We start from the raw sequence: 58,589 nt of genomic DNA on the forward strand, positions 1-58,589 counted from the left end.
CAATGCGCCTGCATGTGGTGGACGCCTGGCCCCATTGCAGCATACTGGTTGCGACGGGATATGGAACTCACCACTGTTAGCTAAGTTAGCAAATGCTAGTTTGTTGCTGGTGTGCAATTTCCATATTTCTTATTAACCCTGATGGCTTGGATTACTATGAATTGGAATCTTAACACCTGGATGCCATATATTCCCTGTTTCTAACATATATGACTGAATCCTTAGCTGGAATACTCCTGGAACCAACCTAACACAAATTTCAGTCTATGTTTAAACAGTCTACTTAGCTTTGCTTATTTAATCATTGTTTGACTGAGTAATTTACAGTTGATTGGGGTTACACAACATATTAATCAGGAATTACAAAGCAAAGTAATTGGCTTTTCAAACATTAAGCCACAAACTAATCAACTACCTTATAGGCTTGATATGTTGTTTGAATTCAGGTGTCGAATATAGTTCTATTGTATTAATACTACAAAATCTGTAACAAGATTTATTTATTTATTTAGTTTGTCAAACATGTTTTAAAAAATAACAGGTATAAGTATAAACATGGACATGAACACAGTAAATGGGTATGAATAGATGGAGGTAATAGGACAGGGACGGTAGGAACGCTGGTGTGCTTATTCATGCCCCTTACAGACCTCTTAGGAATAGGTTGAGATCAACAGTACACAGTTTTAGGTTAAAATTATGGAGGTTTGGGGATGTAACAACAGTCAGGTAGTACATTCCAGGCATTGACCACTCCGTTGCTTTATCTCTAGGTGACTAAAACAGAAAAAACTTACAAAGGACTCTGTAAACCTGCAGTTAAGAATTGCCTTTACCAGGGTTCCTTATAATGAGTGCTATTAATATACAGAAGCAAATAAGCTTATGCAAACCTTTTTAGATCTCTCAGCAGGAAATGCAAATATAGAAGGCAACAGCCATTATATGTTACCATAAATCAGGTGTACTTTATGATCCAATCAAGAAGTGAATTAACTGGTTTTAGCAATCGATGTTCCCAGAAACCTGTTTCATATACTGTTTTGCAACTCACTATATGTGTCACTGCCTGAAAAGAGAGCTTGAATACGTCAGCTGGAACAGAATATGACAGCAAAAATTTAATTGGAAACCAAGAACTGTGAACATATTATGACAGTGTTTTCAACTTTGCTTTTTAAAAAAAATTCTGGAACCATTCCAAAGATTTTGTACACACCTTGCTTAACTATGACTAAATTAATCATGGCTTCCTTAATCAAAATATCTGGACTTGGCCCAAAGTCACACAACATCCTTGGCTAACATTGGGATGGCTAGTAATAAGAGGATGTATGTACTATGAAAGTAGACTTACAAAGACCTTTGTAACTGTTTTTGCGAGAAAATATTTTCCCTGCCTTTTAAAACACATTTTGTTCTTTTATCAGCAAACATAAAACACAAAACAGAAAAAACAGATGGACAATCATGCAACATTAATAACAAAAAAAGGATCTTGTGTACAAAAAAAGACACACACGCACCCAACCCTAACCGCATAATTTAGAATGCAATCTTACATACACTTATAGATTTACTTTTGAATACAAATAGCATGCAAATGCGAATAGATAAATAGGTGCCACTTCAGTAGGAAGCTAATAGCGTTCCATGAGCCCCTGCTATAGTCATGCTAGCCACATGACCATGGAAATGTCTTTGGACAAGGCTGGCTCCCTCTGCTAAGAAACAGAGATGAACACCGCCTCCTACAGTCGAGCACGATTGGGAAAGGAAATCCTTTACCTTTACCACCTCAATTTAGAAAACATGGACTGAAGGGGGGGGAAATGAGAGAGAAAAAAACCCCACTACTTGCTCAATGTGCTTGAAGCGTTTCACAGTCTAAAACGGAGCACCATGGCTGTAGAAGCTCCTTTGTTCCCTTGCACAGTAATTACCTATCTAAAAAAAATACTATTTCCTCCTTTCCTGAAAAAGTTCAAAGTAGCTAGCCATGTTAAAACCTGTCCCACCACCCTAATCAGATTAACAGTCCCTTCTCCCCAAAGATCCGATAATCAGGAATTAACATTAATCCAGGTGTGTGTGTGTGTGTGTGTGTATGTATGTATGTATGTATATGTGTATATAAACACACTGCCTTTTGATGCTTTTGAAGTCCTAAGCATGTAAAAGATCTCAAGCTAATGACCTCTAAATCAAAGACTCTTTGATTTTCACTGTAGTGTGTGTACACCTTTAGCAGTCATTAAAAATGTTTCAACTTTTGTCTATTACTATCGGAAGTCGCTCTTCTAAGAGCGGATCCCAGTTGGCAACGGATTAATATTGGGGAGAAAAAAACCCCATTATTGATTGCGTTGACTCGGCACATCTGTTTTTCAGTAATCCCCCTCCTTTTTTATGCCATCACAAAACATTCAAAGGCCGCCCCTATCGGAACTGCTTATTTCTGCGAGACCCGACCACCACCAGAGGGCGCTCGTCCGTCAACAGACGGCGAGGAGCTAACCTCCCCCCACCCCCCGCCAGGCTCCTGCCTATTTGCCGATTGGCTGAGAACTTGGTTTACGTCCCTGACGCGAGGAAAGGGGCCTCGCGCGTCCGTGCGCCGCTTGCTCTCGCCGCGGCGAAACCTGCGCGGTTCTCGGCACGATGGTCCTGGTCGGCTTAAGGTCTCCTTGGACCGGGCCGGGCAGAGGCGGGGCTGGCGCTGCGGCCTCTGAGTAGCAGCCCCAAAGCACTAGGGCCGCTCTTGTTTTACTTTTCCCGAGGGGGCGGGGGCACCGTGCTGCGGGTTGGTTCCCTCCTGTCAGGTAAGCCTGTCATTCTCCTCCCGTTCCCGTCCCCGTCCCTCCCCCTTAAGAGAAGAAGGGGGGGTTGTCCTCTAACGTCCCAACCGGAAGTGTTTTCCCTGCGTCAAGCCCCGCCCCTTTATGAAGGAGGGGTCCCTTCGCTGCTCTATAGCCCTGCCATTAATGAGCGCCTGATCCGACGGGGACTCCATTGTGGGACTTTCGGAGGTGCCGAAACGGAGCTTCCTCCAGGTTTGTTCCTCCAAGCGATCCCTCTCCAGCCGGAGAGAGAGAGAGAGAGAGGCGGGCTTCGGAAAGCCGGAACCCAGGGAGAGGCTCGGTTGACTCATTTGGGTGGACTCATTTGTAAAGCCCCATAATTTTAACCTAAGACTGTCTACCGTTGACCTCACCCCATTCCTAAGAGGTCTGTAAGGGGCATGCATAAGCGCACCAGCGTGTCTACAGTCCCCTGTCCTACTGTCCCCACTTATTCTTATCCATTTCATGTATTCATAATCATGTTTATACTTGTGTCTGTTACCTTATACATGCTTGACAAAATAAATAAATTAAATTAAAGCCCCCGAGACTCTGGGTAAAGAAATCAGTGTCGTATACCCCACCTGTATCCTTGGGCTAAAATGAACCACATAAATGAAGCTCCCTTGCAATGTTGGTCCTAGTTTATTCAAGCCATTGATCCGAGTAGAGTGCATTACTCAGCGGGGGTCTTCAAGAATACTTCATAAACAAAAGTCTGATCGACTGTCATATTTAGGTTTGCCACCTCTGATAGTACTTTTTATGGGGAGTGGACAGAACATTGCCTAAAAATGGCTTAAGTGTGCAAGGTCGATGACACAGCTGGATTAAAAGAGAGAGAGAGAAAAGGCTTCTTCCTTGTCCTTGAGCCGGTATTTGACAGCTGAGTGGGTTTAAGCTTATTTGTTTTTATTCTGTTAGCCCCTTGAGAACTCACTGCGGTGTACAGTTTAAAACGTTAAACACATCAATATTAGGTCCTGTGCAGGGCACATTAGGGAGCAAGTGCTTTCCAGTGATTTCTATAATTTACATTAACTTTGGTGTGGTCCCAAGGGACATTGATCGTTTTAATTTTCCTTAAGTGTTTGGTGCCAAGTTTTCCAAGACTGGCCTTGTTTCCTCTTTCCTCCAGGAGGTATTCAGTGTAGGGCAACTTTGGGATGCTGGTCTTTAGGCGTACATAAGATATGGCCAACAAGCCGCATTCGACATTCATTCACCATCGATAGATGTTGTAAATCTGGTCTTTGTAATGCCCCTTCACTAGTGATGTCACGATATGAGACACGGAGGTTTCTTCACAAGCAGCATTGTTAGAAAACTTTTGACTGTTTAATCATCTTGATTGTACAGTTCCATGTTTCACATGCATATATTGCAGTTGGTATGATAATACCCTTGAAAGTTTTACCTTTGTGGTAATAGTTATGGCTGCTTTAACCAAAATGTTAAACTGGAAGAAGGATATTCCAGCATCATGAGTGTTTCAAGAATAGATGCATCTGTGTTTCAAACAACTTTATAAGAAGGTTGGGCTGCTATACTGTTCTTTTTTTACAGTAACGTCAATATAATATGAAACAATAAGTTGTGCATGTGTCTTTAGCTAGTCATAGTGATGTTACAGTCATTCCACCCATGCTGTTTGGCCTTCTCTGTGACACCTGATTCTACACTAGCTTTGAAAAAAGGAATTGCTTACCTGGAAACTTTTGGCTACTTAATTAAATAAGTATTTTTATGTTTATCAGTAAAGCTGCTTATCTCAAGAATGTCAGTAGTGCTGGGTGAGTCAGGTATTTCTTTTGAGATGTTAGGTTGTTTAGTAACACTTGACACTTATCACAATGATATTATGATCATGAGCATATGATTCTTGATATTTGCAAGTATTTGAACTTTATAGTAGGGAAAGCTTAATGAGCACTGTATCTGCAGTGGAGCTTTTAATTTGAAATCATAACGTACTAAACTAGAATAAAATATTCTAAAAAATGTTGGAAGCAGCATTCAATGAGATATAAAAAGTTGCTGTCTGCAAAATAAAGTAGTATCCTACTGTGTTTCTGTATAACTATAATTCGATTTAATAAGCTTCACTCATTAAATAGAGGGCCATTCAGCCATTTTACTGAAATATTAACTTCAACATGGTTACATTTAATTTGTAAGTATAGAAGCAGAAGTGAGTGTGCCTCTTCTTTCCATTTAGCAAAGCAAGGGGCTCTAGCAGAGGTTAGTTTTAGTTTCCCCCAAACATGACTTGTTCTACACCACTTTTTTATGATATAAAACAACTTTATCCAGCCTAATGTTCAGCAGATATGTTGAAGTACATCTCATTTCATTCACAACCCCTGTGGGCAATTTATGTTGTTGATGATGATCGATGCTGTAGCCCAACATATTTAACTTCATCCATGTGGTATTTAATAATTACTTTTGACATTTTATTACTAATAGCTATACATCTAATTTCCTTAAATTAAAATATATGAGAAACAAGCATTTTTTCTAACCATGATCCTAAATATTTTTAGGAACCCTAGGGCATCTTTGATACTGGGTTTATTATGAAATTAATTATCAAATGTACAACCATGTTTTTTAAAAAAATAAGTCTTTTCTAGATAAATATGAACCTTAATTTATTATACTGAGTTATGGCAGAAACAATTGAAATTCAGTTTTGTACTGTAACATGATTTGTACCTGCACCTTTCATTCCTTCTTAAAAACAAGTTTACAGTCTTTTAAAGCTTGTCATATTACTTGATTATCAAGCTATGGTGGCCGTATTAATTTTTACCATCAATGAATATTGCATAGTGTTGTGAAGAGCAAAATGGGGTTGCTTAAGGCTGCCTCATTGATAATAATTGTGGAATATATGTGCTTGGTAAATGTTCTTCCCTTGATATCATTTTAGCAGTTCTTCTAACAAGTTTTTTGTTTGCTTGTTCCACAGTAAAATTTTCTTGTTTGCCTTCAAATATTGTTTTTATATAATAATGTTTTCGTGGATTTTGGGGTCTCTTGAATATTCAATTATTATTAAATTGTATTATATGGCATTTAGAATTCAGTTTGGGCATAAAATATTCTTAAATAAGCGAATGCTATTGTTTTTGTAGCGATCTTAAAATTATGTGGAGATGGGGCAGTGGAGATGATTCAGTAGCTAAATCTGAAGTAAGTATTAATTTAAAATCCTCATAATTTATATTTGAATGTTATTAATTTGAAGTTTCTATTTCTCAAATGTCTGACATATGGGAGATTTCAGAGTTCCTGGTGCTGCTTTTTATTCATGAGTGAAATGCAAGACAGATAAAGCAGTGGTGACACTGTGTTTTTAGTTTCTGTTTATTTTATCACTATCATGGATAAGAAATTTCAGTTATAGCATTAATGTTTGTTCAGTAATTGTAACACATCTTTAAGGATTCATTGAATTCTTATATTTCTGTATTTAAATCCTGCTTTGGGGCTGTTTTGAATAATGACAAAGTGGGATAGAAATGGTATAAATAATATATTACAGTAATACTTACAATTTTGATATTACAAAAATATTTTCTTTGTTACTAGGTTCACGGGTCTTCTCAAGTAGCAAGCATGTCGGTGGCTGATTTGACTGAACAGCTGGCTCAAACTAAACAATTGGTAGCACAACTCAAAGAACTTGTCAAAGAAAAAGATGATGACTTACACAAGAAAGATAAACAATTAAAGGTATTGTGTGTGGAGGGGGGCAGCTTCCAGTTGCTTTTGTGGCAAACTCCTTTTCTGAAATACTGTCTTAAATATTATTTTAAGATAATAAAATTGTATTTGAAATTGTGGTAATAATTAGGTGCAGCTTCCTTCTAAGCTATTTTAGGTTTGCATAAGTTGCCACATTTGGTTATCACTCAAAATGCAAAAACTTCTTATGTATGAACAGATGCTGTTGATGTGGTTAAAATTAGTAGTAGTTTTAACCATTTACTTGTATCGACTCTTGGTGACTTTATAGGCTCTCCATGCTATTGTCAAGGACAGCTTCTTTTAGTTGTTGGATGTTCAACTTTGATGGCATCAAGCCAGTGAGTTCTTTCCTTGCCCCTTCCTCTTGTTCCACTAACCATTTCTAGCATCCTTGACTTCTTCAATGAATTTGCACGAACAACATGGCCAAAGTAAATCAAACATAATCTTGTAATTTTGGCTTCTAGTGATGTTTTATATGGTTTTTTATATGATTCAGCATCTCTCTATTGGTTGCTCTTGCTGTCCATAGTATACAAAATAATTCACTCCAGCATCATAATTCAAAGACATCAGTTCTTCTTCAATCAGCCATTCTTAGTGTCCAACTCTCATATCCAAACATCATTGCTCTAAAAAAAAGCCTGTTTTTTTGTATTTATATCAGTATCTCTGTTTTTCCAGATCTTATTCATGTTAATCAATGCCTAAGGTTAATAATCTCATTTGATTTCAGGTATAGAATTGCCATCGTGAACAATTTTTGATCCAAGAAAGAAAAAATCTTGAACTAATTCAATTTCTTCTTTGTTGATTTTAAACATATCATGTCCACCTGCAGGTGTTGTCATTATCTTTGTTATGCTATGGTTAAAATTATCCTCTCTACATAGGTAGCTGTACTTCATCTATTTAGATATTGATATACATGGTTGTAATTAAAATAATATCTGCAAATTGTATTTTGTTTTAAAACAATGTATATACTCTACAGGAAGAAAAAGAAGCTTCTGACAGCAAGCTTTTCAAATTAAAACTTCAGAACAAAGCCAAAGTTGCATCATTAACTTCACAATTAGAAGAACTTAAGAAGCAAGTACCAGGAAATGCAGCACAAGATGGAAAATCTGGTCAAAAGAGAGTGAGTTCCATCCTTAAAAATAATATGTATTATAAAGCAGCTTTCCCCAACAAGTTCTTCTACAGTTGGTATAGTAGTTTTGTCCAGCATGGTCCTTAGGGGAAAAGGTCTGTGGAGACCCAGTGGGGGGAAGGAAGGTCTGTGGAGACATGATGAGGGAAGGAAAAGACCAGGAGGTACCCAAGGGAGGGAAATGTAGCATGGGGATCTTGAGGTGAAGGAGGCCTTGGAATGCCAGGCAGGTGGGCCTCGACCCGCGCTAAACCTCTCAGGGCCTCTCCCATCCCTAAGGCACCCTGGGCTTTGTTTAACAACTGATGCATTTCTTTAATAGCTGCATCAGGGAGAGCGGGGGATGAGGGCTTGTTCAGTTAGGCCATCTCACTTAATGGCTGTCATGACGTATGATCACAATGCGCAGGCTCCATTACAGTTGTGTGTCAAGGACTACTTATAGTTAACTACAACTGAAAAGATAGATTGCTTGAGAACTGCATGGTGAAACTTTGTGATGAAAACTGAACAGAGTTATTTTGTATGTGATTTTCCAGTTGTATGTTGGCGTATGTATAATTTGAATCAGTACAACATAATACTAGAAATGTTTTTTAAAAATAAGTGCCAACTTGTTCATGTATTCTCCTTTAAGTGAACAATTTATAAATCATACTAAGTTTTGTTTGACATATGAATGTAATATTTTTTTCACTCACCCTCAACTTTCTTACTCATTGCAATTAGAACAGTGGATGCATTCCAAAGCATATCTATTGAAACAAGTCTGAAATTAGCACCACTTGCAACTGCTGTTAGTTTCAGATCTAATTTAGTAGCTATGTTTTGGAACTAGTTTGTTAGAAATCATACTGCAATGGTAAAGGCCCTGTAAGATGGCAGCATTTAAGGAATCTGGAGTGTGCTGATCTTGTCCAAATCTTTAAAATTCAAGAAAATTTTAAATAAATCTTCCATTTCTTTCTCTCTCAAAATACGATGTGGGACATAGAACATCTTACATTTGAATAAAGAATTGCTGTTTACTGACCTCAACAGTCAGTCAGATGCAATATCTCACGTGGAAAGCTTCCGCTATCCTAAGCCATCAAATAAACTGATTGTGATTAACTTTTTAGGATGCAAACAAGAACAGAATTAATTTTGTTTCTACTTGAAAATTGTGTTTGGACTTTGTGCTTGAGGTGAAAAAAAATTAAACTTTGATTTTACATTTTGCAGATTAGATAAGTTTGTTGTTATAGAAATGGCTACTATACATTATTATATAAAAGTAAAAAGTTGAGATTTTATGCTATTACCTTATTCTACTATACCAAAAGGAGTCAGAAGTCAACGCTTTTTATTTTATTTTTCCTTCTGTCCTATACTTTTTCTCCTTCCCCCTTTTCTCTCTTATTTTCCTCTTGTTTTCTTTTGTATTTTCGTATTCTATATTATACTTTGATAAACTAATAAAAATTTGTTTTAGGATGCAAAGAAAAGTATTCTATTCTGAGTAGTTTTTATTTAAACCTCAAATTCTGTTTCAATTTTTTTTAAAAAATTGCCATAGCCAAGTTAAAATTTAAAAAAGAACTCTGAAACATGTTTTATTATTTTTTAATTTTAAAAAATATTTCTGCTATAGCAGGCATGTGGCTATTCTAATTATTTTAGTTTTTGTATTATTTGAAGCTAAGTTTTCAAATGTATGATTTCAGAGTGATCAAGATAGTGCTGCTGCAAGTCGTGGAAAAATATTGGTGCTCAGAAAGAAGGTTGAAGAACTAGAAAGACTGAATGCCCAAAAAAATGAAGAGCTCCAACAAAAGGTAAATTTGTATGAGTTTATTTCTTTATCTTGAGTGTTGGCGCTACTACTTAAAGACAGCTACTACTGAAATTTGTCTAAAGTTGCTGATAACAGAGCTGAAACATTCATGTTTTCTATCGATTAAAAAAGAACAAGATGTTAGTATAATTTCTATATATTTTAACCTAGATCTGTTGTAACCCATAAAGCAAAAAAAGTATGCTTTACATTATATATTTCAAATAAATTCCATTCCATCAAATTAATAATGTATAGGATTAAAACATTAAAACATTAGACGTTTAGTTATTGTGAAGCAGAATTGTATTTTTAAACACTTTAATTGGTTATGGAATATCCTTTTCTACTCTGTTGCCTGAACTGCTATAGTACTGTAAAACCTTTATTTCAATGACTGCCATTTTTCAGTCTTTGGATGTCATAGGTAAAATTTCCACCTGAGTAAATTCTGAAATATTGGATAGATCCGTTACATTGAAAGCAATCTGCATGAGACAATTAAATTTATCTTAGTTTTAGGACAACCACAGCAATGTGTGTCCTTTGAATGATGAAGTCATTTTTCATGTGTTGTAAATTATAATATTTGTGTCAATTTACATCATTTGTGTAATTGAGAGAAGTGATGTGTTAATATAACACATATTCAAGATGAGATACTCTCCTAAGTATTAATATGGAGAATGAAGTACAGGTTTCAACATCTAGAACTGGGACCAAGACTCTAGTATTAAGCAAAATGGTTGCTAAGTGGGAAATGTGACTGTGCTTTCCTTTTCTCACTCTCCCACTCTTTGGAATGCTCATCCTGGCAATGGGATAATTGGCAAGTTAGGAATTAATGTTTGTATTTAAATTCATTGGAAAGGAAGGGATTACAGGTGAGTAGGTAGACACATAATGGGGAATGCACATTAAAAGGAATATGTTGGTGTTGGCAGTCTTGAACATCCTCGGGGCTGGGAATGCTACACATAGAGCCAGATATGTGCATGTGTATGCGTACTATCTTGGAATTCCTTTCTCTCTAGTATCTCCACTCTGGGAAGTGGAGCAGAGAGAAAAAAAGGGTCAGGAAAGATTGTCTACAGCAGGGGTGTCCAAACTTGGGAACTTTAAGACTTGTGGACTTCAACTCCCAGAATTCCCGAGCCCCATGCTGGCTGGGGAATTCTGGGAGTTGAAGTCCACAAGTCTTAAAGTTCCCAAGTTTGGACACCCCTGGTGTACAGAGATTGCTTGGGTTTTTCTCCCCCTCCCTTCCTTTGCTTATGTAAGCAGTTTTTCTGCTCTGCAAAGGGGAGTGTTTGGACATGCCAACACTACCACATTTCTTTCTATGTGTATTCTCAATTGTCTGCTGGCTTACTTTTTTGTAATCCCTTCCTCTCCAAACTCTTCTCTCTGGAAATGGGGGGAAAATAGGCAAAAGTCAACAAACAGGCACATTATTAAGTGTGATGGCAGTCATGTAAATGCTGCAAAAGTAATAAATGTGAGTGTTGCTCGTACAGTTGTTTTTCAGGACCGTCCTAACTTCAAATGATTGCTGCAAGACAAGCAATAAGCAAGGTCTAATTGTAAAGCAAATAAACAATATTTTCTGAGTAAGAATCAGATTCTTCTAGAAGTGGCAATTTTTGTTCATACAGGTGTAGGTCAACCCAACTTTTGGGTGAAAAAAAATTGCGATTAAAAAAAAGGAGTTTAATGAGATAAAATAATAGGAAGAATGTAATTTGAGTATGATAGATATCTAATTAATTAAGTATTCTAGGCCATGTTTTTAGGACAAAACCAAACCTCCCAGGATGGCTTAAGTAATGTAATCATTATACCAAAATATAATCTTAACACAATCCTCAAATATGTATAATTGAATTGCTATTATAGTAATAGTAAGTGTGCCCTGGCTGGAATCCAGGGCACACTTATGGAAATAAGCATTTTTATTGGAGGCTCTTAGACTGGTTGCTAATTCCTTTCATATCTGTTGATTGCTATGAAAAAGCTTGCTTTTTAAGGATGGAATGGTACAAAAAGTAGCTGTGATGGTAATGAAATATTTCTAATGGAATGCTTCCAGATTGCTGAATTGGATGCTGCACACCAACGGGGTGCTGAACTGGATGCCATGCTTGCTGAGAAGCAAAAGAAACTAACTGAAAAAGAAGCCTACATAATAGATTTGCAGCTAGCCTGTGGATCAACTAATGATGCCAAAGAAATGCTAATACATAACAATGAATTAAAGGTATAACTAAACTGGGAACATATATGTGTTGTTTTACTTCTCATCAAGTTTGACAGTTTGATTAACATTCTGAATTGACTGTACTGTTGCTTTCTAAATAAAACCTGAGAAATAGATGAAGCATACCAATCTCTTGTTCGTTTCCATATTTTTTTCATGAACTTCAAAGAAGCAGATTTCCACAAAAGAAGCTTCATTGCAGAGCATGCAAATTCTAGTTCAGAACCTTACCAGGAAAGTCGGGGACAGTGAAGAAAGATGTAGCCTCCTCCAGGAACAAATTGCAAGTCTTAAAAGCTTTCAAACTAAAGAGAAGGAGCATTTTCAGGAAAGAGAAGCCATGTATACTCAAAATGTAAGTAAGTCTTCAGTACAAAATGTGTTTGCCTCACGGTGAGATGGCAAATAAGTTTAATAATAAAATTTCTCAAAATACAATTTGGGATTTGCTTGGCAGTGGCAATAGGAATATGATGATTTTAACCCTTTTTCTTAGAGAGATTATTAGACGTAAAATTGATGTTATTATTAAATTAGATAGGTGTTTCTGGAGTTATTTAAGGATCCATTTCATCCATGCTTAATTTCCACGGAAGTATTATGAATCAGTAAGAACTGAATGTTAACTTATATGATTATGTGTAACTCAGCTTTATGGAAATATTTGGTCTGGTTGTTTTTTAGATCCGTATGTTTCAAAATATTATCCAGGAAAAGGAAAAAGAGTTGATGAGACAGGCCCAGAAACACGAACAAGAACTTTTTAAAGTGGCTGCCAAATCTGATGCTAGTGCTGATCTAGAACAGGTAGAGAAAATTTATTTTATTTAATAGTATTGAGAATGGAATCTCAAGTTGATTTTTGGCATCCCTAATTGTGTGTGTGTTTGTGCTCACATTGCCAATTTCATTTTACAAATGGGTTACATCTGAAAAAAGGTTACATTTATTTAAACGTATACATATTCTTAAATTGTGCTCACCTAGTGACTATGTCCAGTTTTTTTCAGTGTTACAAAAAGGTTTGCTTGTGCTTTCTTCTGTCCCCCCTCTCCCCCCAATTTTGCAGTCTAGGCACATTTGATAGTATTTAAAAGACAGCTTAATGGAAATAAATAATTATATTTAATGATTTCTGAATTCCTTAATAACTAATGATTCTAGATTAGTTTGTGTAGATATTAACAGATATTTGATTTCTATGATGTCCTACAAGTATAAAATTTTATTACTATGAATAGGTAGCAATACAAGAAAACACTACAGGATAATGTTTTTGTTTTCAGAATAAAGTTGCTATTTTCCATTACTAATTAATGAATATATATATATATTTGTAATAGTTACTGAAAGCGTTAAAGCAGAAACTACATGAAAAGGAGGAAGTCATGCTTGGAAGGACACAGGTCATAGTCATGTTGCAACAAGAACTGGATGGCAAGGACCAACAACTGAAGGTAAGAAGTAAATTACACAGTCAAACAATTGTTGTTGTGGGATAAGCTGTTATAAAATATTTTTTTTTAAGTAAAGGCAAAGGAATCCCTGCAGATTTTACTCCGGTTGTCGTTGTAGGAGGCAGTGCTCATCTCCATTTCAAGGCCAATGAGCCAGTAGTGTCTGAAGACATTTGTGTGGTCATGTGGCCAGCATAATATCATGGAACGCTGTTACCTTCCCATTGAAGAGATGCCTGTTTTTCTCCAGCTGATGGCGCAGTGGGGTCCAGGAGTGGGTTATTCAATCCTTATTTGCCCAAGAGACTGAGTCAGAATTTAAGCCACGCCTCCAGATTCCCCTGCTGATATCCAATTCCGACTCAGTCTTGCGTGAAAAGAGATGTAAAAACTTTTGCTGTTAGAGATAATTGGTTTTCTTTCCTAGAATAATTTTAATTTTAATTTTATTTTCTTCATTTATTTCAATTAATTTGATGTTGCTATTGGATGGAAGGTGTTTGAACTTGGCTCACAGGTTCTTTCTTTCCACCTGCTTGTGTTAGAGTAGCAAATTGTATGGGCTAGATCCTGTTGGAGGTCCCAGGTTTCTTGCAGGCAAGCTACCGGCTGGGCCGGCCATCGGAGTCCATTGCGGCTCCGTTTAACTTGCTTCTGATTACTGGCTCGTGAGCGGGCCAGAGAGGTTGCCCTGCGTTGCCACTGGCTCTCAGGGGCTGCAGCGGGTGGACATTGAGGCTGCGGGTGTGAGGAGCGTGTGTGCGACACACTGGTGTTCCCGTGTAGCTGCAAACGGTCCGGAACGATGGGAGAGCGCGATTGGCGCTGACTAAGACTTGTGGAGGGCTGCGCGGCCGACCGGATGATCTCGGGGCCATTTGCTCACCCGCACCATTGATTTGTCTGGAGGTTTCTCCCTCATGAGTATGGGGCCCTGGGGGCGGCCATTTTTGGGAAAGCTTCTTGGGCAGTGGCCATCTTGGGAATGTCCTCCTGGCGGTGGCCATTTTGTTAGTGGCTATGAGGTGGTGGCCATTTTGTTGAACCTCTGGGGGGAAGTAACATGGTCGCTGGCCATTTTGTTTCCCCCTTTCCTCTGCCACGAGGCTCATTGTGACTGCAGGCTCCTCCACTGGTGAAGCAAGCTCCCTCCAGGCAAGGGGGTGCAGGGGATGGGGAGAACTTCATAACTTCATAACGCTCCTGATGGGTTTTTTAATTCAGTAATTTTATTTAATGGGATTTTAAATAGTGTTTTTTAATTGTCTTTCACTTATGAGTCTACCTCCTCCATGCACATGTATATGTCTTTGTTCTTTATGTATATATGTTTGTCTTTATCTGTATTTTATCTGTTTTGATTGTACGCCGCCCCGAGTCCTTCGGGAGAGGGTTGCGGCTAATCAAATAAAATTATTATTATTATTATTATTATTAAGACCAAGCAGGTAGGCAGAGATAAGGCCTCTTTGCCTTCAGTACGGTCCATAAACTCCCCTCCCCTGTCTGAAGCCGGCTCCACTTTCTCCATCCCCTTCCCCTTCAAGGATCGCTGGATCCCCAAGGGCCAGTTCTATCTCACCCCCACTCTTGGAGGTAGAGGATGAGGAAGGCGATTACCATCCGCCTCAACGCATTACACCTGTTCCTGACCCAGGGCATAGGAATCAGCTGGCACCCAGGCCTGGGCCTAGTCATGACATTGGTGATTTTGAGAACTTGCCTGATAGCATTCAATCTCTTATTCATCGACCCATTGCACATGACGTAGTCCTCCAGGTGTTCTTGTCCCAGGATCCTAAGGCTAGCCTGGTGAAACAGGTCAACCAGGTACAGAGAGAACAGCATGTACCCATAGTTACCTTATCCCAGTTGTTGGGAAAGATGATTTCATGCATAGATCTTGTTCCATGGGCGAGGCTCCATGCTAGAACCCTCCAGTGGTTCTTGCTCCCGTACCAAAGGAGCAAGCGCAGTGCCTCATCTTTCCAGGTTCGAGTATCCCCCCACGTGAGGCTCTCCCTAAGGTGGTGGGTTTCTCCAGCACTAGCCAGAGGGTGTGGTTTCAGGAAGCTGGAGAGACTTACCCTGACCTCAGATGTGAGCTTTTATGGCTGGGGGGCATTGTTGGGGACACAGCTGGCCCAGGATCGGTGGTCCCCTTGGGACCTTACACATAACATAAACTGGATGGAGCTGTGTGTGGCTCATCTGGCCCTTCGACACTTTCAGGCCCTTGTAGAGCAAAGACACGTCCTACTCCTGACGGACAACGTGGCCACAAAGGCGCATGTAAACAAGCAGGGGGAGACTCACTCCAGAACCCTCTGGGTGGAATCTCAGTGCCTGGGCCACTGGGCGGAGAGGCACCTGTTGTCCATCAAAGCAGAGCACATATCCGGAGACGCCAATCGCCACGCGGACTGGCTCAGCAGGGCCACGGTGGACCAGACAGAGTGGCAGCTGGAGCCAGAACTGTTCGAGGAAATCTTCAGGAGATTCGGACGGCCAGTGGTAGACCTCTTCGGAAAATGCCCAGCTCCCCAGGTTTTTCACACAGTTCCCGACTTGGGGAGCGGAGGGGAGCAGTGCCCTACGCAGCAAGTGGCCCCAGGGTCTGCTTTATGCATTCTACCCTCCCACTGATTTCAGGGGTGTTGGGGAAGATAGTGATGGAAGGGGTGGAGGTAATCATAGTTGCCCATACTGGCCACGCAGGCCTTGGTTCGCGGACCTTTTAGGTCTGTCCATTGCCAAACCCTGGAGAATCCCGCAGGAGAAGATATCCCTATGCCAGGGGGTCCTGGTCCATCCGGACCGCCTGGTATCTGAGAGGGAGATCCTGAGAGAGGCTAGTTTCTCCTCACGGGTGATACAAACCATTGTGGCATCCAGACGCCCCGCCACGACCAGGATTTATAACACCACGTGGTCCACTTTTTGTACTTGGTGCCGTAAGGCACATGTGGACCCCAAACATCCCTCGTTCCCGAATATCCTGGATTTCCTTCAGGATGGGCTCGATAGGGGGTTAGCCCATAACACTTCGGAGACAAGTCTCGGCCCTGTTGACTGTCCTGGTCTTGGACGGTCGGGAGAGCCTGAAGAGGTTTCTACGGGGGGCGGCAAATCTTCAGCCCCCAGTAGTTCACAAGTTCCCATCTTGGGATTTGTCCACGGTCCTCCTGCCCCTAGTGGATCCTTCTTCTGAACCACTGAGGACTGTATCCTTATAGTTCCTCAAATTAAAGGTGGTTTTCCTAGACGCCATCATGTTGGCTAGGAGGATTTCAGAGTTAGGTGCCCTTTCTGTCAGGGAAGACCTTTGTATTTTCTAGCCTAATACAGTGGTTCTGAGGCTTGATCCCGCTTTTATGCCCAAGATAAACTCCTACTTTCATAGAGCTCAGGAGTTAATTCTGCCGGACTTCTGTCCTAACCCCTTTCATAGACAGGAGAAATCCTGGCACAAATTGGACGTGCGGAGGGCCCTCCGTATTTACATAAAGAAAATGGCGCCCTACAGAAAAACTGAGGCGTTTGTCTCTTTCCAGCCTTCTGCCATGGGTTCACGGATGTCCTCTTCTACTATTGGATGCTGGTTGCGAGCTTGTATTGCCAGGGCTTATGAGGAGAGGGGCAAGCTGGTGCCTCAGGGGATAACGGCTCATTCAACTAGGAGTGCGGCCACCACGGCCACGTGGAATATTCAGGCTCCGATCGGAGACATTTGTAGAGCTACGAAGTGGGTTTCCCCCTCACCTTTCATTAAGCACTATAGATTGGATGCGTTCGCATCTGCAAGGAGTACATGCACCCTCGGGTACCACGAACCAGTGGGTTCCCGCCCTAGGGACTGCCACTTTGGTATGTCCAATTCCTGGACCCTCCTGCACCATCAGCTGGAGAAGGAACGTTGGCCCTACCTGAACATTCTTCTCAGAGTGGCATAGGACGGTCCAGGTCCCACCCTAATTACTGTTTTTGGTTAGGTCCGGGTCCCCGGGGGCTGCTAATGCTGCGGGCAGGGCCTGTTCTTCTTTCGTTTCTCTAGTTGGAGCTGCGCCTCGTCAGAATTGGATATCAGCAGGGGAAGTTGGAGGCGTGGCTTAAATTCTGACTCAGTCTCTTGGGCAAATAAGGATTGAACAACCCACTCCTGGACCATCCTGTGCCACGCTGAGAAGAACATTCAGGTAGGACCAACGTTCCATCTGCTCACATTTGCATGCTTTCAAACTGCTAGGTGGTCAGGAGCTGAGGCATGGATGGGAGCTCATTGTGTGGTGCTCCAGTTTTGAACCTAGGCTGCTGGCTTTCCAACCAGCAAGCCCAGCGCCTTAACCACTGAGTCACTGCACTGCCCATTATAAAAAAAAATAGAGTAGTTTTAAATTAGAATGCAGTTTGTTAGTCACTTTTTATTGCATTTCCTTTCCTTTCATTGATTGATCATAGGTGTCTTGTATTCTTATGCTATACTTTTTGTCCATAGTGGTTAAATGTTGAGATATTGCTAAAAGAAAAGAAAACTCATGTGATTAAAAACAAAGATTAAAAATGACAAGAATAACAAGCTCTGATTTGGTAGTGAGAATCTGAAGAGCTTCTACAAAAAGCTTAATTTATGGGATTTTTAATAATTTCTTTTTTGAACAGTAATGGTTAACATTCTTATATTGCTAGCTTATGGGTGCATATCATAAAATGAACTGGACAATGATGACAAAAAAAGCACATGGGAGCATTTTAGATAATGTTTGTTTAACTATTTTTTAAAGTTTTAATTATTTTTTGCTATAATTTGGACACTTATCTCTTCCTATATACTGCTGATTTAGAAAGATGTGGGATTACTTTGGTGAGGAGGGAATCTGATCATAGTGCTTAATTTATTGTTCAAAATAATGTAGCATTTTCATTTGCAAACTTTACACAAATCAATAATAATACACCAATAAGAAACAACAATACTATAAAAGATATGAAACAGAATTACTGAAAGCTGTTTAAAATGCCTGGATTTATAGATATTGTATAGTTGATACGTTTTTCTTTATGATGTTTCCTTAAATATTAATTTCATTTTAAAAAAAATAATCGAAAAAAATCACAGCAATATGTTTGATTGTGCAGTTGACACTTTTTAAATCTCCCGATGCTGCTAATTACAGCAAATACATAGTTTTTAATTATTCCCTTGCTCTAAAAGTTCTTCCCTCAAATGTAATAAATTTAATAAATATTTTACTCAGTACAGCAGAACAATATTTTGCTCCTTGAGAATAGTTTTTCTCCCATTTATAATTTTGTGTATCTTACATGCTGTTTTACATATGTTATTGAGTCTTTCACCTTTCCCTAGCATATTGTACAAAAGTATTTTTATGTATTCAAATTTGTTTTAGCCATTCATTTTTCAAAGTTAAGTGAATGCTGTGTTTTATGACTTTTTAAAATTCAAGAGGGGAATAGATTCCTTTCTTGGGAGCTCAACATTGCTTATCTTCTACCAGTGAGAATCCTCAACTGAATGAAGGAACTTCCACGGGTTTTGGGAGCCCTCTTTTATTTTTTAAAAAAGGGTGAAGCAAGATACATTTCTCTCTGCTTGCACATGTCAAGGGAAACATTGTGCATATAATTAAAGGAACTTGCAGTTTTATTGTCTAAACTTCTTTTAATCCAGGAAATGAACGAACAACTGAACCGCCTTGAGTCAGAGAAAGACAATCTTCAATCTAAACTGGATGCAGAAAAGCACATAATGCGAGCCCAGCTGAGAGACATGATGGAGAAACATGACAACGAAATGAGGAAAGCCAGAGAGAAGTATAATGCTGATCATCAGGAGATACAAGAAACGCATGAAACAGAGCTTCAGGGAAAAAATCAGACACTGCTTCAGCTACAGAAAAAAATTGATGAATTAATTTCCAGACATGAAAATAATTTGGAGCAAGCCGTTGATTTGGATCCTATTATTAAGCAAAAGTTGGAACATTTGGAAGGTATAATGGACACCATCCTTAAAACTGCTTGCTTACTACACTGAAGAGTTGATTCTGTTTTTATTAGCATTACAGGGACCTTTTGATAAAGAAAAATTGTGCTGAGAGCCACCTTTGTGGACAGATTTTACACAGGTTTTCAGTGCAGTCGCACTAAAGATAAAGTGTCATTATCTCCTCTCCAGCCTGTGTAGAGTAGATGGTTATATCTCTTTAAACAAATCTTTTAGTTTTTTAATTTCCTAGAGGGCATGATAGTGGAGCAATGATGTCAGAAGCTGACACCACTATAATATTTGGGAGAGTTGGGATTCCTTTAATGATTAATAGTTGTGTTCAGTCTAATAGAGAATTAATATTTACTGATTATTTTAAAAATCAGACTTTTTTGCCATAATCCTACAGTTTACTGACAAATTTAATAGTGTGATCTTGGGGGAGGCCTCTTGGGGCTATCAAAGAGGAGTTTTGGCAGGGCATATAGCTCATGGTGAAATGTTGTCTGGATTCCCAGGAGGAAGGGGCTGCTTTCCGGAGGACAGAGTCAGTAAAGTTTGGTTAGAAGGAAGACAGTTAAATGGCTCCTCCCTAGCTATCCCCAGAATATATCTGTAGTTATGTAAATAGCTTAATCTGGCAAGAGTTTGTCCCTAAGTAAAGAACAATAAAAGAAATATCTAGTATCTCACATTGGACAAGTCTTAGAAAATTCTCTCCTAAGCATATGTCACTGATATGAAAACAATCTAAGTAATATGTTATATTAATAGTTTTGATGTAATTCTGAATAATGATTGAGTTTGCCTGTTTGTTTAAGTGCAAGTAAAACTGAAAACAGAAGAGGCTAGCAAATCAGAAGCTAAATTCCTTAAGATGAAAGCATGGTCCAAATCCAGAATCAGACAACTTGAAGATGAACTTAAACATGTATGTTAAATGTTTACATACAATTTAATTTTATGTGCCCGCTTTAGTGATGTAGATGCCAAAGTTCTGTTTAATGATAAGATATAAAGTAGTGTTTTTCTTGGTTTAAAGTCGCTTCTTCAGAAAATAGCCTGTTTCCCCAAAAATAGGACCTATCCCGAAAATAAGACCTAGCAGATGATTTCATGTGTGCCTAATATAAACCCTACCCCAAAATAAGCTGGCCACCCACCCATTCCGTCTGGTTGCTTGCAGTGCTTGCAGTGCCACTGCTGCAAGGCACCGGAGTTGTGGTGGAGTTATCCCACATGTCCCGCATCAGCTTACCTCAGGGCCTCTGCAGCCATCCATGTCCTGACACCAGCCTCATGGCGTCAGCACCAGCAGCCATGTGCAGCAGGAGCCCACGTGGCCGCCGGCTTACTTCTGTTTGCTCGTGGCCATAATGGAACAGAAGGCTGAGTGATGTTCTGATGCTGCGAGGCAGGTATTGGAGTGTGGATGGCCTGGCTGCGGGGTCCTGAGGTAAGCCGTGCGCATATGGGGCAGCTACATCACCCCCTGCCTCACGGCAGCATCTCTGTTGAATCATGCAGCCTCCAGCCCCGCTGCAAGCAAGCAGAAGATGTAAGTCTCCCATACAGGGGGGGGGGGGTGATAAGACACTCCCTGAAATAAGCCCTGGTACTTATTTTGGGGCCCAAAAGAAAATAAGACCCGGTCTTATTTTTGGGGAAACATGGGTACTATACTTGAAAAATTGATTAGTAAAAATAATAATTTAACTATGGAACTGATAGTATAATTCTGCTGCAATTTAAGGGATATGTTTATATTATGGGATTACACAAATGTATTGGAAACATTACCAGATTTTGCCTCATTTTGTTTTTTTATATATTTACATATTATCAGAAATTGACATTTTTTTCTAGGTTACACCAATGAATAGCAGCATAACTGCCTTACAAGATCAGATTTCTGAATTAAAGAATGAAAAAGAAGAGCTGCAGTCAACATTGCATACATATTTGGAATATAAAACTCAAAATGGTAAATAATGATAAACTTACTGTCATTTTGAAAGGTATCTACCGTAAAATGATGCAAGAAAATAATGTTTATAGTCTCTATTTAATTGTTCATTTTGCTATTTATGAATTGTGAACTATAATAAGTAAAATATATAGATACAATAGACACAGAAATGTTTATTGCAAAAGCAAAAATAACCTTCTTTTTCTGATTGCACATTTGATCCTGCCTTGAACCTCAAAAAAGCATCTGAACTTTTGCAAACTATACTTAGTGAGTAGCTTGACTGCAATGCAAAATAAATAAATAACATTGACATTATATAATTCATGCTATGGCATCTGACAAATGTTACCTGAGGGAGAACAGCATTATATTACACATTCCAACTTTCTCCTTAGCATATAATTTAAAATCAGCATTAAACCTAATTAGAAAGAAAGCAATAGACTTTTTTTAAATACCCAGGGCAGTTAATCATTGATTGTGGGCTAACTGATTCTCTCTCATTCTTCTATTAGTTATAGTTGGTCCTGATGTTCATTAGTTACAGGAAGGGATATATTATATTGCTAAAATATTAATCTAGCAAAATACTCTCAATTTTCCTTTGCTATCTCTGACTAGAGAGATATGGATGATATTTTATGTCATGCTTCCATGTTTCTGTACTTCTAGCTTGAAGTAAGACCAGTGCATAAAGTCTTAGATTCAAAAGCTGTTGACCTTGAAAACCCCTATTTCAAGATGCACTGTCCTTACTGATAGTGTTCTGAAGCCATAGCAACTGTTCTGGAAATAATTTGAGCTTGAAGCAGGGTTTTATAACACTTCCAGAATGGTTATAACAATATAGACCCATTCTTAATGGTGTTGGAATAGTTGTTTTTGACTCAAAAGGAGACTTGTTACCTGAACAAGTTTTGAATGTAAATGTTTTATATACCAAAACCTTGAACTTACATTTTCTTGCCTAAACATATTACAAAAACATGTGGATTTATAGTATACTTATGATGGAAACAATTTCCATTACAGAAGAACTTTTGGCTAAACTGGAAATTTATGAAGAACAGCAGCGAAAACTTCAGGCGGATCTTGAACAAGTTACAAAGAGGGCAGCTTCACAGGTCTGCCATGTTGGGAATATCTTTAATATAAGTATTAATTACTAGTTAATTAATATATTGAATGTCTTTATAAGTGGTTAAATAACAAGAAAGAGATGGAAAGCGCTTTAAATTTGCCATAATGATGGGAATATTTTGTGATAAATTGTGAATCATTATGCTGCCTGTAGACATAATATTCTATACCATTCTACAAATATTTAAACTATGATTCTCAAAAGTGGGCTAGAGTGGTTTCAAAAAACATGTTTAAAGAAAAAAAATCTTTCTTGAACTTTTATCTGCTTTTCTTTTGATCTTTCTCTGGCTGAACAAACTTGTTTCTAAAATCTGCCAGTTCCCCAAAGAAAGGAGTTTTGTAATAAAACAGCAAAGCTTTAACAATGGGGAACCAAACAAAGATACAAAAAGGAAATAAAAAAGATCTCTCTATCCAAGGATCGGGAGGACAAATGTATAATGTTTCAGGATAAAATATTATCTTCGTCCTAAAATAGATACACTTAGGTTTGGATATATATTGTATTGCTGTTTATGGAATATTGTGCAACTTCCTAAGGATTTTGTTGAACTGCAAAAAAGCATATCCATAGAGTTATAGGGTCAGGATTAGTTCTACTATAAGGGAAAGTTACCATACTTTGGGGGGAATTTTATACTTTAGAGAATAGAGGTGAAGCACGAAAGCATTATAAATGTTTATACGGTTTTGCATGTTGGAAAAACTGGATTGCAGAAAAAAAAATTCTGTGTCACAAAACTAGAATTCAGAAGTACTGAATGAAGCTAAACAGTAAGAGATTCAAAATATTTAAAAAGAATTTTACTCTGTATTTGTCCAATAAAATAATCAACCATGACACTATCTCTAAAAAAGATACATTTCTATAGAATATGAATAATAATGGCAGCTAGTTATTGCAATAATATAGTATTGTGATGTTTCCCAATGCCACTTACTTGGGAACAAAGCTGGAAAGGTACTTCTTGCACTCAAGTTCTGCTTATATACTTAACACTGGCTTCGAATTGGTCAGTGTAAGAACAAAATACCCCTAAGTTTTACTCTGGCCCAGTGTGATGCTTCTTACAAGTTATTGTTTGCCAAATTATTCTGTTTATCAGTTTTATTGAACTGATTAATTATTCTCATGCCCTAACTTAATTTGGTTCAGGCTAGTGAATCAGGCAGTGCGGATGAATTGCAGAGTCCGCTTTTGGAATGGCAAGAAGCTGCATCTGAATCTGAGGATATGCACCCTGAAATCAGAGAGGAAAAAACTGCTATTGCTCTAAGAATGGCACAGATTGAGGAAGAGAGAGAAGGTGAGTTAATCTGCTTGAAATGTTACTACATCACTTGGATGGATTGTCAAATATGTCATTTGACAATGAGCTACCAAGCTCATTGACAGTTTTAGTCAATGTACTGTATATGTATAAAATATATACATGCATATATGTTTGACTTGCTGTGGCAATCTAGTGAAAATCATTTAATGAGACATTTAGCAGCATCTGTCTATCTGCCTGTGCCTAGTTTACTTTGCAGTCTGATTTAAAGAGTTACAGTTACCTGTAATTACTGCATATGCCGTAGCTAAAAACTAAGTGAAGCAGAGTACAAAGAACAAAACTATTTGGTTTATTTGCACCAATATAATATATATATATAATCCTAAATATTGCACAAATTGAAAATATTTAAGTACTAAGAATTTTTGTAGTGGCTTTTTGGAACAGCTAAGCCCATAAAAAGTCCTTTGCATCTCACTTGTGCATTGTGCAGACAAAGTATAATAAACACTAAAATAACTATAGTTTTAATCGAATACTATGTTCTTGTGGTGCTAGGAACACAAAAAGAAATTTTCTTTAAAACTTCTTTTTTTTAATGTGATTTGAAATTTGCATAAATGGATTAAATATTAAAATTGTTTAAGATATCATTGAAAGTATTATGTGGGCAGCTGATTTATCAATCATAGGTCCTCAGAATTTACATAATTTAATTCTGTAGGAGTTTTGCCTTGCTTGCATATATTTATTAAAATTAAAATTTGTATTTTTTAAATAAAAACTCATTATATGTTAATTCAGCAAATTAACTCAAATGTTTTATATTAGTTGATCAACATGGCATGTTACTTTGCTCTAGGTTAGTTTTTAAAATGTTAATTAATATTTAAAGACAATCCACAGTATTAATGTAAACAAAATGCTTATTACCCACACGTTGAACACTTTTTCTTAGTGTTAACTAGCAGAGCTTTGGAATACTTTGATTTCAATTTCCAAAAATGCTTCAGAATGCATAGTCATCACTCTTTTATACCAAATGTTATATATAAATATGACATTTGTCTGCATCTCTTTAAAGTCTGTGAAGGGCAATCATGAAACACCAGCTACTATAAAGAGCAACAGACAAATACGGTGTTCGTTTGACTATCTGCTATAAAGCTCTATAGAATCAAACCTGAAGTGTTGTACAGCCCCTAAATTCCATTAAATAAATAAATCCCATGCTTGTTTTCTTTCCCATTAAATGGAATTGAAATCTGCATTCTGCCAATAGGCAAAGGACATAGATAAAAATAAATCCTCAGATGGATACAATATTTCATAGGGTAGCAAATTACATGCCATATATTCAATGTGTTAGACAAAATGTGCTTGTATGCCAGATCTTTGGCCATAACAGTTTAAAGGCAGATGAAAGGCAACATTTTAAAGTTCTGTTTATATTGCATTAATATGATCAGTTATTTATCTTCCTATGTGTTTGGCTTGTAATTAATTTTGCATTTTCTATTGGGTTAAGCATGACTTTTCTGTTTTGTTCCCAACCGTCATCTCAATGTGGTTAAACCCGATGAGCGCTTGGTGTCCCTTTCCCCTCCACTCCTAACCTCCACTGCGATTTGGTCAGCCACTGAGAACATAGTTTCCCATCAGTTTTGTGCATGCAGGATTCTGCAGCCACAGCAGCCTATAACATACTGTTGGTAGTTTTCCTCTGTAGTGTATTTTGCGGAAAATTTTCAATAGTGTGCTATACCAGCTGTTTGTGGTGCTATTTTTTTTAATTAGCATAAGTTACAAAAGCTGTTTATTTTAACATACTTTCTTTCCCTTTGCAATGCCTATGCCTCATTTATGTTAACATAATCATCTCACTTTTTTGTGCTAATAGTTGGCTCCATATTTATCTGAGAAGCCATAATTTATAATAAATCATAGTTCAATATCAAAGAATGCCATTAAACTCTTTTAAACCATATTCACGTTTTTAAACTATGTTGAATCTCCAGTTTATTTTTGATTTTGTACTGTAGTCCTTAATTTTTATCTTATCCAAAGTTTGTAACAGCATGGCACCATTAGATGTGAATTATGATGTTCAGCTTTTTATCTATAACTCACTTAAATACGTTTTCCATCTGAAAATTGGAAAGATGAAAATATTCATAAATTGGAAAAGTACATTGTTTCTAAATTCTACAATTTAGGTAGTAATCCCACTCAATTTCTCTATAGCTATTCTATTCTAATTATTATATTAGATATTGCATGAAGTGTTTGTTGGTACAGAATCACTGAAGTAAACAAATGCTATGTTGTTATAGGATTGGATCCAAAGTTGCATATGGTAAGAGTATTTGTAAACTGGATGATTATATAAACAGATGTAAGATTATTTTAGCTAATTCTCCATCTTGCTGTATACATTCCGAAACCTTTGTTTAGATTATTGGAAAACCTCCCAGGAGAATCTATGTGACTCAGTCTACTCCACCAGTAGGAAGAGATAATAATACATAATATCTATTATTTGTTAGCTGGTGCTCCCTGTGGAAAGAACCACCAGATGGAACCAGAGTAGTACATATCAGTGGATACAGCCATAGCTTTATGCATTAGCGTACATATTAGCATGATATTAATGCACAGTTGACTGACATATCAGTGATCATAAGAGTTCAGTTAACGTTTGAAGAGGACAAAAATACTTCCATTTCTTTGAAATTATATGTGTTGCTGCCTACTCCATAACCTTTGGTGGTATTAAAAAAATCAAGATAGTGGCCACAACTATAATAATAATAATAATAAATTTGAATTTATTAGCCGCTCCCTTTCCAGACAGGACTCGGGGCGGCGTACAATGGAGCATATAGAACATAAAACATGTGTACAAACACATAAACATACATATATACAAAGACACACATGCACGGAGGAGGTAACAAATTACATCACATTTAGACAGTTAAAAATCACCATTAAAATACCCCCAATTGTAAGAAACCCAATGTAAAATTAAAATTTAAAAAGACAGTCAGGAGGAGTAAGAAAAATTACGGTTGAGCCAGGCCAGATAATTGAAAGAGGTGGGTCTTCAGCTGTACACGGAAGGAGCAGAGATCGGAAGTAATACTGATGTCACGGGGGAGGTCATTCCACAGGGCTGGGCCCATCACAGAGAAGGCTCTGCTCCTGGGTGTCGCCCCCCGACACTGTTTGGCGGACGGCACCCGGAGAAGTCCCTTTCTGTGTGAGCGAATTGGTCGTAGGGATGTGTGGGGCAGGATGCGATCCTGCATGTAACTAGGTCCTGTGCCATGAAGCGCTTTAAAGATCATAATCAAAACCTTGAAACGCACTCGGTAGACCACAGGAAGCCAGTGCAGCTCGCGCAGGAGAGGTGTTACAGGGGAGTATCTAGTCCTCCCCATAATCACCCGCGCGGCCGCGTTCTGGACCAACTGTAGTCTCCGAGTGCATCTCAAGGGAAGCCCCATGTAGAGAGCATTGCAGTAGTCCAGGCGAGACGTCACAGGCGCATGGGTGACTGTGCGTAGGGCATCCCGGTCCAATAAGGGGCGCAATTGGCGCATCAGGCGAACCTGATGGAACGCCCCCCTTGCCACGGCTGTTACATGGTCATCCATGGACAGCCGGGCATCTAGGAGGACGCCCAAATTGCGCACCTGTTCCATGGGGGCTAGTTGCACGCCCCCGATGGCCAGAGATGGAAGCAACTGGTTGAACCGGGAGGCCGGAAGCCACAGCCACTCCGTCTTGGAAGGGTTGAGTTTTAGTCGGTTGTGATTTAAGCACTTGTTTACATGCATTGGGATATATGAAAAATAAAACTTTCATCATGTCGTTATGCCCTGGGAGAGCAAGGGCTACAGCAATAAAGAGAGAGAAAATATCACTATGTGAATTGACTTACCTTTAAATTTCTGTGGCTTACAGAACTGAGTATTACCTATTACATTCTAATACATTTATTATTTTTCCTTTTTTGTTTTCGTTTTATTAGTGTGCCTGATTTTATCATAGAATTATAGAATGGTAGGGTTGGAAGTGTCTTACAGGTCTTGGTCCAAGCCAAGGGCAAGAATCCTTATACCATCCCAGAAAACTGACTGTCCAGTCTCCCTTGCAAACTTCTAGCAATGAAAGACCTGCATAAGCTGCTTTATTGCTTCACAATTCTCATTGGGAAATTCCTCCTTATTTTGAATTTGGATATCTCTGTGGTATTTCCTGGAGATCTCTAAGATTACAATCAATGATTCCGGGATCACATCTGCCACTCTTATTTAAGCATCCTAAAATATAACCCATGCAGTTCCACAGACTTGAAGTAATTCAAAGCAGCTAGGTATTTTCTTACCCAACTCCTTACTTATTTTGATCCACTCTCCCAACCCCAGGTATCTTCTTTTTCAGTTCATTCTGAAGTTTATGCTTCCTGAACTGTCGGAGAGCTCTTTATGCAACCATTCTAATTTCTTCCACTTCCATTTCCTCATTATATCTAGAGCAGTGTCATTCTCTTCCCCCCATAATTTTTGTCCAGATGCTTTCAGTGTGATTTGGTATCATGAATTTCCATGGACGTAATCATTTTTATGAGCCCTTTTCTAGGATTTGTTTGGAACAAATTATATTGTTTAAGTACTAGACACAGCACAGATCCCTGAGCTCTTGTGTATTCTGTTTGTAGAAATGGAAAATATCAGGTTCATTTCCTCACCTGGAATTTTTTAGGATAGGTGCCTGCTGCTGCTTCCATCAACAGAATAGGGAAGGTATAGTTCCTTTCCTTTCCTACAGCCAACGGTCCACTTTTAAAATATTTTCTAGAGAACATGTGACTTTTCTTCAGTAGATTAGGAAAGTCTTTGGGACTGCAGAAGTGAGGAGGGATAAGAAAGGGCTGCCATGCATAGGACTTCCTCTTGTGTAGTGTTGGATTTTTATCCATAAAATAATCTGTGAAGAAATGCAGAATCTTTTATTACATTATAAAAGAATCACTGACTCTCAATTTTCCAGACTTCATGATATTTATGAAGTCTATAAACTTGAATTTTTGTCTCTGTTACATATTTTTATTATTTAAAATGATAGCAGCTGTTCATTTTTAGAAAAATTGAATCATACTTTGAGCAAAGTATGGAGCCAACTTTATCTTAATTCTTGCTGATCTTTGTCTGCTTTATATTAAAATTTCAAATGTTTGTTCTTTGCTAATCACACAAAACAGATGGGAATGTGCTTAAAGAATTACTTTTTGACAAGGAATGCATTTGTTTAAATTACTGTATTTAGAAATTATTGTGTGTTCTTGACAAATTATTCTATTATTTTAACACTCAATGTTATGGCTTGATGCCAGTTTGCAGTGTGTGATACAGTCTTGTGACTTCCTCATATTACTTGAAACAAGAGCTCTTTTTGGTAGTAAAAAACTAAGCACAAGTTGTTTAGTTTTGTGAAATTATATGCGCAGATTAGTAATCTGTGATTACACATTTGTCACATATATAATCTGTATGGCTGATTTAATTTAAACTTAACTTGAATATGAAAGTGGCTGCCCTTTTTGCCAGTATTCATATACAATGTTTTTTTAAAATCTAAAAATTATGCCCATGAGATCAATACCCTCTGTGGCTTCTTTGGAAATAATGAAAAGCTGATTATGTATTGGTGTTCTGTAGTGGGGGAAATCACAAGGAGAATGAAGTTGTAGAGTGCATCTGTAACTTCATAAATCTCTCTCTGTGTCAGTAATCCCTTTGAATGTAGATAGTTTTTTTTTGGTCTGATAATGTGATTGCTTTCCTGTGGCACAAAACTGATTGAGGATGACTGGTTCTTTCCTGGCTGCTCTGATCCAGCCATAGTCTCAGGGCAACAGGAGCTGGAGGAGGAATTGGCCACAGGCCAGGGGATGCCATTGGAGAGAAAGAAGACTACTCAGTCCAGCAGGAAACTCCAGGTAAGTTGACAATATATGGCTATCTTAATAGGTACTACATTTTTAGTGGATGCACTCTGGTGGTATATGTGTTGCATTAACATGTGCAGTGAGACACTGAAGGAAATTAATTTAATTTCAGTGCTTTTGAAATGCACGATTGCCTTATTAATTTATGGAAGGATTCATTTGAAGTGGGTATTATATAGTAAGATGTGGGTTTTTATGCACATTAATTTTAGTGTGTGTATATTTTTCTTGCATTCAGGAAGATTACGGCTTTGATGGAAAACAGTGTTACGAAGAGTTGAACATCACTTTGGATAGCACTGATTCAACCGAAGGAGAGAACATGGGAGGTTGGTGGCCAGAGTACACTTCTCCTAGTACAGGTGTGGCAAACACTAGACAGTTTATTAAAGCATGCACAATGTCTGTCCGTCTTTTTCTTTTTCAAATTCAACCAACAAACCATATTATGTTGTTTGTATCTATGTTGAATTTTTTTTGGTTTGCCTTTTTGTTTCATTTTGAAGCATGTGCGTGCTGGATGAACTGTCTAGTTTTGGTTCAGAACTAGAATTCAGTGGTTGGTTGAAACATGGATACACCTTTGTGAGTAAAGATTATTGACATTCATGGTAAGAAGGATTTGTTTTTTAAAAAAATTCTAGTTGTGTAGTGCCTTCACAAGTTACTGTTTTCAGTTCCAGGGATAGATGTCCCATTTTAGATAGAAAAGGCTGAAGTTGCATGCAGAGACATTATTTTATAAACTGTGATTTAGGTTATTGAAATGAAGCATCTTATTTGTTTTGTCTGGCTCCCCTAAAATTCCGTTAATTGCTAACACATTTCACCTAATAAATTTTCTTTTATAGTGCTAAAATTACAAATTCTGAAGAGAATATGTCTTTTCAAATATTTTTTAAACTGTTTTATAATGAAATAGACATAACAATAAATAAAACTTAAAATAGTTCTTATTAGCAATATTTGTGTGAAATATTGAACAATAAATTGAGAGTGCAGCACTTCATCAGTTACATTAATTCGTTGAAGCTTTTCTAATTTAAGAAGGCTTCAGAGGTTAATCATGAAACAGACCTTTAAAATGATTTTAATATAAGTACTTACAGAAAGGCATCATTCTCCCATTATTCTCCCATTAAATATGCATGATACTTTTATTGAATAGTTTGTGTATTTGGGTAACAACAATAATAAGGAACTATTGTTTGAATTACAAAGGTTTACGGACTGTGGTGGAAGAGTTAGAATTGGAAAGAAATAATTTGCAAGAACAGATTCTCTTTTTGGAGGAAAGATGTGGAGACCTGGAAGACAAATTGCAGCTCCAAGGTAGAATGGAAGCTCTGCAGGTATGTGTTAGAATTCAGGTGCCACATTCTACCATAGTTTCACTGATTTTTAAGCAGTTTGCCGTAACCCGAATTCTGTGCTAAAACTGAACTGGACTAAAATAAATTTGCTTGCTTGAACACGATGCAAAAAGATAAGATGGAGACAGGATAATAATTTAATTCCATTCCTTGCAAGCTTTTTCTTAGGTAAGCAATACATATCCTCATCACCGTAAATGTGTATGTGAACTACAAGCAGACAAAATATTTGTGGCTGATCTTTTTTAATAGGCTTTGTTCAGGTAGGCCTCGGATTATGATCACTTGTTCAATGATCATTTCAAAGTTATAACAGCACTGAATGAGGGGGACTGGTAATGTAAGTCCCCCTGGTCATGTAATTTGCAGCTATTGTAGTGTCCCCTGGTCATGTAATCACCATTTATGACAGTCAGTGGGAAAGCCGACAAAGGTCCACAAGTCACTCCTGCTCTCATTTTTTCTCCATAGCGCTGCTTGGAGAGTACAAGGATTGGGTTAACACAGCCTGTTTGCCCATGGACTGAGTAGATTTTTTCCCCTCTGGCCACGCCTCCTTTGCCTCTTCTGGCTCAGTTTTAAAAACTCAGTCCGCCCGATAGGACGAGTTTGGGGAACACTCAGCATTGAGCAAATAGGCTGGGTTCTCCAATAGTAATTTTATGTGATATTTAGCTGTTATTAGGATTTTTCCCCAGGTTTTATTATTTTGATTTTTTATTTTCCCTTTTTTCTATTTTTTATCAAGAGGATTTACCTAACTAAGGCTGAGGCAGCGATCGGTTCCACAGCTGCTTAGTCGCAGCTGGGGGAACAAGCGAGGCCGCTTGTCCGGCGTCTGCTGGCAAGCGCAGGGAAGGACGGCAATCCCCGTGCTTCCCTGGTCGCTTTGGAGGAGAGGCTTTTAAAAAAGCCCTTGCTTCTCCAAACGGCGTCTTTTGCCGATCGGGAGAGCGGCGGCCATTTTGAAAAGCGCTGCTTTGGCGCGCTTTTCGGCTGCAGCCAATGAGAAGCGCCTGGCCCTTAAGTGAGGCTTTTGGCGCGCAGAAGAACCGGCGGCCATTTTTTTTGAGTCCTTTTTGCCTCCGGAAAGCAGCAGCAAGCAGCAGAGCCTCTCCGCCTCTACAGACAGCCGCAGAGGATTGCGAGGGCTTGTCTGGGTCTCCAGCAAGCCTGAAGTTCCCCAGCCACCCAAGGGGAAGCGGCAAGGAGTGTCCTGGTGCCTGATCCAGCCTCCCATCTGAGTCTGCAGACGCTTCTGGAGCCGTCGGGCCAGCGTCCACTGCCCTTCCCTCAGCAGCGACCTCTTCGACTCAAGATCAACCAAGGATGGCTGATGAAGGTTTGGAGCGAAGGGAGGAGCTGGCAGGGCCATCTGCAAAGCGCAGTAGGCCAGATCCCTCAGGCCAGGGGAGAAAGGGAAACAAGGGCGCTGGGGGGAAAGCTTCCCACTCTGCAGCTGGGAGTAAGGCCCCCAAAATTCAAGGGGACAAGGGGCAGGACTCCCTGAAGGATAAGTCTGTTAGGCCCCAGGTTCCCTCTGCACCCTTACCAAGTGAGGCTGGGCCAGTTCCTTCCCCACCCATCCAGAGGGAGATAGAGCAGGGGGAGGAGATGGGGGATAGATCCCCATCCTTCTGTGATAGGGATTCCATGTCAGGATCCCCTGCAGCCTCTCTGGGTTACCCAGGTTCTCCTAGCTCTTCAGTCAGGGAGGATCTCCCCTCCTTTCAATATTGTTTTCATGCAGAGGATCACTCCTGCTCTCATTTTTTCACTGCAGTACCCACCCATTCACACGCCATGATATCTGCCCACAGCTCCTGCTTGTGATACTTTCCCACCACAGTTCTCACTCCCAGTTTTACCTGCTGGCCTGCTTGCCTGATACTCCTTCATCTTCCCATATCACAGTAATATGAGGTCCACACTTAATGATCCACACAGTCCTAGAGATACGATGACAAAGGGACTGTTGGGAGTGCCATCACTAAGCAGAGGAGTTACATAATGTACTTTACCATTGCGTCACTTAGCAACAGAAAATTGGTTCCAATTGCAGATCTAACCCAAGGGCTATAAGATAGACATGCATTTAGTATGCATTGATTTGGGTTGGGTGAAAATGAGCAAGTCTTGAGTCATTGAGTCATTTCCAGATACTCTCTTTAGCAAAAACATATTCTACTTTCAGTGAGAGCCTGTTTTCCCTAACAGTACTTCAGTTCTAGAATTCATAACTACATACTTCCATCTTTTGGGTATAGGATAGACTTTCCTTATTCACTTGGCATCTGAGAGAAAAAAAAACTTCCCTTATTTATTGTTTTATTTTAATTGTCATATTCTGTTTTTATCATGTAATATTGATGTATTAATATTATCTATTACTAAATAGATTTACTTATATTTTGCTTCAGGTGTGCTGAGATGTACTACCTCAGACTCCTCTGAATAAAAACTAGTGAAATATTTTAAATGGCATCAAATACAAACTTCAGTATAGACAAGGAAATAGTCACACGATATACAAGGATGGACATAGATTTATTTGCAATAAAAACAACAGCATTCCATCTGAAAAAAAAAGAATATGCAAGCTCAAACTTGTTTTTAGATCTTCAATTGCAAATTAGAAATAATTAGTTATATTAGATTTTCTGTCTTTTATTCTTCTTCACTGGCTAATTTTATAAGTGCACAGATTTCATGTCATTCAAATAAAGTCTTCCTAGACACTGGTTGGGCTGTAATATCATATAATTACAGCTTGTACAAAGTTTGGGGGATATGTATGTATGTGGATAGATAGATATAGATGTATATGGAATAGATGCAGAGAAATGAAGAAGCAGTACTTTATAATAAAATAATCTTTGTGCTGATAGGATCTGTAAAACTAAATCTGAAATATTTGTTGATTGTCTATTTAATTTGCATAAAACATCTGTGAAGCATACTTGTCTTTCTAAGCTTCATGTGAACAGATAAAATATTGTGCGTGTTACTAATAATTCTGTTAACATACTAAGTGCGCATGTGCAATACAAGACAGATTTCTCAAACAAACATCAATGCATATTTGGATTGTAACAAAACATTTCAATACAGGTGACATTTGATGTAGAGGAAGAAGGGCAGCTATTGAGGGCTGTACAGGTGTGTCATGCCCATTGTTAAGTTATATCTTATTTTAGAAGTGATATTTTATATGTTGTCTAATATATCCACTTTTTTATGGATTTTGGATTTATGTGATCCTTTTTCAGTTTATTGCTGATGTTTGTGTGCAGTTTAACTTTGTGCAGTAGTGCTGTGAAGTTGGATAGACTAACCAATTGGATAGCATACCCAGTTCTGTATGTCAGTGGAGCTTGCTTTGGTTTTAATTCCATAAATATTTCCTTGCTTATTTTTTGAAAAACACATATAAAAATCAGTGCAAGTAAAAGAAATGTATTCTGAACTAACAATATTTAAAGATAAAGCCTTGTGAGTATAATATAAATTTCAGAACTTTTTAAAATAAGGTTTGATTTTTATGATTCCTAATTTGAAGCAAGCTGCTCCTTCACTGCATACACGAGCATGGTGTGTTTTATATGAATTCATCAGGGTCTCTTCAGTTTGATAGTCTCATAGTAAAATTACTTGGCGAACCCTTGCAAAAGAAGTTTTGAATATACTAAAGTAATATAAGTATTTCTTTGGAAGTAGTTCATTAGCTACAATTATAGAATTTTAACTTGTGTTAATTTAAAATGAATTATGGTGTTAAATTCAGTGCAATTGATAGTCATGCAGATCATTTTTTGCAGAATGAAAACGATCGTTTGCGGTCCCAACTTGCACAGCTTCGCAACCAGCAAACACGTGATACAGAAAAGCACCAACTTGTTCTTTCTAACTTGAATGAGCAACTTAAAGGGTAAAATAAAACATTGCACAATTTGATTTCTGTCTACCTATTAGACTTTTTGCATTTTTCTATCTGCATATAATAATTAAGAAAAAACAAACTCTCTTATCTCAGGTTATTGCTATAGATTGGATTTGGATTGGATTGGATGTATTGGATTTATATGCCGCCCTTCTCCCAAAGGACTCAGGGCGGCGTACAACATTAAAAAACACATATCACAAAAGTTAAAAGGAAATTAGATAAGTATCCAAAAAAACAAACCCAATTAATATAACAATAACATTTTAAAAATTAGATAAAATAAATAAAATTAACAGGCCAAGCCGGCTTGCTGGAAAAAATATTGGTTTCTGATATTTAGAAATGCTTGAGTCTTCTATAGACAGTCAGAAAGCATGATCTCCACTGGTAATCTCATTCCCTACCACCTCATCTTGTGGACATTGTCACCCCCCTAAAGGCATCTAGATTTATTCTGTCCTTTCCTCAAATCTGTTGTACATGAGATATTAGGGATCAGAATTGAAAACTGACCTAGGAAAAAAGTATAAAAGAAAGTTCTATTCTGCATTACATTTGGTGTTGCACGCTCTGTTTGATATATGTGTGTATAAATAATGCTTGCTGTATTGTTGGTAATACAGTAAATTATTGGTAAAGCTAAAACTAAAATTATTTTGTGACAGATTAAATGAAAGAAATAGTCTATTTGAAACTTTGCTGGCAGAGAAGGAGCAAAAGCTTTCAAGTGCAGTGGAAAGATTGGAACAAATAGAAGAGATAAGAAAATCACTTCAGGAAAAAGAACTTCTGAATAAAGAATTAAGCGAAAGACTTTTGCAAAATGAACAGAAGGTAAGTTGGACTGAGCCAGATAGATCGTAAACATCTCCAAGCCCCAAGAAATCTTTAAAATCACCTGCATGTCATAGTGGGTAATCTTTGTTTAAAGATTTCTTGTTCAGTGATAATTTGGAGTTATAATAACGCTGAATGAGAGGGACTTATTACTTCTTGTAACTGTTGCAGCATCCCTGCAGTGAGATAATCACCATTTGCAACCTTTACTACTAGCTTCTGACAAATAGAGTTAATGGGGGATATCGGTAGAAGGTCACGATGGTGATCATGTTACCATGGGATGTTGCGACTGTGCACGATTCACAACATCATTTGGGACTGCTGTTGTAAGTTTATGCAGTCATATGATGTCCTTTGTGACCACGTTGCTTAGCGGCAGAACTCCCAGTCCCAATTACCATCAGTAAGTGAGGAATACCTGTACTTTCATTGTTGTACAATAGAGTAATAGCTACGAACGGTAGATAGTTAAAACAGATGTTCATTTGCTTGTAGCCCAAATGAAGAGTATTTATTTTAACTTTATAAGGATTTAATTGTAGCTTTCTATGAATATATTAGCTTGGGAAAATTTAATCATTTTACTTCTGTTCAATGTCAATTATCATTTAGTTGTAGTTGTATTTTGCTTTTTTTTAAAGAAAAGTCTGTTTTGCAAAATTATTATATATTAATTATCATTATTAAATTACATGCACCTGTAATTAACTGTACATTGCTAATAATGAAATAATTTATTTGGTTTAATTATAATTAATTATATCAAATTAAAACTATATTTTTATGAACTTAGCTGGAAGATGTTTTGAAGAAATGCAGTTCTTACGGAGTAGAATGTTCAGAACAGAAAATTGTTATCAATGAATTAACAGAGAAAGTGTCTGTCTTTAAAGAAAAGGTAAAAAACTAAAGCATTGTCCTTTATGTAAAAATATTGTTTATGTGTATTCAAGTCTACATACATGCTAAAAACATTTCTTAACTAGTTAGTTAGCTAGTTTAGTTAGTTTACTTTATTGTCATTGCACCTCGTATAATGAAATTAGATGCCATCTTCAGTGTACATTATACATAAAACAAAAATATACATCCTTCACATTCTATACAACTGTATCTATATAACTAAAGATACAGTTGATGAAGGAATCATGATTACTTCCTTAATCCAGGAAATTTTAACTGTATTTTTCTTAACTCCCTGTCTCATGCTAAGCATGAGCCAGCAATGTGATTCAGCTGCCAAAAAAGCAAATGCAGTCTTAGGCTGTATCAACAGAGGGAAAGTATCAAGATCATGTGAAGTGTTAGTACCACTTTATTACACCGTGGTAAGACCACACTTGAAATACTGCATCCAGATTTGGAAGCTTATCAAGAAAGATCCAACCTGGAATTAAGGACAAATTTATTGAGAGTGAGAACAATTAATCAGTGGAATGGCTTGCCTCCAGAGGTTGTGGGTGCTCCATCAATGGAGGATTTTAAGAAGAGATTGGAGGATTTTAAGAAGAGATTGAATCATTCCAGTTGTCTGGAATGGTATAGAGCAGGGGTGTCAAAATCAATTTCATTGAGGGCTGCATCAGCATTATGGTTGCCCTCAAAAGGCCAGTAACTGGGTCACCATGACTAGGTGGGTGTGGCTGGATGAGCATGGCCAGCTCATGCCGCTCACTGGGCGCAGCTGACTCAGTATGGCTGACTCGTTTTTTCCTTTGGTTGCTGGCTGGGGTAGCCCTCGCAGTCTTCAGGGCAGCCCCATACAACTTGCGGGCCAGATGTGGCCCGTAAGTCTTGAGTTTGACATATCAGGTATAGAGTTTCCAGCTTGAGCAGGGGATTGGACTAGAAGACCTCCAAGGTCCCTTCCAACTTGTTATTCTTATTTTTAATTGCCTGAAATAATAGTAAAACTACATTGCCATCAGAAAGAGAAGAGACCCAAGGGAAAAGGTCTTACTCTTATATTGGTTGGGTTACACTACATGTCTTGGCCAACAATGAAGTAATACTTAAATTTATCATTTTTGTTTCCAGACTGCAAAACAAGATGCAGACATGCAGTTGATACAGCAGGACCTGGAACAGACAAACGAAGAACTTGACAGACTGAACACAAGTCATTTAGAAGAAAGATCTCAACTTATTCAAGATCTGCAGAGACGGGAAAGAGAAATTGACAACCTCAGGGAAATGTTGATTGAAAAGGACAAAGAAATTTCTGATCTTTCTTTGAATATGTCTGAGTATTCTGAACAAATCAGATGCAAAGAAGATGAAGTACGGGAGATGGAAAAAGCACTGTCCAAGGCGGAAAAGGAAGTCCAATTGTTGAAAGATGTACAAACAACTGATATGAAAGATGCAAGCATAAAATTTTCAGAACTTAATGAGAAGTTGAGAACAATAGAATCAGAGCTGGCAATAGTAACAGTTGAAAATGAAGCTAAAACCAAAGAAAATCTGGATCTTACTAAGCAAGTAAAAGAAGCAAGCAAATCAATTAAAGAACTTCATTCTGAAATGAAGAATCATGATATTGCATATAGTAATAAGCTTTTGGAGTGTGAGTCACAAATTAAATTGCTTAAAGAACAAATAAGTAAATCAACTGAAAAAGTGCAAGAAACAGAGATAAAATGTAGAGAGGAAATAGAGCAACTTAGAATCCAGCTTGATGAACATATCTCTGCAAACAAGAAATTAAACAATTTGTTGCAAGAGAGAGAAAACAAAGAACAAAGTTTTGTAAATGAATTGAAATCGGTAAAAGAATTATATAATCAACTAATAGTGGAAAGTGCTAAAAAAGATGAAGAATTGTCAACTGTATCCAGACAGCTTGCTGAACATACTGAACATCTAGAAATTGCCAAAAAGACAGTACAAGAAAAAACAGAGGTCATAATTTCATTAAAGGACAAGCTTAAAGTTATAGAACAGCAAAATGAGGAAGAAAAACTGAAATTTCTTGGTGAACTGGATAACAAAGCAATGGAATGGAAAAAAATAAAAGATGAGCTACAAGCGAAACATGAAATAATAAATAAGCTGGAAATGGAAAAACAAGCTAACATCCTGAGTAGTAAGCAATTAGTACTTGCAGTTGAACAGAAAGAAAAAGATTTAGCAAGTCAGATTAAAGTGACTGAAGATCTTAGAAATGAGAAGCATGTTATGGAGAAAGAAAAGCAACAGCTGATCAATGAGAATGAGAGTTTGTCCAAATTATTGGATGTAAAAGAATGTGAACTGTTGAAGAGTGCTCAGTGTATAGAAGAAATGGAAAGTAAAATAACTGGTAGTGACAAGGAACATGAACAATTGATTTCAGAGATTAATCAGGATAGAAAAAAATTAAGAAATAAAGTTAAAGAACTATCCATTTTTGTGAAAGAAAAAGAAGATTTGATTACGGAGAAAGAGAAGAAGTGTGAAATGTTGGATGAACAGCTCTCAGAAAAAAACGAGTTGACAAAACAATTGCATCAAGAAATACTTTCATTGAATACTCACTTGAAGGTTGTTAAAGACAGAGAATTGGCAAAAGAAGAAATGTTAAGGAAGGAAGAGTCAGAACATAGTAAAATGGTCCAACAGCTTAGTTGTGAGGAAGAAAAAATACTGTCATTGCAAAAACAAATTCAAGACTTAGAAATGGATCTTAATGAAAAATCAAAATCTCTAGAAGAAAAAGATGGACAGTATGAAAATTTATTAAAACAAATAAAAGAAAAGCAAGCTGATATGGTAGCACTGGAGAGAGAATTAGAAAAGCTTCAAGGTATTGGTCAGCAATTATCACATCAGATTGAAGAAAAAAATGCTGCTTTATTATCTCAGGGGCTAGAGCTGCAAGAACTTCACAGGCAAATTGTTAAGAAAACTGAAGAATGTGCAGCATTGAGTGATAAATTAGCATTATTAGCCAAAGAAGTAGATATTTTGAAATGTGAAAAGGATAATGCTTTTGCCTTATGTAGTACTAAGTCAGGTGAATGTGAAAAACTTCAGCATCAGTTATTAAAACATCAAAGTGAAACAGTATCCATGAAGCATGAAGCTCACATATTGAAGTTAGAAAATGAAAAATTCAAAAGAAATATTGAAACAATTCATTCAGCATTAGTTAAAAAATGTGGAGGAATAGCTCTTTTAAATGAACAGAATGATTATAATATTTTAACCTTTGTAGATTATATTGATAGTTTACTAACTGAAATAGAAACATTAAAAAGTAATTTTCATGCTAAAGAATCTCTCCTTTCCCAGAGAGAAGCTTTGATTCAGCAGATTAAAGAAAATAAAGATTTGGAAGAAAAACAGTATTTGCAGACAATTTCAAGTTTGCAGAACAAAGTCCAGACTTTAGATTGGGAAGGTGACAAATTTAAGCTTGAAATACAAGAAAAGAATGAAAATTTGCAGAAACAAGCTCAGGATTTAAAATTGTTTAAAGATAAATCTGAAGAGTCTGAGTTACTTAGATTTCAACTGTCTGAGAATATGAAAATAATTTCTGACCTCCATTTTCAGCTGAAAAATATGACAGAAAAGATAGAAGAATTAAATAAACTAATTACAGAAAAGGATACACTTGTAAAACAAAAGGAGGAGGAATATGCTAATTTACAAGCACATAACTCTGAAACTTCCTGTGTGCAGCAGAAAACTATAGAATCATTGATGAGTGAAGCAGCACACTTAAAAGCAAGTATTCTTGAAAAGGAACTGTTGATAAATAATATTTCTTCGCTTAATAATACCTTGAATGCTGAACTTCAGGACAAAAAGAATGAATATGAGACTCTGAAGAAGCAAGCTACTAATGTTGAAGAGTTAAACTTGAGTCTCAAAAAGGAAATGTTTGTTCAGGAGAAATTAATAAATGATATTAGTCAGACACTGTCAGAGAAACAGGGCTCTGCTTTGGATAATGCTAATCTTGTGAAACAAGTAAGAGAATTAAAAATAAAGGAAGAAAAAAATCAGTTAATTTCACAACTTCATGATCAAATAAATAAACTAACACAACAAATTCAAAAATTACAAGACAAAGCCCAAGAAAAAGATAATGCTTTCTTATCTTTGCAGGACAAATTTGCTGCTCAGTGTGAGCAAAGAAGTGAACTCAGTGCTGTTTTGAGTGAAAAAGAACAACTTATTGACGGTTTACGTAATTCTTTAAAGGAGAAAGATGTTGATGTGCAACTAGCAGAGAGTAATGTTCAGGCTCTTAATAATGAGGTGGAACTCCTTAGAGAAGAACTAGAAAAAAGTGCTGTGTCACTAAAGAAACTTTTGGAAGAAAAAGGTGAAAGCATTGCAACTAGCCATAAGAAAATTAATTCTTTGTCAATTGAATTGGAATCTGCAAAATTAGAGCACCGGAAAGCATTGGAACAAGGTGACCAGTGGAAGCAAAAATGTGAACAGAGAGAAATGGATCTACAAGTTGTACAGGAGAAGCACACTGAGCAGATAAAGCATATTGAATACTTAAATTCTGAACTTAACATCATAAATTCTAAAACCACTCAAGAATGTCACAATTATGTACTTTCCATAGAAAAACTGCAACAACAGGTAGATTCTTTAAAAAACGATAAAGCTATTTTAGAAGATAACTTTATTAAGTTGAGTGAAGAAAATAAAGAACTGGTTAAATGCCAGAACCAATTACAGCAGAAATCAAGCGAAGTAGAGGAACTTCACAAAAAAATAGAAACCAGTCAGAATGAGTCACAAATACACTTACATGCCATCTCTACGCAGTTGGAAAATGAGAGAGAACAGTTACTGATGCAGGTTAGTGTAAAGAATCAAGAGCTCTCTGAATTAAAACTGAAAATTGAAGAGTTAGAACAAAATCTCCTTGGGTTAGAAAATAGACGGGTGGTAGAACTTGATGGGGCAACTCAGCAAATCAAGATTAGTCTTGAGCAAGTAAGCAGCTTGAAAGATAATATGAAATCAAAAGATACTGAAATTCAGTCTTTGCAGGAAGAACACGAGATTATTAACAAACAATTATTCAAATGCCTATTTTCATTATTAAGCAGTAGGCACTTCAGTAACAATGATAATGAAGCTGGTCAGCAACCAACTGAAAGTAAGGCTGTGTTAGAGAAAATCTTTATTCTAATAAATAATATTCGTAGTAAAGAAGCTGAAGCAATAGAATTGCAGCAGACATTTTTAGAGAAAGAGGAAGAAATAAGTCACTTGTATGATCAGTTGAAAAACATGCAATCTCTCTGGGAAGAAAAAATGATTGTACAGAAGAATGACTTTCAAAATATAAGAGATGCTCAGCAATCTGAGATTGAACTCTTATCAAATAGATTAAGTACTGCTGAAGAAGCTTTAGGTAAGCAACTGTCTGTTCGTGAAGAAAATGAGTTTGCGTTAACAGAAATGAAGAAGCAGAACATTTTTTTCCAGGGAAAGATAGAAAAACTAGAAGAAGAACTTCAAGACAATTGTAAAACCCTAAAAAACAAATGTGAAAAAGTTGAAAAACTTTTAGAAGACCTTGAATGCAAAAATCAGATGATAGAAAACTTAAATTCAGAAACTACTCAGCAGAAAGATTTAATTGCTACTCTAGGCCAGCAATTAAAAGAAAAAGATTGCTCAATTACTCAGATAATGGAAACCAGGTCAAAGGAAATGGATACATTTTCAGAAGAAAAAAATGAACTATCTCTCAAATTGCAACAACTACAAGGCATGCAGAATAGTATGGCAGAAGAAGCAAGTGTATTATTGCAGCAGATAGAAGAATATAAGAAAAATCTTGAACTCAATCAAATTGTGTTGACCAACCAAGAAGCTACAATTAAAGATTTGTTGAATGAGAAAGAACAGACAAATGCTGCTTTTGAAAAATTAAGTCAGGAAAAGGAAATTCTGAAAAAGAAGCTTCAGGCAGCTTTGATAATAAGGAAGGATTTAACTCAGAAAATTAAGAAATTTGAAAAGAGTGACCAGGAATATTCAGAAAGAGAATATAATAAAACACAGCATTTATTGGAGCAAATTGATGAATTGACACAGCAGTCTAAAAATCTTGATTCTCAACTTAATGATTTGAAGGAACAGGTATTAGAAAAAGATAACAGGATAGATGACATGAACAAAATGTTATCTTCTAAAACAACTTCTTTGGAAATGCTGCAGAAGGAGGTTATAAGATTGAAGGAAGCCATTGCTGAACAAAAAAGCATGTCTGATCAAAATTTAATATGTCTAAATGAGAAAGATTCTTTGCTTGTAGAAATGCAGTCTTTGCTATCTGAAAAAGAGAAAACTTATGCTGAGAAATACTCTCAGCTTTTCTTAACCATAGAAAATCTCAAAATTGAAGCATCAAAGAGAGAAGAAACATGCAAGGAAATGAACAGATCAGAAGCTGGTGTAAACACCGAAGAACTTTTTCCTAGTGAAATTAATCAGCTGGGGAAAGAGAAGGAATTTTTACAAAAGAAAGTGCAGGTACTACTTGCAGCCCATAAAGAAAGTACTAAAACAATTCAAAAACAAAAAGAGGAGTATGCCAAATTACTAGCAAATTTTGATGAACTAACAAAAAGCTTTGTGTGCATAAAGGAAGACTATAAAGCCCTCCAGATAATTAATCAAAGAAAGTGTGAAGGACTTGAATCTACTATGTCACCATTACACACTGTGTATGAAGATTTAGAAAATGCTACAACTCTACCTGATGGTGAAAGTGCTAAACAAAAAATACTTGAATCAGAAGAGATGGAGAAGAAAAGTCCTGTTATGGTAGAAAAACCAGAAAGCTTAAGCAAGGTAGCAATAAAAGAGGATGAGAACTGTCACAGTCTAATGAAAGAAAAAGAAACATTTAAGAAAGAATTAAGACAGAAGTCACATGAACTTGATAGGAAGGAACATGAAATTATGAAACTGAAGTTCAGTGTTGAACAATTAGAACAACTGTATAAGCAAGACAATGACAGTATGGTGAATCAGAGAGGAGATCTTCGACAACAATTGGAAACTTACAAAGATGAATTAACAGATGTTAGAGTTATTATTGAAACAATAAATGAAACAGCTGTTTCCCATAAAATAGGTGATGGAGATGATCTGGAACAAATTGAAAAGTTGAAGCATGCTGTTCAACAAGCCAACATACTAATTTCAGAGAAGAATAAAGAAATAAAAAAATTAAGTGATTCTCTTAATGATTTCACGGGCAAAATTGACCATGGAAAGGAAATAATGGAAGAAATTTGCCAAGTACAACAAAATTTATTGAAAAATCAAGAAGAAGCAAAACATTTTAAATTAGTGTTTGAAGATTTGAGACAAAAAATAGTGGAGTTCACAAGCAACACAGAAAAATCAAATGAACAATTATTCAGCATGAAAGAGGAGTTAAGACATGTCCTTGAAGAAAATAAAAAACTATTGATAGAATTAAACGTGCTTCGTGAAAAGGGCTTACCGGTTTCTGATGTAAATGAAAATATGGTACATGAAAAAAGCAGCAAGAATTCCGAAACTGCATGGTTGCATTTTGATCATGTGCAGCAAAGTAGTGTTCAGGATGCAGACATCCCTAATCCATTGCTGGATGTTTCTTATGTAGAAAAAGATTCACTAGATTTTACTTGCACAACAGGAATGACATCAGAAAGACTAAAAAGTCAAGATCATCCGCCATTAGAAATAGCCATGGGACAAAATGTAAATGTAGAGAACTGTCAACTCCAGCAACAGAAGTGTGAAGAAAAAATTGGGGACCATCTCCAAAGAAAGCTCCAAGCCGCTTTAATATCACGGAAGGAAGCTCGGAAAGAAAACAAAGTTCTGAAAGACCAAATGGAGGCGCTCATGTCGGAAAATAAAGAACTAGTTAATAAGACTGATGCCCTTGAACTTCTAGTGTCTGAGTTGAGCAGAGACAAACAAGATTTCAATGAAATTTTGTGTAAAAATGAGGTTCTTGCAACAGAAAATGCTAGTTTATTAAATGAAAATGAAAATTTAACTGCTGCATGTGAAAGTTTGAAGTCAACAATGGAAACTATAGCCCAGGAGAAAGAAGCCTTTTCTTTTCAATTAAATTCCTTAAAGGATTCTCAGACAGTTGAATTGACAGGTTGGAAAGCTAAACATAATGAATTAAAGGAAGAGTATGAATCATTACTTCAGGCCTATGAAAATGTTAGTAGTAAAATAGCAGAAATGAGGCAGGTTATTGATGTGACTAGAAAAGAAAAACAGGAAGCTCTTCATAAAATAAGTTTGAAAGAGTCTGATAAACAAGAACTTCAAAAGTTGCTTCAAGAAGCCAGGGATGAAAATGCCATTGTGAAAGACCAGCTAGAACAACTGGTTGAATCAAAAAGCAAGGAAATCACTGAACTGTATACTAAAGCCGAAGAGCAGGCTTCTAAGCATGAATTAAGTTTGGAAGAACATGAAAAAATGATTGATGAATCTGCTCTTCAAAACAATAAGCTAATAGAAGAAAACAAACACTTAAAAGAAGTCTGTGAGACATTAAAACAAGAGCTAGAAAAAAATCAGGAAGAAAACGTATCTCTTTGGGAGGATTTTAATCTAATAAAATCTGCTCTGAAAAATCTCCAAATCCAATTGGGATTGAGGAGATTTGATATATCATCTGAGATTAGTGAAAGAGACTCCTTATCAAAATATATTCATTTGTTAACTGAAGAGATCTTAGGGAAAAAAGAGGAAAGTATGCATATTTTAAAACAAGAAAACAAAATTATATCAGAAAGATTAAAAGATGACCAAGATACAGACAATTTATTTAAGTTAGAAAATTATTCTAAAAGCTTTAATCAAGAAATAGTAAGCCTGGATGAAAAAATTAAAATATTAGAAGATGACAAATCTCTGTTACAAGAAGAATTAGAAAATGTTCAAGAAATATCTTATAAAATAAAAAATGAAAAAGAATATTTGGAGACCGAGTTGCTCAATCACATTAAAAAAATGGATCAAATGACAGACAGTTTGAATTCAAAGGAATTACAAATAAATTTACTCACACAGCAATTAGAAGATATAGAATCAGAGAAATCTAGTACAATTAGAGAAAAAGAAGAGCAGCAGCAAATTATCAGAGTATTTGAAGAAAAAATAAAATCTGCTCAGAGGGACAATAATGGGGCAAAAAACAAAACAAAGGAATTACAAGAGCTGTTGAAGGAAAAACAACAAGAAATTAACCAATTGCAAACGGATTCTATTAAATACCAGCTAATAATTTTAGATTTGGAAAAGTCACTGAAATGGTCACAAACAAGAAATGAAAAAACAGAGAAAGATTTAAGCAACATAGAAGAAAAACTTACTAAATCAAACGAAGAGTTGCAGAGTCTAGCTGAAAAATTCTCTTCACAGAAGACCTTGCTGGATGAAGCTAAGGCTGAAATTGAGAAACTAGCCATTGAAAACCTAAACAGTAAAAAAGAGCTTAAGAAGAAAGAGAATCAGATATTACTTCAGAAAAGACAATATGAACATGGCCTTCAGCAGCTAAAAACAACTTGCCCAGAGGAATGGTCAAACTTGGAAGAAAAATTCCATATTCTTCAGCAAGAGAAAGAGGAAATCCTTGGTGAACATCATGTGCAGAGAGAAGCTGACATTAGGGACTCTCAGAATAAGAATCTTCAAAATGAGTTGAATGATGACCTAGTGAGATTGGCAGCTTTTTCCTACTCTCTTCCAAGAGACAGGGACAGAGTCATTGAGAATAAACAGCAAGCAGGGACCAGTGATAGATTAATAACATCCTTACAAGAAGAAACAGAAGTAAAAATGTCTCAAATTCAAGAATCGGAACTGTCAGAAGAAACCAAGAGTGTAATGCAGGCTTCCATGGATTCACACAATTTTAATGAGCTTTCTCAAATAAAGGCAGAGAATATCACTTTGTGGAATAAACTGCATATGTTGACAACTGCTCTGACATCAAAAGAAGATGCTTTGCATGCATTAATTAAAGAAAACAGATCCCTTAACCACCTTATAAAAAACAACACTGTTGAAAAAGAGATGGAAGCACTGAAGAAAAATTTGACAAGTAAAGAACAGGAAACACAACAGCTTCGGTTAGAAAAACGTGAAATCAGAGCTGAGTTAGAAAAGCAGTTGGCCATTTCTGATCAAATGAAGAAAATGCTGAATAAGAAAGACACAGAAATTTCTGTTCTGATTTCATCAAAAGACACTGACACTTCTGGCTATCTCACTCAGATACAAACACTGCACCCACAGCAAATTTCGGAGTATGAGCAGCAGATAAAATGTCTACAGATAGCTAAAGAGCAGTCGGATGAAACTTGTAAGAAGATGCAAAATGAATTTAAAAATGTACAGATGAAAGTTGACAAAGCATCTCAAGACAGGGCTGAGATTGCCAGTGAAATAGATACTTTAAAGAAGGCAATGTCATCACTTCAGAATGACAGAGATTTCCTTTTTTCTAAGCATAAATATCTAGAGTGTGAACACAGAGATGCTTTATCTGAGAAAGAAAAGTTAATAACTGACAATGCTAATGAGACTAGGACATTGAAACAAGAAATAAGGAAGCTCTTGAATCAGATTGATGATCTTCATTCTGAAAATGCAATGCTCACTGCACAACTCTTAAAGTACAGGGAAGATCTGAATCAAGTGTTGTCACTAAAAGATAACCAATTGAAAGAATTACTTACAGAAAAATTGGACTACATTAAGAGTCTTCAACAGGAAAAATTAGAACTTCTGAAAAAAATGAAAGAACTCCAACAGTCCATGAAAGTACAAGAGGAGATAATCGAATCTCTAAAACTGGAAAATGGAAAATTAACATCAAAAGTGTCTGACTTGGAGATTCTGATTGCTTCCATAAATAAAATGCATTTGGAAGGAAATAGGCTTGAGCAGAAAAAAGAACCTCATACTGATTCTGGGCCTGAAGAAAATTTAGAGCGATTACCTGCACTCCAGGAATTGGTTATCAAAGAGAAAATAGATAGAAACAGTGATGCTAGATTACTGGACAATGAAGCCATTGGATTACCACAAAGGTGGTTAGAAATCCAACTTCAGAATAAAGAGTTAAGATCTGAACTTGAATCTTTTGGAAAAACTATGACAGCTCTGCAGCGTGATAGAGAAAGATTAATGGAAGATTTCAAGGTTTTTCAAAGCAAATCTAATTCTGAACTTGCATATGAAAAAAATCAAGTTGATAAATATGAAGCTGAACTCAAAGATTTTAAATCAAATATTCTTGATGTGATGGAAAAATATGCCTTTTTAAGTCAGACGCTGTTAAAAACTGAAGGCAACTTCACCCTTCATCAGCTGACTGATGAATTTGAAAACCTGTGCAAGAGATTGAAAACACAAAATCTTGAAATTAGTAGACTTTCCTCTGAGTGTGAGACTTATGTTCAACAGATGAATGCCTTTTCTAAGGCTATGGCCAGCCTTCAGGATGATCGAGATAGACATTTGCAGGAACTTTCCAAACTGAGAGTAGCTCATGAAGCTAAACAGAGCACAAACCCAGTGTCTATACCGTATGACTGCAACAGTGAGATTAGTTCACTTAAACATAATTTGAAGAGTCTTCAAGTGGATAGGGACAGACTGGTAAGTTGATGCCTTACAATATTATACAAAATAGAGGCTAAGGCTGCAATAGTATGCTCACCCAGGAGTAGGTAACATCGAACACAGTGGGGACTTCAGAGAAGATATGTATAAGATAATTTTGTAATATTTTTTCTCTTTCCATACATTTGAATTTACTGGTTAAAAAAAAAGTAATTATAGCAAACATGAAAAAAAGTTAATTATGTTTTCTTAATGTATTTCTCTTTTGTAGGCCAAAGAAGGAACTAATTCTGCAACAAATGACATATTGAAACTGAAAGCCAAAGTAGATGAACTTGAGAGAGACTTGAACCAGACAAAAGCTTTCCAAGAAGAAGCTGAGAAAGAAAGAGCCTCATACCAGAATGAAGTAGTTGCTCTGAGGTGTAAAATTAATTTTAAATGTTGTTTATAAAAGTCTGTGATTGCTTCTCCCCCCCCCCCCCCAATATGCAAAAGAGAACAGAGCTTGTGTATCACCTGTACATTAGCTGGTATGGTGTATTGGTGTGTCTTTCTGTTATACGTAATCTCTTTTTTTGGTTTAAAAGCTTAAGATACTACATTTAAAAGATCAGAAAGAGCAACCAAAGCAGCAGGACAGATCTCATAGTAACGTGAGAAAATGTGATATAGTTGATATATTGGACTAAAGTCCCAGGACACCTTACTGGTAACATTAGACCTTGTATTGGATTCATATTTTTAATTAATTTTTCTTCATTGTGTATGTTTTTCTTCAAGCCAGCCTCATAAAATTGAAACAAGAACGCTCAATGTTAAGATTAGGTTCATGAAATAGTCTAACTCTATTATTACCTTAATGTTGTTGCTCCAGAAAAGAAAACCATCTTCTTCTGACAGAATCTCAAGCACTTCAAGGATCTCTTTTAGAAAAGGAAAAGCAGGTTGCAGAACTAAAAAAAGTGCACCACGAAGTGACACAAAGAGCTGTACCTCCTGGCAGCAATTACTCAGTGAAGGTAAAACCACTACGCCATCAAGCAAAATAGCCAAAATATATTGTTTGCATTTTATATTAAATTTTGAATTTTTATCCATATCAATTTCCAAGTCATAAAAACCTTGAAATAAAAATCATGCATCTAAATAGGCTTCCTGGGAATAAGTCAATTGAAGAGAATAAAACTAATTGAAATGAAAATAAACAGCCTAGGACAACGATGGCGAACCTTTTTTGGCTCACGTGCCATAAGGGGGGGAACGCAGGGGGGTCATGCGCAAGCGTGCCATACCCATAATGCAATGCGCAACCCCCCAGTGCACATGCACGCAAGAGAGGCGCGACTCCCCCCCATTTTTCCATCCTTTTTTCGCCCTCCCCAGGCTCCAGAGGCTTTATAGGAGCCTGGGGAAGGTGAAAAGAGCCTTCCCCGGCCCTCCAGGGGGTTCAGGGACCTTCAGGAGGCTTCCCTGAAGCCTCCGAAGGGCAAAAAACGACCCTACGAGCAAACCGGACCCTATGAGCAAGCTGGAGGCTTCAGGGACCTTCAGGAGGCTTCCCAGAAGCTTCCGGAGAGCTCGTAGGGTCCTTTTTAGTCCTCCGGAGGCTTCAGGGAAGCCGCCTGAAGGTCCCTGAAGCCTCCGGAGGGCTTAAAACGAGCCTATGAGCAAACCGAAGTCCGTTCCCGAACTTCCTATTTGCCCATAGGCCCATTTTTTTGCGCTCCGGAGGCTTCAGGGAAGCTCCTGAAACCTCCGGGGGGGGGGGGGGCTCTTGTCGCCCTCCCCAGGCTCCTATAAAGCCTCTGGAGCCTGGGGAGAGTGAAAAATGGTTTTAAAAAAGGCTGAACTCAGCTGGCCAACTGACAGGGTAACGCCTCGCGTGCCCTGACAAATGGCTCCGCGTGCCACTGTGGCACACATGCCATAGGTTCGCCATCCCGGGCCTAGGAAAACCACACATTGGAGTTGCCTGACCAGGATGTCAGTTTCCTCAACCATTAGTGTATAAAACCTGGAATATTATATTCCCAGTCACAAAATTGATATTGTAAAATGTCCTGCTTCAAGCCAACAATATCATAAAACCCATATTTTTTCATATACTTACTGCATTACTATAAGCAGCATTATTGAAGCATAAATACCACAATCTGTAGCTAGGCCACTTCTGACTCCAGCTCTCTCTTTTTAGCCAAACACAGGGTTTTCTATTGTGCAACGACTGTATTCCGATACCACCAGATGGCACTAGTGTCCAATAATCTTAGCATTGCAAAGACAAAGTCTGGAACTGTGTTTTTAAAAGACATAATTCTTAATCCCACCGCCACACCAAAATCTGATAGCACATGTTCATACCGTGTTGCCTCACACAGAACATCATGTTGGTCAAAAGGGAGATGTTTTGGACAGCTGGTAGCTGTAGTCAGGATTTGAAGCCAATAAGTTCAAACCAGGGATGGATTCCCTAGAATCAGCAGGCTCAACCTTGGCCCACCTGAAGATGCGTGGACTTCAACTCCCAGAATTCCCCAGCCAGTTGAAGTCCACGCATCTTCAGGTGACCAAGGTTGAGAAACACTGTTGTAAAGGATCTTCTGGGGATTTGGGAGTATGCTAAAGTTCAAAGTGTCTTGAGTTTTTACTGTCTTTTGGTACTTTTTCAAGGGAGAGAAACTGGCTTGGGAGCACATCATATCACTATTGTTTTTTTAAAAAATCTTAATGGCAAGTAGCAATACAGGTAAAAGACTTGAAGTAAGAATGATTATATTTAGTTTGCAAAGCTTGTGAAGTAGTCTTTTCTAAGCATAGTCTGTGCGGTATGGAGAATTTTGTAGTCAGTGATAACATTTACAATACAATTATGCAATTTGCAAAGTTTGTTAGGTAACTCTAAAGTAGGTGTGGTGAAATTTTATCTTACACATGCAGAGAAAAGAAAGTACAGTATACCACCTCCATTTTTCTGCCACTTCAGATGCTTAATTGTCTTAAAAGTCTTAATGGGACAGGCTCGTGTATATGGTTTCTATGTATGTTGTATTCCTGTTCTATTCAATAGTGTGACAATATTATTGGAATAATTCCCATTTTCCAGTTCCTAAAAAAGATTTGATTCACTTCCCAAATTGGAAATATTTAACATAGCAAAACCCAATGAGTTTCTGTTCAAGCTCTCATGCATTAGTTATCAACTAATATGAACATATTAGTACATATAAAAGTATATGCACTATATACTTTTTATAGCATGGTAAAATGCTTATAATACAATACAATGCAATCCTTATTCAAGCCCAGGCTAGTCAAGAAGCTTGATGGCATGTATATCTTGGGCACATGCTATTCTGGAGTCTACTCTACAGAGAGTTGTAGTGATAAATACAATGTAGTAATAAATTTTCATATTCACCTTCCTGGAAATAGTGTGATAAAATTGTGGCAAGAGCAGTGGGAGAAGTTCAACAGGATGCATTCTGAATTGACATTGTATGCAATCACATTGTAGACTATTGGTAGTCAACCTAAGTTACATTGTCATGCTTTTATATATTGTGCAAGGGATTAGAATCTGTTACTCTTGCTGGAAGCGGAGATGTCTCTGATCAAGTGAAGCAACTGCTAGCTGAAAGAGCTCATTTACAGAATGAACTCCAGCGTTGCTTTCAGGAGGTGCACCAGAGAGAATTGAAATTCCAACAAATAAACTCAAAGGTAAGTAAGAAGATACAGCAAAATTGTTCAACCAATGTGGTATTTGATACTTGTATATGGATTTTTCCTCAGTAAATTTGCATCTGCCCATGGAAATTGACTCAGTAATACATTTCCATGTACTACACTAACTTCTGCTACAAGTTAATTTGAAAAAAAACCAGTTGAATTTAACTTTACAAAATATAATAAATAAGTATTCAAAATGTTAATTTCCTTCCTGCTAATGCCTTAGCATAAACCTAAGCTTTTAATCATCTCTATTCAGAATTTAGTAAGTGGTGTGAAGCTCAGTATAGAAATAATGTGGAAATTATATACATTTGTGTATATACTGTATGTATTCTTTCAAATAAATACACAACTTTGATTTAATATAGAAGTTGGCTATCTAATGATAATATTTAGATTCTATTAGCATCTCTGTGCACATTGATGAATTTATCCAATCCAAATTATTGTAGGTAATGCAGTCGGTGCAAGAAAATGCTGTATTGTCTGCTCAACTAAAAATGGTGTCCCAAAATTTGCAAGATAATCAACTTCGTTATAATGACCTCCAAAATCGTCACTTGCAGCTTGAAAGGGATTATCAGCTACAAGTTGCTTCTGTTCAAGGTAACACCCAGGTAAGAAGGATTGGCAATTTTGAACAGACACCGAGAAATAGTCTGCATAGAAAGTAGTCTTATCCACACAGTTAAGTTTGAATTAATTTCTGTAGATCTAGGAGTTACCCGTTTTCTGAGGTGCTATTTATCTTTACAAATAGAAGCAAATCACTTAAGTCTTAAGACTTTTGTTCCAGTTTTTCCAAATAGAGTAAATAGTTGCAGGAAGAGGAAGGGATCAAGAAGTGTAATTTTCCCTGCTTTCTTCAAAGAGCATAACTCTATCTCATACTTTAAAAACCTAGAAGACAGTACACACTTATGACTTATGTACCATCCCCAAAGTTACATGATCAAAATGGGGGCATTTGGCAACTAGCTTGTATTTATGATGGTTACAGTGTTCCAGGGTCATGTGGACACCATTTGTGACCATTCCAGCCAGCCAGTTTTCAGCAAAGTCAATACGGATAGCTGGATTCATTCAACGGCCATGTGATTCACTTAACAACTGTGGCAAAAAGGTCATAAAATTGGGCCTGATTCACATAACAACCTCCTTGCTTAGCAGTGGAAATTTTGGTCTCAATTGTGGTAGTAAGTCAAGCAATATCTGTAAGGCCAAAAAAATAATAAAGGTATAAAATAAGAAAAACAAAGAAAGTACAACTAAAATCTAGCTTGCCATTTAGTATTCCCATATACTACACTGCTATGTTGTTTTTTGATCTTGAAGACAAATCATCCTTTTATCTCATCCATAATATAACCTCATGCATTGCCTTTTTGTTCTTTTCACTTTATTTCTTTTTGAGGGTATCAGTTGCATTTAATCCCAACCTCAGTTTTTCCCTCCTCAAGCTATTCACTGTCCCTTCATACATTTGTTTTGTAATCTACTGCCAGCAAACTTTATGATAAATGCAAGTAAGCCTCTTACGTGCAGGTAGTCCTTGAGTTGCAACCACAATTGAGCCCAAAATTTCTGCTGTTAAGTGAAACATTTGGTAACTGAGTTTTGCCCCCATTTTACCACTTCCTTGCCACAGTTGTTAAGTGAATCACTGCAGTGGACATGTTAGTAACCCGGTTGTTAAGTGAATCTGGTTTGCTCATTGATTTTGCTCGGGAGAAGGTCGCAAAAGGTGATCACATGACCTTCATAAATATAAACCAATTGTCAAGTGTCTGAATTTTGATCACATGATCATGGGTTGCTACTATGAAAGTGGTCATAAGTCACGCTTTTCAGTGCCGTTGTAACTTTGAACAGTCACTAAGCAAGACTGCCTGTATTTCCTTTATTTTGGAATTAACTATAAAGAAGGGAAAGTGACTTATTTTAATAAATGTGGTATAGGTTTAATTTTTGACTTTTATGAACGGTTTTCTCACAAATGGCAAAACGGTATCGAACATCAACATCAATATTGAAATAGCGTATCATGTTACTGTTTTAGAACGATCTTCCAACTGAAGTTCCTCCAGGAGCTCCCCAAGAAAGAGCTGCAATTACTGTTGAAATAGACGATATGGAACTCAGCCAACTCAAGAAAAGGTTGCTATTTATTTATGTCATAGTAGCACTTAGCAATAGCTCTTAGCACTTAGACTTATATACTACTTTACACTCCTCTCTAAGCGGTTTACAAAGTCAGCATATTTTCCCCAACAATCTGGTTCCTCATTTTACCCACCTCAGAAAGATGGAAGACTGAGTTCAACCTTGAGCCTGGTGAGCTTTGAACTGCCAAATTGCAGTCAGCCAGCAGTCAGCAGAAATAGCATGCAGTACTGCACTCTAACCACTGCGCCACCAGGGCTCATTGTGGTAGCTATAGTTGTTGCAGTAGTAAAATACATTTTGATGGTTAAGATGTAAACTGCACTATGATATAATTTAAGGAAAGGGCACTGGTTTAACTTTAAATATTTAAAATAATTCTTAAATTGAGTAATTTTAGTTTAGTAATTGAATAAAAGCAAAAATTAATAAAAATAAAAGTGAGACTATTTTTTTCTTAATGTGTAACTTACTTCATGTGTGGGTTTGCACTAGACTTGTAGACCTGGAGGGACAACATAATTCAGAGCAACAGACCATAATACGACTGACTGAAAGGCTCTCGGAAGAAAGGAATAGAAGAAAAGTTGTGGAAGAGGCTTTGGGACTGTCTGAGGAACAGATTAAAAGGTAGACATACATAGAGAGATCTTACTGAGCTTGATTTCAAAAGGCAAACCTTTTGTCTTTTATGAAAAACATGTTGCTACAAGGCCTGGAATGCACTGACATACGTATGTAACACTTCACAATAGCCATTTCTTTAGATTTGATGTACAACCAAGAATTTTTTTAAACATGTCTTCTTGAGTTATTGTTATTGTGAGTTATTGTGGGATTTCTTTACATTGTAAATATTTGGAAATAAAATTCAGACTTACAAATACAATATGGCTGTACAACTATGGAGGATAAGAATCTTGTAAAATCCAACATTGCCCTGAGGAGTCATGTTTCAGGAAGCAATTACTAAATACATTTCGGAACATCGATTCAAATATATTATTTTACTACTACTGAAGTGATAAAACATGCAATGTTATTATAGCTCTATAAATAATAATATTTATCACTTTCGTGACTGCCGTTATATTTTCTGATACTAATCGAGCTAATCTCTGTATATGCTAATCTGATAAATGGAGGTCGCATTGGCTAATTAATATACTATTCCATAATCTCAGTTTGTTATTTTAACAAATCTGTCCCTTTTTTATAATTAAAATTGTGATTTATTAAAATTACATGTCAACTGATGTAGTACTTCACTAATAATGCATATTGCACAAATGCATATGATTAGTTTTTTGTGCAACACAATGTGCTAATTTTAACATGTTTGGCTTGGCACCGAAGTTCTTGCAAGACTTTTACTTCTAACCCATTAACCTGTCTGAGGTAGTTCTTCTGGAAGATTCGGCCCATTTTCATGAGGTGAGGAGAGATGATCTAAAAACATGCTTTTTCTCCTACAATGGTGCCTACTTTTTGGAACAGTCCTCCTCTAGAAACTAGGCTGGTCCCTTTGATAATATTATACTGTATAAGCCAGTGAAAGTTGAACTCTTTCAGAAGTCATATATGATACAGTCCCTTTTTATCATTCCTTCTTTTTTCCCTCTACTTTCTATTCTTCCTGCTACTTTTTCTTTGGTGGGTTTTTTTTTTAGTTATTGTGCGCTGTGATGATTAGGAAAATTATACTGTAGAGAAATGTTTGTCTGTTAATATTATTTTTATCATAGAGACTTTACTACATTAAATTGCTATAAGGGGTGGGGGGGAATGTTTTGTTTTTGGATTATTATATTATATTTTTGTTGTAAGCAACCAGAAGTTGAAATTATTTGTCAGCATATAAATTTAATAAGTAAAGAAAACAAATAGGACTTTAATTAAAAAAAATCTTGCCTGCTTGAAAAGTAAGAAAATCTAACATTGTAATTTGAAAAAAAAAATTAAAAATCATGATTCAGAGAAAAGTATACATAAATAGTTGATTATGGCTTAGAAATTTCTGGGATGCTGAACTGTATTAACTTTTCTTTCAAGGCTTGAAATGACTACTTACAGATCATCACCCAGGGATTATGCTGTTCAGATGGAGTCTGATGAAGAAAGAGAAGCTCTGGTCATCAATCCAAATGAACATCTTGTAGTGCAAAAGGTAAGATTATAAGATGACTCTCCCTCATTGATGTGAAAATAACTCACATCAGAAAAAAAAGCAGAGAACATGTGATGAAAATAATTTCCCATTAGACTTTGTGCCTCTAGATTCTCAGTAAGTTCTTTGCTTTGCATCCAGAACTAAAATAATTCCGGTATTTTAACAAAATTCTGGTTATGTGGTTTTCTCAAATGCCATGTGATCTCACCTTTCAACAGTTGCAATATTTGAATCACTTAAAAAAAATACATAGCTATCAACGTGCTGCCCTTTGAAATGCCATTGAATTACTAAGATGTCTATGTTCAAGGGCAATCCTCTATGTAAATATACAAATAATTGCGGATATTAAGACTGGAAGCTCAGTCAATCATAAAACTCAGCAGGTGTCTTTGAGCTGATAACTAGCTCTATCTCCTAAAACTAAAATAATAATTTTAAAAGCAAGTTTAGTTCTTGGAGAAAGAAATATGTCAAAGAAATAGATAAAGTAGCTAGAACATCTGAGGGTATAATCACTTCAGATGATATATGACACTTAGAATTGAATGAATTCTTTTATTGTTTAGTTTTACTGAGTTTGCACACTGATGTCATGAAAAATATTTGTGCAAGCAGTCCCAACAATCAGATCTATTATTGCATTATCAAATTTATGTGCCTATGAAAGTTTTTGTGTCACAATTATTAATTAAGTCTGTGTTTACTGAACAGATCAAATAAAAAGTTTCCAGTGTATACTTTTAAGCAAGGTGTATTCTTTAATTTTGTGCAGGTAAAAGGAGGAGCACTTTCTATTAAGAGATGGATTCGGGGACGAAGTATTTTCTGCTCCAAGTTGCTGACCTCACGGACAAAATCTCGCTATCTTTTTCTTAGCTATTTGGTGATGCTACATCTTCTCGTTGTCTTATGTCTATCAGGCGTCTTATAAATGCACTGAATTTGCTGTGTGAATTATTTTGTGTGCCAATTTGAGATAATGGACTTCTCAAAAGCTACTGTAAAGCTATGCACTGGATACAGTTTATATATTTTCAGCATAAGGTGTGGGTTTCAACTTCATTAACAAGAAGTTTTAGATGTACATCCAGTTGTTCCAAAGTTGATTTGAGTAGCTCTGTAACAATGGAATATATTTGCTAAGAAAAAAACATTATCAAAACACACTACTAGAAGCTGCTGAAATTGGGATGTTTAATATATTTGGGGGATATGGAATATCTTAACACTGTCAAATCAGTTGTAAATGCTATCTTTTCTATATACATTTATTTTAACAGTTGAACTATACATTTGGGGAAAACTATTCTCAACTGTTGAATTTCTTTGCTTCTTGATTATAACAAGGAGCTCACAGAGTGCAATATAGGGAGGGAAAGCTAGAATCATTATGAATTTCTGAACTTTAAATAAAATCTTAAGAACTGAACTTGTCTGTGATATATTGAATGCTGCTATAGTCTGCATATGAGAAGATTGGCAATAACGAAATCTTTTTTTCTGATTAAAAAATAGAGAAGGGCGCAGTTTTTGAAAGTGTTTAAATTTCTTGTTCTGAGATCTTGGAATCAGATCCAAAACAACAGCTAAAAATTTAACAGTTTAAATTTAAAAATTTAACAGTTAGAACAATTAATCAGTGGAACAACCTGCCTCCAGAAATTGTAAATGCTCCAACACTGGAAGTTTTTAAGGAGAGATTGGATAATCATTTGTCTGAAGTGGTGTAGGGTTTCCTGCCTAAGCAGTGGGTTGGACTAGAAGACCTCCGAGGTCCCTTCCACATCTGTTATTCTGTTCTGTTCTATTCTGTTCTGTTCTATTCTAATTTTAGTTTTTGTTGTTTGATGAGACATAACATAAGGGAAGTTTTTGTGTTGCATAAAATGAAGTTTTCCAATTCACAGTAATTTATTATTTTAGATATAATCTAATTGCACAGCACATTAAGTGTGTGGTTGATAACATTTCAGGTTTTATCATCTAGTAGTAATATCAACAATAGACATGGAGGAGAGACTTGGGAGAATAATAATTTCTG

At 36.9% G+C, this 58,589-nt stretch overlaps 1 protein-coding gene across 7 annotated transcripts; it reads left to right on the forward strand.

Moving 5' to 3' along the window:
- The first annotated feature begins 2,575 nt into the window (after positions 1-2,575).
- LOC309383476 (uncharacterized protein) lies at positions 2,576-57,977 on the forward strand. 7 transcript variants are annotated; one of them, XM_081936081.1, is made up of 29 exons: positions 2,576-2,822; positions 5,984-6,041; positions 6,441-6,584; positions 7,594-7,740; positions 9,459-9,569; positions 11,658-11,825; positions 11,995-12,180; positions 12,510-12,632; positions 13,169-13,282; positions 18,972-19,293; positions 20,111-20,220; positions 21,156-21,273; positions 22,294-22,385; positions 23,561-23,712; positions 29,544-29,688; positions 29,936-30,059; positions 30,919-31,049; positions 34,889-34,998; positions 35,679-35,847; positions 36,647-36,751; positions 37,891-48,513; positions 48,749-48,900; positions 49,355-49,499; positions 52,048-52,200; positions 52,665-52,829; positions 54,272-54,369; positions 54,871-55,005; positions 56,428-56,542; positions 57,321-57,977. In XM_081936081.1, exons 2-29 carry the CDS (start codon positions 5,997-5,999, stop codon positions 57,477-57,479), a joined length of 14,361 nt encoding a protein of 4,786 aa, XP_081792207.1. In that variant the 5' UTR covers positions 2,576-2,822; positions 5,984-5,996; the 3' UTR covers positions 57,480-57,977. The 7 variants fall into 7 exon arrangements, with proteins under 7 accessions (XP_081792207.1, XP_081792208.1, XP_081792209.1 ...); XM_081936082.1 differs by lacking the exon at positions 2,576-2,822 and adding an exon at positions 2,929-3,053 and having other exon boundaries at positions 11,998-12,180; XM_081936083.1 differs by lacking the exon at positions 2,576-2,822 and adding an exon at positions 2,929-3,053 and having other exon boundaries at positions 12,001-12,180.
- The last annotated feature ends 612 nt before the right edge of the window (positions 57,978-58,589 follow it).

The sequence above is a fragment of the Natrix helvetica genome, assembly GCF_964273705.1.
Source record: "Natrix helvetica genome assembly, chromosome: 1".
NCBI classification, from domain to species: domain Eukaryota; kingdom Metazoa; phylum Chordata; class Lepidosauria; order Squamata; family Natricidae; genus Natrix; species Natrix helvetica.

Excerpts from the sequence above, each read along its gene's own strand:
- LOC309383476 (XM_081936081.1), top strand. The coding sequence starts at position 5,997 with ATGTGGAGATGGGGCAGTGGAGATGATTCAGTAGCTAAATCTGAA. Across the intron at positions 9,570-11,657 it reads ATGAAGAGCTCCAACAAAAG|ATTGCTGAATTGGATGCTGC; the intron begins GTAAATTTGTAT and ends GAATGCTTCCAG. Across the intron at positions 22,386-23,560 it reads CAAAGAGGGCAGCTTCACAG|GCTAGTGAATCAGGCAGTGC; the intron begins GTCTGCCATGTT and ends AATTTGGTTCAG.